General features: G+C 45.1%; 2 protein-coding genes across 4 annotated transcripts; both read left to right on the top strand.

Moving 5' to 3' along the window:
• The first annotated feature begins 455 nt into the window (after nt 1-455).
• TAF1 (TATA-box binding protein associated factor 1) lies at nt 456-29,902 on the top strand. 2 transcript variants are annotated; one of them, XM_075259346.1, is made up of 40 exons: nt 456-570; nt 2,726-2,843; nt 3,552-3,668; nt 4,031-4,150; nt 5,886-6,127; nt 6,379-6,594; nt 6,835-7,056; nt 7,148-7,343; nt 7,427-7,543; nt 7,768-7,935; nt 8,774-8,901; nt 11,463-11,570; nt 11,775-11,948; nt 12,142-12,315; nt 12,605-12,709; nt 12,902-13,102; nt 13,203-13,344; nt 13,516-13,646; nt 15,002-15,082; nt 15,163-15,312; nt 15,512-15,634; nt 16,154-16,329; nt 16,657-16,898; nt 17,722-17,929; nt 18,036-18,201; nt 18,305-18,516; nt 19,660-19,768; nt 21,502-21,600; nt 22,702-22,879; nt 23,270-23,337; nt 23,473-23,595; nt 24,658-24,750; nt 24,947-25,031; nt 25,309-25,376; nt 25,471-25,587; nt 26,593-26,715; nt 26,933-27,031; nt 27,769-27,919; nt 28,092-28,266; nt 29,326-29,902. In XM_075259346.1, exons 1-40 carry the CDS (start codon nt 463-465, stop codon nt 29,540-29,542), a joined length of 5,850 nt encoding a protein of 1,949 aa, XP_075115447.1. In that variant the 5' UTR covers nt 456-462; the 3' UTR covers nt 29,543-29,902. The 2 variants fall into 2 exon arrangements, with proteins under 2 accessions (XP_075115447.1, XP_075115446.1); XM_075259345.1 differs by having other exon boundaries at nt 17,716-17,929.
• Nucleotides 29,903-36,353: 6,451 nt separating this feature from the next.
• OGT (O-linked N-acetylglucosamine (GlcNAc) transferase) lies at nt 36,354-58,345 on the top strand. Of its 2 annotated transcripts, none has more exons than XM_075259086.1 (22): nt 36,354-36,481; nt 42,321-42,471; nt 44,015-44,258; nt 45,375-45,443; nt 48,014-48,130; nt 48,325-48,404; nt 48,593-48,788; nt 49,171-49,311; nt 49,398-49,498; nt 49,583-49,736; nt 50,526-50,627; nt 50,774-50,953; nt 51,067-51,225; nt 51,362-51,451; nt 51,550-51,675; nt 53,149-53,319; nt 53,775-53,891; nt 55,343-55,510; nt 55,652-55,804; nt 55,979-56,231; nt 56,436-56,559; nt 57,246-58,345. In XM_075259086.1, the coding sequence occupies exons 1-22, from the start codon at nt 36,445-36,447 to the stop codon at nt 57,418-57,420; spliced, it is 3,108 nt and encodes a 1,035-aa protein (XP_075115187.1). In that variant the 5' UTR covers nt 36,354-36,444; the 3' UTR covers nt 57,421-58,345. The 2 variants fall into 2 exon arrangements, with proteins under 2 accessions (XP_075115187.1, XP_075115186.1); XM_075259085.1 differs by having other exon boundaries at nt 36,365-36,481; nt 42,291-42,471.
• The last annotated feature ends 2,603 nt before the right edge of the window (nt 58,346-60,948 follow it).

Genomic DNA, 60,948 nt, shown 5'->3' with positions numbered 1-60,948 from the left:
GTATAGGGGATGCACATTACAGTATCAGCACATACACATGGTGCTATATTCTGGGACTATTCAGGGGCTCCCCATTATGCTATAGGGGCTGCACATTATAGTATCAGCACATACACATGGTGCTGTATTCTGGGACTATTCAGGAGCTCCCCATATGCTATAGTATAGGGGCTGCACATTATAGTATCAGCACATACACATGGTGCTGTATTCTGGGACTATTCAGGAGCTCCCCATATGCTATAGTATAGGGGATGCACATTACAGTATCAGAACATGCACAGCAGCTCTGCCTCTTCCCTCCACTGCATTCACAACAGTCACGCCCCGCCCATTTCTTTCCCATCACTCCTCTTGGCGCCTACACTGTACAGGAAGCGGAAGTGCGTGCGTTCCACCGTTGCGTTCCACTTCTCCTGTCCGGGAGTTTTCCGGCTTTAAGCCACTGACTTCCGGTGCATCATGTCGGACTCGGAGAGTGATGAGGAGCGGCCGTTCTCTATCACAGGCTTTCTGTTCGGGAATATAAATGAAGACGGACAGCTGGAGGATGACTCGGTGCTGGATAAGGTGAGCGCCGCCTTGTGGGCTGGTGACTGGCGCCTCCATGGCTTTGCTGATCGTTGTGGTTGTTTTGTTTGTAGTGGTCAGTGCAGCCATCTGTGTCTGACCCTAAACCTAATGGTGAGACCTGATAGAGTCAGGAGGAATGGTGAGGGGACATCTTGGTTCTTGTAGTTCAGTTGCCTTAGAGACTGCTCAGATCTCAGTGTTTATGGTGTTCTCTGTATGTGTATAGGGACAGCTTTTATGGCCGTTCACCTCATCCCTCGCCCACAATCACGTCACGTACTGATGGTCTGATCTTACTACATGTATGCATGTAGGGGTCCATGATAAAACTGCAGGGACATCACATGAATCTGTGCACCATCCGTGTCCTCCAAAGACATGTATAATATCATTCATGAGTGCGGGCCACAAAACGGACTGGAATAAGATCCATCCTGAGTTTTGCCCTTAGGCTCACGGTCCCACACACAGGCCTGTGATAATACCCGTCCTGTGTATGATACCGTAAGAAGATAACGGGTTACTGTGCGTGCTATTGCAGACACAGACGAGCACCCAGTCGTGTACATGCAGCCTAACAAGCAGCAACTCTGCAAAGATAAGATCAGTGAGTGTTCTACACCCGGTCACCACACTGATCAGCTCTTTACAGGGTCTGCACCCCTTAAGTGAATTTTGTTAACCCGTCTCAGTTTGCACTGCACACGGTCTGTTTTATAGTGACTGTGCAACATAACTACAGCTGATCAGCAGAGGTCCCAGGTATCAGACTGTCACTGAAATGTTATCGATGACTTACTTTGAGGATAGATAGATAGATAGATAGATAGATAGAGAATCTCAGCACTACATAGAACATTAATATCCTGGAGAGCGTTTAGCTGAGACAGAAGGAAGCTTGCCTCCTCACCCTTTCCTGGCATGCTCCACTTTCCTGCCACACTATAAAGACATACTGATGGAGAACTTACACATGGACACTGTTTTCTCTGACAACTTTTGGTGGTCTCTGTGATGGGTTCTTTAACAGAGACTCTGACACTGATGTGCACCCAACTTAGGCTGGGTTCATATTTATATAGGACAGCCGTTTGGGAATTCCCTTCCCCATTCCATTTGAAAAATGCAAAGAGACAAATCCTAAAAGCAGAACTCTGCTTTTTATTTTTTATTTTTTTTTTGGGGGGGACCCATTATTGTCTATGGAGTCTGCAAGATTCCTCAGGGTAACTGCTTTTTAAGCAGATTGGGTTTTTCGGTTCCCCAAGTGGACCCAATGAACAGAAATCCGAACTCAGGTGTGATCCTAGCATTAGGATTGTGACCCCAATGTGGTTCACTGTCTGACAATGTCTGTAAAGCGTTGCAGAATATGTTGGCTATATAATAATACAATTAATAACTAGTATCCTGGCGATGGGTCATCAATAAAAATGAGCTGGGCAACACCTTTAGAGTCACCTTAGGCTGGGGACATGCCAGTTATTCCTGCAGGCTTGACCCATGGCTTTCAGACTCTGCAATGAAAGATGGAAGAGACCTGCAGGTTTGGTACAACAAAGACCACCCAAATTCAGGTTGTTTTTGTTTTTTTGCTGCAGTGTGAAGTGTTCATCCCCGTTCTTGGGCTGCTTTCAAATACGAGTTTCATCCATGTAACTTGGTCTGTGTTAGCCGGATTTACATGCCAGGATGGGGACTCCTAGCATTATGGATTCCTGTCTCCCAGCAGAATGCTAACTATAGTGTCCCGGCATATTGTTCAGGGCAGTAAATCCAGCGCACACATAGACCACAGATGAAAGGAGCCTTGGACTAGTCTTCTCCATGGTTTGCTGCAGTTTTTGGAAGCAGTTCTCACACTATAGCCACAGACAATTGCACATTAGAAACACGATGCACTTTTATGATCATGCCCACTGTGCATAGTAGAAGATTGGCCATAGCAGTCAAACAGCTCTCAGCTTTAACTTTCCAAAATAAATCTGAGTGCCCAGCCCGGCATTCTGCTTCCCATCCCCTCCTATCTGTTCCTCATGATGTCACCAGACACGGTGCGATGCTTCGTCCTCTAAGAATAAACCTTCACAATAATGTAAATCCCGCAGACTGTTCCTTTTTGACTGTAAACTGCCTGTTTTTGTTCCTTTAGGAGTCTAAGAAGCATCTCGCAGGCTTGGGAGCTCTTGGACTTGGGAATCTTATTACAGAAATTACATCCAGTGTCGACGATCCCGCAGAAACTGAAGGCGTGAACTTGGATGAAGACGGTAATGCCATGGGCTTAAAGTATTCTATGGGTTTCAGCAATGTCATATTCAGATGTGGAGCTTTCTTGTAAATGAATATACGGCTAATATTTGTCCTGATGTATTTACTAGTGGTGTTTTTCCTAATCCAGTCACTTTGTAAGGTAGCGGCATACACGAATCCTTTCCTACTATGAGCGTATATCACTGACTCCTAGTGAAAACAATGAGCTTAGTGGGGATGTTTTAATAGAAAGGGAATTTAACAAAGAAAATGTGTCTTAACGGCTCGTTCACAGGGGGCAAGAGGGGGCAGATTTTGGTGCTGAATCCACATCAGAATCCGCCCCCTCACAATAGAGGTCTATGTAGACCGCTAGCTTACTTTTTTCCATGAGTGGCATGTTCCTGCTCACGGAAATAAGAAGCGAGCTGCCCGTTCTTCAGGCGGATTCTGTGGCTGATTCAGCCCCGGGGCAGCCCATTCATTTGGACCTACTCCGGAGCGGACAGTCGTGGCAGGCGCATTTTGTCCCTATTCTGACACGGCTTCCCACATCAAAATCAGGACCAAAATACACCTAACCGTGCCACGTGTGAACTAGCCCTAATTGTCATAAAAACTCCACATGAGCATATTCTAATAGTGAATTCCAAGGCAATACTCTACATGTATCCTTCTCTTAAGGTGTGCATTATTGTTTATGTATATTACGATTTCTTGTCTAGGTTGGGTTAAGAGTACTGATGATGCCATTGACTACTCTGATATCAATGAAGTGGCAGAAGATGAGTCGCGAAGATATAGACAAGCTATGGGAAGTCTCCATCTCTCTCGAAGAGCAGGTAAATGTTATTGGCATCCTAAGTGACGTTAAAGGGTTACTTCAACTCCTTTTTGTTTATGGTCATCAATAAAAGATCATTGTGAATCCCACACCGGGGACCCCCACTGATCATCTACTCGAAGGGGTTGCTGTGTTTATACGAGTACTATGACCCCTTCACTGTTACATTGCATGCTGTCGGATTCATAGCAGCCCTGCAATGTGTTCTGTAGAGGAGATGGTAATTACAGCTGATCGGCCAGGGTACCAGGTTTGATCTTTTATTGTTTAGTCATCAATAAAAGGAATAACTGTTTATCATAAAGACAATTGTACGGCAAAGTTTAGGGTTTGCTGTAATAGACTGTGTGTTCTGCTTAGATGATGATGACGACGACTATGATGCAGACTGTGAAGACATTGACTCCAAGCTTATGCCGCCTCCACCGCCTCCTCCAGTGTCTTGTAAGAAAGAGGAGGAAAAGGGACCAACACCATTACGTAAGTGATCTTCAGGGTATGGATCAGGTTTTGTTCTTAAAGAGGACCTTTCACCATATCTGGGCACAGGCAGTGTTATATACTGCCAGAAAGCTGACAGTGCGCTGAATTCAGCGCACTGTCGGCTTTCCCGATCCGTGCCCGGTGTAAAGCGCTATCGGTCCCGGTACCGTAGCGCTTTACAGTCAGAAGGGCGTTTCTGACCATTAGCCAGAGACGTCCTTCTGCCTCGCGGCGCCAATCGCGCTGTGCTGTGGAGCGGGGAGGAACGCCCCCTCCCGCTCCTGATAATGCTAGTCTATGGACGAGCTGTGTGAGCAGAGGGAGGGGGCGTTCCTCCCCGCTCCACAGCACAGCGCGATAGGCGCCGCGAGGCAGAAGGACGTTCCTGGCTAATGGTCAGAAACGCCCTTCTGACCATAGAAGAGCTACGGTACCGGGCTGTAAGCTCTTCACACCGGGCACAGATCGGGAAAGCCGACTGCGCTGAATTCAGCGCACTGTCAGCTTTCTGGCAGTATATAGAACTGCCTGTGCCCGGATATGGTGAAAGGTCCTCTTTAAATTGTCAGGACTTTTATGCCCCATTCTGAATGAAGTAGTGGCTGGGCAGCATGTGCAGCGCTCCATTCATTTTAATGCACGTGTTGAAGATGACAGAAGTAGTGGAGCAGATATGGCGGTGCACTCGCTGCCCAACTACTGGTCCATTCAGAAAAGGGCACAAAAGTTCCTCGTTTTCCTGATCAGGAGGGTCTGTGCAGTCTGACCCCACTGCTCTGAAAGTTATCCCCTGTTCTAAGGATAGGGAATAACTTGCTTCATGAGGAAGTTGGGGGTGTCATCCCTACATACGCTGACATTGTCTAATATGGTTCTTACAGCCTTTTTACAAGGAAAATTGTAACACCCAGTTATCAGTTCGACTTGATACAGAGAAATCAGAGAGGAGGGGGCCACACGGTGGCTCAGTGGTTAGCACTGCTGCCTTGCAGTGCTGCAGTCCTGGTGTTCAAATCCCGCCAAGGGCATAAAACCATTTGCAAGGAGTTTGTATGTTCTCCCCGTGTTTGCGTGGATTTCCATCCCATATTCCAAAAAGATATACTGATAAGGAAAAAATGTACATTGTGAGCTCTATGTGGGGCTCACGATCTACATAAAAAAAAAAAAAAAAAAAAATCAGAGAGAAACGGGGGGCAACATGGTGGCTCAGTGCTTAGCACTGCAGCATTGCAGCACTGGGGTCCTGGGTTTGAATCCCATCAGGAGCAACATCTGCAAGGAGTTTGTATGTTCTCCCCTTGTTTGCATGGATTTCCTCCCTTTCTACAAAGTCATGTACATTGTGATCCCTATATGGGGCTCACAATCTACATTTAAAACAAAAAACAGAGAGAAACTGATGCCCGAATGTATCCTGGCTAGTTGTCTGTGGAATCCATTCTTGCATCCAGCACATCACTACTTGTGCTAGACTGCATGTTTCCTGGCTAAAATCCAGGTAAATAAAAACATTAGTTGCATTGGTTTTCTGCCAGACTCTTTGTAAGTCAGGGCTCACGGTTGGAGAATTGGATGAATATCAGGTGTCACTTTTCTGCAGGGGAACTAAACAGACGTATAGTCACATATCCATGCATATTATCAGTTCTCAGCCATGTACAAGAGACCAGTTATGACAAAACTGAAATTGAACAGATGAGGTAACTGAATTTCTGCTTGTTTTGTGCAGCCTCTGAAGAAGCCGATGGAATCATACTCCCTTCCATTATCGCTCCATCTTCCGCTTCCTTGGAGAAGGTGGACTTCAGCAGTTCATCGGATTCCGAATCTGAGATTGGCCCTCAGGAGCGCGGACAAAGTGAGGGGAAGGAGCGAAAGTTGACTTTACCACTTGCTGGGATAATGCAAAGAGATGGCACCAAACCTCTTCCTAGCGTCACGGAGCTGTTTCCAGAGTTTAGACCTGGCAAGGTATTCTCCATTATTAGCATTTACTTTAAAATTGATGTTGAAATTTTTTTTCCAGAATTAAAAACAAAAAATAAGAAGAATATTCTAAGTACAAAGTAGAGCACAAAGTTGTAATCTTGTTGGTCTATCTCCATAAATATGACCCCTTATTACAAGATCGCTGGGACTAATAGAGTACAGGATGTAATTGGTTAACCGCGCTCATAGGAAGAATTAGTTCTTATAATCCACCATTGTTATTCTGCCTCCAGGTTTTACGCTTTCTTCGACTTTTTGGACCTGGGAAAAGTGTCCTGTCTGTATGGCGAAGTGCACGGCGGAAACGCAGGAAGAAGCATAGAGAATTATCCCAAGAAGTTCAGACTAAGGAGGGTGAAGAAGTAGAGGCGGTACCGGAGAAGAAATCTTGTTGGGAATATGAATACGCTCCACCACCTCCACCTGAGCAATGCCTCTCCGACGATGAGGTGAGGGCATTCAGGGTCCGACGTCATCTTTAGCCACGCCTCCTCTTCCACCGATGTCCTCGGGTCCCGTCTAACTAGCGAACTGACATTGATTAAAAAAATGGCGCGGGTGCATTCGCAGTAGTAGCAGCAGCAGCTAAATAATCATGTTTGTAAATATGCAGATGTGACTACTAGCCTTTGGCTGAAGCCGTTAGTTATGCAAATTAGTTATGCAAATTTTTGCTGCTTTTTTTCCAGATCACCATGATGGCTCCTGTGGAGTCCAAGTTCTCCCAGTCCACTGGGGATACAGATAAAGTTGCAGATACAAAACCAAGAGTAGCAGAATGGCGCTATGGACCCGCTCAGCTGTGGTATGACATGCTCGGTGTACCGGAAGATGGCAGCGGATTTGATTATGGATTTAAGCTGAAGGATAATGAAGATGACGCTGCCGCCGACACTGAGATAAAAGACAAGGTGTGTGATGTATGGTTTAAGACTGCCTTGAAATTTGGCACAATTTTACGATCAACATCTTACGGATTTTATTATTTTTGCGTGATTTTAGAAACCCGAGGAATCCACGGAGACGCAATTTCAAGATGAACATTTCCTGATGGTAACACAGCTTCAGTGGGAGGATGATGTGATCTGGAATGGTGAGGATGTGAAGCACAAAGTAACTAAGACCCAGAGAGCAAGTTTAGCAGGTTGGCTTCCCTCCAGCATGACCAGAAATGCAACTGCCTACAATGCTCAGCAAGGTATCATGAGTTGCATGATATCCTATTTGTCAGTAGCATTCTGGCATTTCCTTATATACTAATATAATGAGTCTTATGTGCAGGATTGAATCGGAGTGGATCACTATTAAATCTACCAACGCCTCTAGTACAGAAGCCAACCATACCTGGTTCACTCATCTCATCCAAAGGGAAGGAGAAACATCCTCCAGAACAGCAGGGTAAGGCTGAGCATTATGACTATAGGACTGTGTGAAGTAGAATTTCAGATGAAAGTTATCTGTTCCTTGTGAGTAAATATTCCATGTTTTTCTGCAATATGGCGCAATGTCTTATTTCCATGATACAAGTGTTTTCAGAAGTAGTCTAGCAGACGCACACAGGCAGGTCACAGCTGGGCCTTGGAATTTCTTTACTAAGCCGTGTTCTTCCTTTTGCTTTTTAGCATCTGTTGAAGAAGATCGACCCTGGTTTTCAATATTTCCAATCGACAATGAAGAACTGGTCTATGGAAGATGGGAAGACAATATAATCTGGGACGATCAAGCCATGGACAGAATTTTGGATCCTCCTGTATTAACCTTAGACCCTAATGATGAGAATATTATACTGGGTTGGTAACATGTTGCAGATATAAGTGTGTGTTGTTAGACATGTGACTAGTTAAGTGAATGTGGATAAATTGTTGTCTTTTTAAAGGGATTCTATCATTAAAATCACTTTTTTTTTTCTTGATCACACATAGCAATAGCTTTAAGAAAGGTTATTCTTCTCCTACCTTGAGATGTCTTCGGTTGAAATCCCGGTTTTCGTCTGTAGGCAAATGAGTTCTCTTGCAGCACTGGGGGAAGTCCCCAGCATGCAAACAGCATTGGGGGCGTCCCCAATGCTGCGAGAGAACTCTCCAGCGCCACCTCCATCTTCTTCAGGAACGGCCTCTCTGTGCGTCTTCTTCCGAAGCTGGGTTTCAAACTTCTAGGCCTCTGGCAGAGCAGACTGTGCATGCCCGCGGCCACAAGAAAATGGCTGCTTACACAGTGGCCATTTTTCTTGTGGCTGTGGGCATGTGTAATCTGCTCTGCCCGAGGCCTAGAAGATTGAAACCCAGCTTTGGAAGAAGACGCACAGAGAGGCCGTTCCTGAAGAAGATGGAAGCGGCCCTGAAGAGTTCTCTCACAGCATTGGGGACGCCCCCAATGCTGTTTGCATGCTGGGGACCGCCCCCAGTGCTGCAAGAGAACTCATTTGCATACAGACGAAAACCGGGATTTCAACCGAACGGCGGCGCGGAGAAGACATCTAAAGGTAGGAGACGATTAGTCTTTCTTAAGGCTATTCCTACGTGTGATCAAGAAAAGAATGTGATTTTAATGATAGGATCCCTTTAAGCCTTGGAGGACACAGAAGAGAATGGAAAGACTTTTATATGTGCCGTGTATTTTTATCAACAGAAATCCCAGATGAGAAAGAAGAAACAACATCAAATTCTCCTTCTAAGGAAAGTAAAAAGGAGTCTTCTCTGAAGAAAAGTAGAATATTATTAGGAAAAACCGGGGTAATCAAAGAGGAGCCTCAACAGGTAAGTGATTCTTCCTTTATAGGGGTTGTGCTGTTATGGACACTCTTCCCTTATCCACAGGACAGGGAATCTGTGTCTGATCTCTGCAGACCCCCGGTGTTCAGGCCCTCAGCAGATATGGGATCCTTAGTCCCCCACCTAAAGCTTCGTTATGGAGCAACAGTTCGCTTGCAGGACCAGCAATCCATGTGTTTCTTTAGGGCTTCGGGACTTTAATTCCCATCAGTGCCCACAGACCCGTAGACGTGAACAGAGCACCAGTCACTCCATTTGCAAAATGGCTTTAGGTTAACTTTTGGTCCCCGTCCTGATCATTGGGTTGATCCAGTGTTTGGTCCCCCAGTATTATGTCCATTATGAGTAGAAATAAGTTTTGTAATGGTTTATTTTTTGTTTTGTTTGTGTTCCATACCGTTCAGTCTATACCGGAAGAGGAGCTGTCTGATATTTCATCTACAGCATTACAATACATGTCATGTGTCTCAATACGCTTTATGGTCAGTTCCATCAGAACAAGCTCTATGATAGTACATCTCCTTCCTCTTTCCTGAATATAGTCAGTTAAAGGGGCGTTCACACTTGGCCCGTGTCTTCCCTGTGCCACTCCGCCAGGTTTCCATCCTCAGTCCCAAGAAACTGGACCGGGTATGGCTTCCCGGCGGTCAGCTTTAAAGGGATCCTATCATTGGATACCCTTTTTGTCACGGGATGTTTAGAGTCTATACTATAGGCCATGTGTAATATATATCTTGTGTGGAATGCATTCTCTAACCTGTTATATACATCAATGTGTAGTTGGCTGATTGGGGTCTAGTGTGTTAGCACATTGTATGCAAATACCTCTAACTAGCGAGGACCAGTGAGGACAATGGGTGGAGATAATCTGATCGGTGTCTCCAAGAAGATGTTGGATGGTGCATTGTCCATAGTAGACAGGGAGTCTGCTCTCCTTGGCATAGGTGAGGGGGGAAGGATCTGTGACTCAGCCCTTCCCACCCCCAGATATAGGATGTAACAGTGTTAGTATATAGTATGTAGCTTGCAGTTAGTATGGGTTAGCCAGCCTGTGCACAGCTCTGCAGAGAGCCAGGATTTAGTTACAGGACCAAGGAACCAAAGCTATCATTGGATTGTGACTTTCGTGGACTTATTGTTATTACGGTTGATGTGACCGCCGCCGGCTACTAACTTTGTGGATTACAATAAATTGCTGCTGTTTCCCGTCCTCTTGCGTCCCTGTTGATTCAAGATATCTCCCGGAGGAAGGACGTATACCTTTGCTCCGTGACACTTTTTTTCTAACTAACACATAGGAATAGCCTTAAGACTATTCTTCTCCTACCTTTAGATGTCTTCTCAACATGGCCGTTTGGTAGAAAATTGTGTTTTCTTTAGTATGCAAATGAGTTCTCTTGCAGCACTGGGGGCGGTCCCCAGCATACAAACAGCGTCCCCAATGCTGCGAGAGAACTCTCCAGAGCCACCTCAATCTTCTTCTGGAACGCCCTCTCCTTGTGTCTTTCTCCTGGCTTTCAATCTTCTAGGCCTTGGGCAGAGCCGACTGCGCATGCCTGGGCCACAAGAAAATGGCCGCTCACTCAGTAAGCTGGTGTAAGCGTCCATTTTCTTGTTGTCCAGGCATGTGCAGTCAGCTCTGCCCAAGGTCTGAGGCCTAGAAGATTGAAAGCCAGGACAGAAGAAGACACAGGGAGAAGATGTTCCAGAAGAAGATGGAGGTGGCGCTGGAGAGTTCTCTGGCAGCATCGGGGACGCCTCCTGTGCTGCAAGAGAATTCATTTTCATACCGAAGAAACCCCGAATTTCTACGGAACGGCGGTGCGGAGAAGACATCTGAAGGTAGGAGAAGAATAGCCTTTCTTAAGGCTATTCCTATGTGTTAGTCATAAAAAAGAGGATCCAATGATAGGATTCGTTTTGAAACCTATTCTTTTTAAGAGTGACCGCCGGTGTCCATTTGCTGCCTCTCTGTGAGGAAACCAGGTTTCTCCACGGGGAGGCAAGCAGGCTGACTGGCGAGAAGCCGCCCCCCATCCAGTTTCTTGGGGCTGAGGACGGAAACCCGGTAGAGTGGCACAGGGCGGACTCCAGGCGCGAGTGTCAACCCCTTACACTAAATTCTGATCACAATGGCGAAGAACTGTAGATCATACATAACATAATAGTAAAAATAATAGGGGATAAGTGGCCAAGAGCTGCAGACACAAAGCCGTGCAGAATTATTAATAACCAGTTCCATATTTGCAATGCAGTAATAAATCAACTACGAGCAGATAGTTCAGTAATATTTCTTTATCAAAAGCTCCACCAATGTCTCCTCCTTTTTTTTTTTTTTTTTTTTTTTTTTTTTTGGGTTTTTCCAAACCGTCAGAGGAAGCAGTTTCTCGGTTCTCCCTAATTTGATGTAACCTTCATCCCTGTCTGAGACGTCCATGCTATATAAGGCAAACCACCGCTGATCTAAGACAAGTTTGTTTTTCACATCGGAGCCTGAAATCCTGTGGAGGTTAATGCGAGATTGTGTTGAATGTTTCCTCTTACAGAACATGTCGCAGCCAGAGGTAAAGGATCCCTGGAATTTATCCAATGACGAATTTTACTATCCAAAACAGCAAGGCTTACGAGGAACGTTCGGAGGAAACATCATCCAGGTAAACTCCACATCTATAGCAGGCGATATTCCATGATGGAGAATGCCCTTTTATTTTTGGGATGATATTACAGTCACCTTCACTATGGGGGTAGTGTTGGTTGGGTAGAACGATGACAGGGCCTAAAATACTTTGAAAGAAAGTCTGTGAAAGTAAATTCAGATGTTTGCCTCGTTGATCTTATCCCTTCTTGTCTTTGTGCAGCACTCTATCCCAGCAGTGGAGCTCCGGCAGCCTTTCTTCCCTACACACATGGGTCCAATGAAACTCCGACAATTCCATCGTCCGCCATTGAAGAAGTATTCGTATGGCGCCCTGTCGCAGCCTGGAGCGCACTCCGTGCAGCCTCTTCTTAAACACATCAAGAAGAAAGCAAAGGTAATTTACTCTTATTGTTACACAGTATTTGATTTGGTTATTTTGGCGTTCAGATCCCCCTAACCTACCCGAGTAACATCACCATCCATTGTCCTATGCGTCCGAATTTTATACACTCACATATTTTATTAGGTTATATCTCTAGAGGTTTTTTAACAAATGACATCTCTTTATTTTATTTTCTGTGCATCAGATGAGAGAGCAAGAGCGGCAGGCGTCTGGCGGAGGAGAGATGTTTTTTATGCGCACGTCACAAGATCTTACCGGCAAAGATGGAGACCTCATTTTGGCAGAGTATAGTGAAGAGAATCCGCCGTTAATGATGCAAGTTGGCATGGCAACGAAAATCAAAAACTATTACAAGAGGGTAAGAATTCTGGTCTTATTTGTCAGGCTTTATATATGACTATGGTTCATTTGAATAGTATTCAAAATATAGTTTCGAATACCTCGCTCCCATAGGAATGAATGGAAGCGGCCAAACAGCAAGGGGTTAAGCGCTGGCGTCGGCTGCTTCCATTCATTCCTATGGAGCAAGGTATTTGAAACTATAGTTTGGAATACTATTTGCTCATCTCTATATATGACCCATAAGTGTATTGTTTTCTGTTTTTTTTTTTTTTTTTTTTTTTCTTTTCTTTCCGTTTTTTTAATAGAAACCAGGAAAAGACCCCGGCGCACCCGACTGCAAGTATGGAGAGACCGTATACTGTCACACCTCACCATTCCTTGGCTCTCTACACCCAGGGCAGCTTTTACAGGTATGTGCCAACACGGATGGTCACTTCTGATTTCTATTTTCACTTTGTCACTGAAATTTTTATATATTTTTATTATATTATTATTTTATATTATTATTATTTATTATAATATTTTATATTATATTATTATTATTATTTTATATTATTATTATTATTATTATTATATTTTACTTTTTTTTTTTTTTTTTTAAGGCTTTTGAAAACAATTTGTTCAGATCGCCAATCTACTTACACAAGATGCCCGAAACAGACTTCCTGATCATCCGCACCCGTCAGGGCTATTATATACGCGATTTGGTGGACATTTTTGTAGTTGGCCAGCAGTGTCCTCTCTTTGAAGTGCCAGGACCAAACTCTAAAAGGGCCAACACGCATATTCGTGATTTCTTGCAGGTGCGTAGTCTGTCCTATAGACGATTATTCGGATAGTTTGTTTTAGTTGCGTGTTGTACAAATTTATAAATGCAAAATCTTGTTCATGATCTGTTACCAGGTGTTCATATATCGTCTCTTTTGGAAAAGTAAAGACCGACCTCGTAGGATTCGTATGGAGGATATTAAGAAAGCTTTTCCTTCCCATTCGGAGAGCAGCATCAGAAAGAGACTAAAGCTGTGCGCTGATTTTAAAAGAACAGGTAACACCTGCTCCTCCCCCCCCCCCCCCCCCCTTCAATGACAGTAAGCCTTACCACCTACAGGTACAAGGTGCTGGTGACGGACTATACCATAGTGCTGCTCCCCCTGTGACAGGCCCATAAAGAATTTTAGTGTGACTGATTAAAATCTAATTTTTTTCTTTTTTCTAGGAATGGACTCTAATTGGTGGGTGTTGAAACCAGATTTCCGCTTGCCAACAGAAGAAGAAATTCGTGCAATGGTCTCTCCGGAGCAGTGCTGTGCATATTATAGCATGATTGCCGCAGAACAGCGTTTAAAGGTGAGTAGAGGTTAAAGGGATCCTATCATTTAAAACACAATTTTTCGTGACTAACATGTAGGAATAGCCTTAAAGAGGACCTTTCACCACTTTTGGGCACATGCAGTGTTATATACTGCTGGAAAGCTGACAGTGCGCTGAATTCAGCGCACTGTCGGCTTTCCCGATCTGTGCCCGGTGTAAAGAGCTTACGGTCCGGTACCGTAGTGCTCTATGGTCAGAAGGGCGTTTCTGACCATTAGCCAGAGACGTCCTTCTGCCTCGCGGCGCCTATCGCGCTGTGCTGTGGAGCCGGGAGGAACGCCCCCTCCCTCTGCTCACACAGCTTGTCCATAGACGAGTATTATCAGGAGCGGGAGGGGGGAGTTCCTCCCCGCTCCACAGCACAGCGTGATAGGCGCCGCGAGGCAGAAGGACGTCTCTGGCTAACTGTCAGAAACGCCCTTCTGACCATAGAGCACTACGGTACCGGCACCGTAAGCTCTTTACACCGGGCACAGATCGGGAAAGCCGACCGTTCGCTGAATTCAGCGCACTGTCAGCTTTCCAGCAGTATATAACACTGCATGTGCCCAAAAGTGGTGAAAGGTCCTCTTTAAGAAGGGCTGTTCTTCTCCTACCTTTAGATGTCTTCTCCAGGCCACCTTTCGGTATATAATCCAGTTTTCGTTGGTATGCAAATGAGTTCTCTCGTGTTCCCAATGCTGCAAGAGAATTCTCCAGCACCGCCTCCATCTTCTTCAGGAACAGGTCTTCTTCTGGCGGTGGCTTCAAACGTCTAGGCCTTGGGCAGCTGACTGCACATGCCTGCCGGCCACAAGAAAATGGCTGCTTACAATACTGTGTAAACGGCCATTTTCTTGTGGCCGGCGGGCATGTGTGGTCGGCTTTGTCCTAGGCCCGAGGCCTAGAAGCTTGAAGCCACCGCCAGAAGAAGATGCGGAGAAAACCCTGTTCCTGATGAAGATGGAGGCGGCGCTGGAGAGTTCTCTTGCAGCATTAGGGACGCCCCCAGTGCTGCGGAGGACTCCTTTGCTTACAGACGAAAAACAGGATTTCTACCGAACGGCGGCGCGGAGAAGACATCTAATGGTAGGAGAAGAATAGCCTTTCTTAAGGCTATTCCTATGTGGTAGGCAGAAAAAATTTAGTTTTAATGATGGGATCCCTTTTAAAGGAGTTTTCCAGGAGTTACATATGGATTACCTATCCTTATCTGGGGGTGATCCGACACCTTTTCATGGCTGAAAGCAATTGACCCTTTCTCCACCTCCTTAAGGTGCTTGTGAGTAATGGAGTCGTCAAACTTGCTACACTGTTTCTGTAACTTCTATTGTGCTATAATCTCCTTGCAGGATGCTGGCTATGGAGAGAAATCCTTTTTTGCCCCTGAGGAGGAGAACGAAGAAGACTTCCAGATGAAGATAGATGATGAGGTAAGTCATGGAGAGTGAGATTATTACACTTGGTAGCCTTTGGATCTCCGAAGCATACATGACGATTTCTGTGCAAACAGGTCAGGACTGCGCCTTGGAACACGACAAGAGCTTTCATTGCTGCCATGAAAGGGAAATGTCTTCTGGAGGTGACTGGAGTTGCAGACCCGACGGGCTGTGGGGAAGGATTTTCTTATGTAAAGATTCCTAACAAACCGACACAACAAAAGGTTAGAAGTCTATGGATAATACTCATGTGACCTCTGTCTATCTCTGTAGATTTGCTTCCTTTTGGATACACATCAACTTTCCCTTATATAAATAAGCAACCCCACTGCAAAATTCACCCTGGTTGTTATTGGTCATTGGGACTGACTCATGGATGTCTAAAATATTAATGATTTATCTTCTTATTACTACTTATTGCAGCAAGATGATAAAGAGCCTCAGCCAGTGAAAAAAACCGTGACCGGAACCGATGCAGATTTGCGGCGACTTTCCTTGAAAAACGCCAAACAGTTGCTCCGCAAGTTTGGAGTGCCAGAGGAAGAGGTTAGTATGTGAAGGTGCAAAGAGCCATTTCATAGTAGTCTGAGGAGTGTCTGTGTCCACTTTGTATACTGTGTATATGTAATAGGTTTTATATACTTTGACCATGAAGGTATAGGGGTATAGCAAGTCAGTGACTACAATAATCCATTCTTTCCTCCAATTTATAGATCTCTGTGTTTATATAGGGGATGCTAGGCCCGGTTTACATTTGGGGAGTCCATTTTGGGACCCCCTGAACGGAAACTTATCCACATAAATAAGCAGTTACCTAAGGAAACCCACAGAACCCATAGACTATAATGGGGTCCGTGTCGTTTCTGCACGAAAAATGCACAGAAAAGCGCTGCTTGCAAGACTTCTCTCCGCATATTTCATGGCCCGAACACAGATATGAACCAGGCCTTAGAGCTGTAGCAAATCTTAAGGATTTAACACCCTTTCTTATTCCTCTTTCTGTCTTGAGATCAGGGCTCATACTGGTTCTTGTTATGGATTTTCTCCATCTGTTTGATTTTGCAGATTAAGAAGTTGTCTCGTTGGGAAGTAATCGATGTTGTAAGAACAATGTCTACTGAGCAAGCACGCTCTGGTGAGGGACCAATGAGCAAATTTGCTAGAGGATCACGCTTCTCTGTCGCAGAACATCAAGAGAGATACAAAGAGGAGTGCCAGCGGATATTTGATCTTCAGAACAAGTATGTTACACGAGTTGTGCTCCTCTATTCTGCCGTAAATCAGCCATAAGCTTTTCTTCATGGCTCAGGCATGTCAGCTTTATAATATCTTAAAGCACATGTTTTGTTCTGTGATATTATAGGATGTCAATATACTTCTGTGACCAGTGTGAATGAAAAAAGAAGCCGGAATATACCCGGAATATTTCATAGCAACAGCCATAACTCTTAGCCTTGTGTGTTCTCCCTTAGACTCTGCACTGTACATGCTGTATGGCCAATTCTAAACAGCCGTCTATGGTGGCTTGTGTATTTTATTATAATCTTTCTTACCCTTCCCTTTTCCAGGGTCTTAGAATCTGCAGAGGTTTTGTCCACTGACACGGATAGCAGCTCCGCTGAAGACAGTGACTTTGAGGAGATGGGGAAGAACATCGAGAACATGTTACAGAATAAGAAGACGAGTTCTCAGCTGTCTCGAGAGCGAGAAGAGCAGGAGAGAAAAGAGCTGCAAAGGATGTTAATGGGGGAGGACAGTGGTAATGACAAGGAGCGGAACCGAAAGGACAAAAAAGACAGAAAAGGGTTTTGTGAGTATTTTACACTATTTCCTGTAGCAGTTATTAGAGGTTAGATTTTAGGAAGAAACAAATGTTTTATTTTTATATAGTTTCGGTTGTAGTCTATACCTGGCCATGTTTTTTTTTCTATTAGTTCACTATATTGGCTATCTATATACACAGTCCAGTCACATTAATGCGACCACCTGTCAGAATCCAGAATAGCCACCTTTGGCAGAGCGGACCGCTGCGAGACGTGCAGGAAGAGAGGGGATGTTGTGATGATGGTCACTGGGATGTTGAGCCATGCCGACTCCAGTGCCGTGGCCAGCTGCGCTAGGTTACGTGGTTGAGCATCCATGGCGTGAACAACCCGATCGAGGTGGTCCCACAGATTCTCAATTGGGTTCAAATCCGGGGAATTTGCTGGCCATGGGAGTATGGTAAACTCATCCTGGTGCTCCTCCAACCACGCACGTACACTGCGAGCTTTATGACACGTCGCATTGTCCTGCTGGTAGATGCCATCATCCTGAGGAAAAAGAATTCGCATGTAGGGGTGAACATGGTCCACAAGGATAGATGCATACTTGTGCTGATCCATCGTTCCTTCCACAATGATGAGTGCACCCAGATGGCTGATGATACGCGCCTTCTGCCATTGGTTATGTAACATTGCGGTGGTCACATTAATAGGACAGGACTGTGTAGTTCCTAAGAGTATCTGTGTACTTTTATGTCTGATCTAACCTTGCCTATGGGATTCCCATCTGTCCTTTTACAGAACTCTCAAGTCTTCCAGGGTAGTCCTGGCTCTGCAGTCTTGTAAGTAACTTACTGTGTTTAGCCACAGGGTCTGCTACTCCAGGAGGGTCTCATAAGGACGATGACACGGCCTCAGTGACCAGTCTAAATTCAGCAGCTAGTGGACGTCGACTGAAGATCTACCGCACGTTTAGGGATGAGGATGGGAAAGAATATGTACGATGTGAAACCGTGCGCAAACCAGCGGTGATTGATGCTTACAGTCGTATTCGTACCACTAAAGACGATGAGTTTATGTGAGTACCTCTTACAGTTCTGAGGGAATACCTTAGGTTATAACATCACTTTTACCAAAAATTCCATGTTTTACTGTTATATGATCCTGACTCCTCTTTGTTAAAGCCGGAAATTCGCCCTCTTTGATGAACAACATCGTGAGGAGATGAGGAAAGAGAGACGAAGAATCCAGGAACAGCTGCGAAGACTGAAACGTAACCAAGAGAAGGAAAAGCTAAGAGGCCCGCCTGAAAAGAAACCCAAAAAGATGAAGGAGCGCCCAGATCTCAAGGTCGGTCAGCAGGGGAAGGTTCAGCACGTCTGCTTGTTGGGTCGCGTTTACTGCACATAATGTGAGCTTTTATTTCCTCCTAATCTGGATTTGTCTCTTGCAGCTCAAATGTGGAGCTTGTGGAGAAATCGGACATATGAGAACCAACAAGTTTTGCCCGCTGTACTACCAAACTAATGCTCCTCCATCTAATCCGGTGGCAATGACTGAGGAACAAGAAGAGGAATTGGAGAAGACGGTGATACACAATGACAATGAGGAATTGATCAAAGTAGAAGGAACTAAAATCGTTTTGGGCAAACAGCTTATCGAAAGGTATGGCTATATAGTGATGGTGAACCTTTTAGAGACTGAGTGCCCAAACTGCAACCCAAAACCCACTAGTTTATCACAAAGCGACAACAATTTAACCTTAATAATGTGCGGATCCAGAATTGCACACAATTACAGACCTGCAAAATATGGTCATACGAATGGGGCTATATAGAGCTTTCTGCTCCACTGTGACCCTCACACAGTCAAATCTGTTCCACAGTGGCCCCCACACAGTATAATCTGCTGCACAGTGGCCCCCACACAGTATAATCTGCTGCACAGTGGCCCCCACACAGTACAATCTGCTGCACAGTGGCCCCCACACAGTACATTCTGCTGCACAGTGGCCCCCACACAGTACATTCTGCTGCACAGTGGCCCCCACACAGTACATTCTGCTGCACAGTGGCCCCCACACAGTACATTCTGCTGCACAGTGGCCCCCACACAGTACATTCTGCTCCACAGTGGCCCCCACACAGTATAATCAGCTCCACAGTGGCCCCCACACAGTATAATCAGCTCCACAGTGGCCCCCACACAGTATAATCTGCTGCACAGTGGCCCCCACACAGTACATTCTGCTCCACAGTGGCCCCCACACAGTATAATCTGCTGCACAGTGGCCCCCACACAGTACATTCTGCTCCACAGTGGCCCCCACACAGTATAATCAGCTCCACAGTGGCCCCCACACAGTATAATCTGCTGCACAGTGGCCCCCACACAGTACATTCTGCTCCACAGTGGCCCCCACACAGTATAATCAGCTCCACAGTGGCCCCCACACAGTATAATCAGCTCCACAGTGGCCCCCACACAGTATAATATGTTTGACGGATGGGTGCCCAAAGAGAGGGCTCTGAGTGCCACCTCTGACACCCGTGCCATAGGTTTGCCATCACGGGCCTAAAGCAATATAAGGCACTGCACCATCCCTCTGGGTTAGATATTGCTAAATACCGTAGGCAGATATCAGAATGTTATGTAAGATGGGTATCAATAAATATACTTTATTACGTAGAAATGTATCCACACCTGCTTATTATGGTAACCTTATTTCCAGGTTTACAGCCCACAATAGTGTGAGCTCTTACATCAGTGCACAGTACTCTATGGTAATCCATCTTTCTTATCTCTTAGTGCGGATGAGGTCCGTAGGAAATCCCTGGTCTTGAAGTTCCCTAAACAACAATTGCCTCCTAAGAAGAAGAGACGAGTGGGGAGCACTGTCCATTGTGATTACCTAAACGTAAGGCCTTTCATGTGGTGTCTGCATTTAAAAGACATGAATTGTGTGATAAAGAACTGGAAGGATCTAAGATTGGTTGAATAGGGTCCAATGCAGGGGGCTCCTTACCTGGCTTACTGCAAGAAGTATACTGGTTTTAGGTGAGCACCACCTAGTGGAGATCAAGGAATGTGTCCTACAAACATTGGGGCAAGTTACTTTGCCTGTGATCACTGACCATATAACTTAGAGGGTAAAAGCTGATCTTAACTAGAGATGAGCGAGTAGTGTTCGATCGAGTAGGTGTTCTATCGAATACTACTGTATTCGAGATACTCGTACTCAATCGAACACTACTAGCTGTTCAAAGTTTAAGGTTCGATGCAGAACCAGCGTTGATTGGCAGAATGCTATACATTCTGCCAATCAACGCTGGTTCTTCTCTTACCTTTAGAAGTCTTCTCCGTGCTGCGTCCCCGCGGCGTCTTCTGGCTGGAATTCACTCTGCCTAGGCATCCGGCCTAGGCAGAGCTGACTGCACATGCGCGAGCATGCCCTCGCATGCGCAGTCGGCTCTGCTCAGGCGTCGGGCCGGGCAGAGCCGACCACGCATGCGCAGTCAGCTCTGCCTAGGCCCCGATGCCTAGGCAGAGCGAATTCCAGCCAGAAGACACCGCGGGGGCGCTGCGTTGGGAGAAGACTTCAAGGGGAATCCAGCCCGACCGTCACTTGTGGACTTGGTAAGTATAATTTTATCGAATGTTGCCTACCCCTGAAACGAGCATTTCCCCCCATAGACTACAATGGGGTTCGAACAGCCGAACAGTGTGCGGCTGTTCGAATCAGATTTCGAACCTCGGACATTTTAGTGTTCGCTCATCTCTAATCTTAACGCTCAGTTAATGGGGTTATCCAAGGAGGCTGGGGAAGGTGGGAAAAAACAAAACAGAACACTCCTATTTGCCTGTCCCTGGTGCGCCATTGCGCGGTCCGGTCCTGCTGCTTCCAAAGTCTTATTTTGACGGAAGTCCTTGCCGCACATAACCGCTGAGGTCAATCAATGCCCTACAGTAACGGATCCATGATGTGCCGCATATACGTCACCTGTGAAGTCCCGTGTCCTTTCCTTAGGCCGCCGGTTGGCCTCAGCAGTCACGTATGATGACGTCCTCCACCACAAGACCCCGGAGCAGCAAGACTGTTTGTTTTTTTTTGTTTTTTTTTTGTTTTAGTCCAAAACTTTTCTTCTTGAATGTAATATAACCATAAATAGTCTTAAAGTGATGTGTATGAAGTTTTCTGTTTAACACCTATCCAAAAAGTGATAAGCGTCTGATGACCGGAGGTCTGACTGCTGGTATTCCTGTCGATCACAAGAATGGGGTTCTCGCGTTTCCCCTTATTACTGGAAAGACAGTGTTCAAAACATGTTTGATCATGGGACAAGCTGTGTACGGCACTCCACTATCTCCTGCACCATCTCAGCAGTCAGACCCCCAACCTATAACGTTCCTGTCCTCCAACATAGGGCATGTTATGTACCGTTGCAGAGCTGATGGTGCACTTTCAGTGCTGTAGTCTTGTAGTGTGAGGGGGAGGGGGTTCCTTACGGCGCAGCTATGACGCTGAGCTTTGAGGCACCCCTTCTGATATGCCCTATCTTAGAGGTCATGAAAGGTCTCCAACATAGACATGTGATGTTGTCACTGAGTGTAATGTTTCTAAGCTTTATGTGCCTATTCCTGTCCTTTCAGCGACCGCATAAATCAATACATCGCAGAAGAACCGATCCCATGGTCACCTTGTCTTCAGTCCTAGAGTCCATCATCAATGACATGAGAGACATGCCTAATGTAAGCCGTGTAATCACATATATAACTGTATTTTAGGCTAGGACAGGGGTGGGCAATTAATTTTCCCATGGGGCCGCATAAGAAATTGAAACTAATCTAGAGGGCCATGCGCGCCGCTGCAAATTTAGCTCCACCCACTTCTATGTTGACTCCGCCCATAATCAATCATCTTACCATGTGCCCCCACACAGTATAATCCTCCTACAGTCACCCATACACTATATGCCCCCACATTATAATGTTCTCTTCCAACTGCCCCACAATATTAGGTTCCTCTCCTGGTGCCCCAGTTTAAACTGGTGGAGACTAGAGGGGACGTGAAATTGGAGCAGCTGGAAGCAACAATTAAACCGTAGGGGAAGCTGGAGGGTGACATTAAACTGGGGGCAGCTAGAGGCAGATGGGTCCGCCTCCAGCTACCTGCACGGTTTAATGCCCCATCCAGTTGTCCCCAGTTTAAGTGCCCCCTTCATCTACCTCCAGTTTCATGTCCCCGCCCCCTCCATTTCTCTACCAGTTTCATATCCCCCTTCATCTGCCCCGTTTCATGTCCCCCCCCCCAATCTCTGCCCCCAGTATAACATTCTCCCTACATCTCTGCCCCCAGTATAACATTCCCCTTACATCTCTGCTTCTAGGTTACTGAGACACACCATACAGACACACACACACACTCTCCACCCTGCATCTCACATCCCCCCCCTCCCCTCTCAGTACCTTAGGACACACACCACACGTCTCCATCTTCTTGCACTGTCCTGCTGGCACTAAGACACGCCTCCCTTGAAACACCTCCCTAGTCAAGCTATGCGGGCCAGACTGAATCAGTCAGGGGGCCGGATATGGCTCGAGGGTCGTACATTGCCCAGATCTGGGCTACGGCATGGAGTGGTATACGCATTGCACTACACTTAACAGCATGAAAGACCTTGCACTGTATTTGCAGAAATGCCACGATTAGTTTCATGGCTTTTGGGCAACCACATGCCATTATAGAGCCGCAGCCTAAGATGATCATGTAATGACGAACCAATTTTTTATGGTTGGTTGTTTTTGCTAAAATTTGTGCATTTTTATAATTTTTTTTCTTCTCTTTTGAAGACCTATCCTTTCCACAGCCCTGTTAATGCTAAAGTGGTGAAGGATTACTACAAAATCGTGACCAATCCCATGGATTTACAAACCTTAAGAGAAAATGTTCGCAAGAGGATGTATCCGTCCCGGGAAGAGTTTCGTGAGCAGGTGGAGCTGATTGTTAAGAACAGCATCCTTTATAATGGTGAGGACTTTAGAAGAAGCATTCCACTTTAGTTTTTGGCCCCATTTTTCCACATGTGGGTGTTGTAAGGGTTAAACCTTCATTTTGTCTTATGTGGGAGATACATTGCTTAGCACTGCCCCAAGTCATCTGCTTCTGGATTACTGAGGCTCACTATTTAGTGAACCAGAATTCATTGCGTTCCTACGAGACCCTCCTAGGAACACATTGAGAATCTGAGTTCTGGTTCAATAAAAGATGGTGAGATCCAGCAACTCACAACCATCATGGAGATATATGAAGATCAACGCTGGTCATCATGTCTCCTGTGCGGGCAGAAGGTTCGTCTAACTTATGTGGAGGTGATAATATCTTATATTCTTACATATGTGTCATTTCTTAAACTTTTAGGACCCAAGCATACCTTGACTCAGATATCCCAAGAAATGTTGGACTTATGTGATGAAAAACTGAGAGAGGTAAGTGTTAGCGTTCTATACGAAGACATCCTGTAAAGATATAACCGTGTGATGTGATATAAGAGTACATGATGTAAGCATGTACATGATGTGTGACATGTTTGTAAGACATCTACTTTACGTTTTTACATTCAGAAAGAGGACAAGCTAGCAAGACTGGAAAAAGCAATTAACCCATTGCTGGATGACGATGACCAAGTCGCCTTCTCCTTCATCTTGGATAACATTGTGACTCAGAAGATGATGGCAGTACCAGATGTATGTGGTTTTCTTTGTTTTTTGTTTTTATACTATGGTACATAGGTACGCCACCGTGTTCATTATTACCGTATATACTCGAGTATAAGCCGACTTTTTCAGCACATTTTTCATGCTCTCCTCGGCTTATACACGAGTCAGGGTCCACGGAGCACAGAAAACAGGAAGGACCTGGAAGGGGGAGGTCCTTTAGTGCTAATGCTCTGTGATTGGCTTGTCATGAGGTTACGTGACTGATGTCATCAAAGGTCCTGTAGCCACTGGTATGTAACATCTGCAGATAAGGTCGAGTCTAAATCCTAGTAGCTCCGCCCACACCAGAGTCCGATCACATGGTCATGACCTTAGAGGTCCTTTAGCACACTAGGATTTAGCATCTCCCCTGCAGATGAGTGGCCGGGATTCATTGTGTCTTATGGAAGATGTCTGTTGTATGGAGGAGAGGAAGCTGCAGTACCGTGACACACAGGGACCTTCCTTTAGTTACTCTGCCTATTACTGTCAGGCATTTGGGGTTATTCATTTAGTTTCAGTAACTCCATGTGCCTCACATTAATAACAGTTAACCCCATCATGTCCCTCATATTAACCCCTGTGTGCCCCATATAAGGGTTACTAATATGTGAGACACATGAGGGGACTAATGAAGGACCTTAATGATGAAGATACCTAATTATTACCTCCATATGTCCCTCATATCAGTAACTCTTATGTGAGGCACACAGGGGGTTAATGTGAGGGACATGATTGGGTTAACTGCTATTACTATGATCCCCATGGAGTTACTAAGCTGCAATGCACATGACCAGACTTATCTGCAATGGTGGATCTCCCTCCCTAGGCTTATACTCGAGTCAATACGTTTTCCCAGTTTTTTTGTGGTAAAATTAGGGGTCTCGGCTTATATTCGGGTCGGCTTATACTCGAGTATATACGGTAGTAAAAGACATTAAAAAAATGCAGTGACGCCTCCAGATAATGTTTAATTACTGTATAAATAGTCAGTTTTATTTCAGTATTCAGCAGTGAACTCTTCCCCTAACTTTCTGCTACTTTCTACAGTCATGGCCTTTCCATCTTCCTGTCAACAAAAAGTTTGTCCCTGACTACTATAAAGTCATTGTCAACCCAATGGATCTGGAGACAATTCGTCAGGTTGGTGGATTTACTTTTTCTTTTTTTAATAACTCTCCTCCTAACGTCTTGTCTTTTCCTACGAAATAAGTAAATTGGCCTCTTTAGAGGTGTGAGACGAAAAAAAATCCAGCCCTCTCCAAAATGAAACAGACATGTTATAAAAATTGAGAAGTATGAAAACTAACTAGTGAATTCTGTTCGTTCTTGTTTCCAGAATATTTCCAAACACAAATATCAGAATCGGGAAACCTTCCTATCCGATGTGAACTTAATCTCTACAAACAGTATAAAATACAATGGTAAGTCCATAGTAAAGCTTTGACTCCATAGCAGGGTAGGGGGCATTTCTGATACCATAGTTCAGCATACTGTGCTATTGTGTACGTAGAATGCCAGGACACCTATACACAAAATGATACCTGATTCTTGGCCCTATACACAGGCCCTATACAACTTTTGCAATCTGTGTACTTGATTTGTGGCTATTTGGTTTCGCTGTCCTTCTCATTTTCAGAATTTTTTTAGGATTGTGAATATGGATACATAAGATGATAACTAGTTTTCTTTTATTGGCAGGGCCCGACAGTCAGTATAGTAAAACGGCGCAGGAGATTGTCAGTGTTTGTAGCCAGACTCTGGCTGAGGTGAGTAGAGTTTAGATGATTTTTTTAAGTCCATCGCACATTATACTTGTATTCCTACTATTGTACTGACTTATGGTCTTATTCTTCGGACAAGTATGATGAGCACCTGACTCAACTAGAGAAGGACATCTGCACAGCTAAAGAGGCTGCCCTGGACGATGCGGATCTAGAAAGCCTGGATCCAATGACTCCTGGACCTTACACTCCCCAGGTTAGTACATGTGTTGCTAGATATCTACCTGTATGTACAATATATGACGAGATAGCTTGCAGAATAACTTCAGTATGATCCTCTTGAATCTTGTCTGCCATATGACATACAGCAGAGACATTCTGTGTGTCATATGGCAGATCTTATAAGCACAAGACACATTTTCCTTGCTGCTCAGATGTAACCATGAACAGCGTTTTCCATGGTTAATGTCTGGACAGGTTTAGGGTCTTTTTTTTTGGCTGTCTGCATTTTAAAGGGATCCTAACACGTAGGAATAGCCTTAAGAAAGGCTGTTCTTCTCCAAACTGTAGATGTCTTTTCCGCGCCGCCTTTCAGTAGATATTCCGTTTTCCATCTTTATGCAAATGAGTTCTCTTGCAGCACTGGGAGTGGGCCCCAGCGCTTAAACAGCACTAGGGGCGTCCCCAATGCTGCGAGAGAACTCTCCAACACCGCCTCCATCTTCTTCAGGAACCGACCTCTACGTGACGTCTTCCGGCCTGCTTTTCAATCTCGTGGCCATTTTTTATTTTTTGTGGCCACTTACTACAAGAGCTCACGTAAGTGGCCACTAAAAAATGGTCTTACGCAGGTGCAGTCAGCTCTGCCCGAAGCCCGCTGGCAGAGCCTGACTGCGCACGCGTAGAAGATTGAAAGACAGGCCAGAAGACGTTGCATTGAGGCCGGTTCCTGAAGAAGATGGAGGCGGCGCTGGAGAGTTCTCTCGCAGCACTGGGGACGCCCCAGTGCTGTTTGAGTATTGGGGCCCGCCCCCAGTGCTTCAAGAGAAGTCATTTGCATAAAGACGGAAAACGGAATATCTACCGAACGGCGGCGCGGAGAAGACATCTAAAGGTAGGAGAAGAATAGCCTTTCTTAAGGCTATTCCTACGTGTAAGTTCGAAAAAAAGGGTTTCTAATGACAGGATCCCTTTAACTGTACTTGTACCTGTTGATACAAACCTGTAATATCGCCTGATACATTTATCTGTTAAATCGCAGCCTCCTGACTACTATGACACAAACCTGTCTCTGAGCATGTCCCAGGAGGCTCCTTTCTACCAAGATGAAAGCAATATGTCAGCCACAGAAGCGGCCACGGCTTCACTGGAGAAGAGAAGCTTGGTAATATACTCTCTGTATTTCTGTATAAACACCAGTGATCATTTTTATCATTTTTCTAAGTTTAGATCCTAAAGTAACATTAGTTTGCTAGTCAGTACTAAAAAATTTTAAAAAAGAATATGCAGTTAAAAAAACAAACAAACAAAAAAAAAACACTGTGCACCCAGCTATATACTACTCTCCATGGCTGATGGTTTTGTCATTGCAATCTTAATAGATGAGACTGGGAAGAAATCGTCTAGGGGAAGATGATTCAGATGTTGACATTGAAGGATTTGAAGATGATGATGACGGCAAACCTAAGACTCCAGCCCCTGTAAGTATTACCCTATATGTATTTTTTACCTTAAAATACATATAGGGTATTAATAATATTACCCTTTAACTTAAAGGGATCCTATCATTGGATACCCTTTTTTTTTTTTTTCTCCCTAACATGTAGGAATAGCCTTAAGAAAGGCCTAACTTTAGATGTCTTCTCCGCGCCGCCGCTCGGTAGAAATCTGTATTTTCTTTGGTATGCAAATCTGTACTCTCGCAGCACTGGGGGTGGTCCCCAGTGCTCAAACAGCACTAGGGGCGTCCCCAATGCTGCAAGAGAGCTCTCCAGCGACACCTCCATCTTCTTCTGGAATGCCCTCTCCCTGTGTCGTCTTCTGTCTTGGGTTTCAATCTTCTAGGCCTCAGGCAGAGCCCGACTGTGCATGGCCGCTTATACTAGCTTACTGTTTAAGCGGCCATATTCTTGTGGCCCGGGCATGCGCAGATGGCTCTGCCTGAGGCCTAGGTGTTCCTGAAAGACATAGAGGATTCGCTGAAGATTTCTCTTGCAGCATTGGGGACGCCCCCAGTGCTGCGAGAAAACTCATTTGCATACCGGAGAAAACCCAGATTTTTACCGAATGGTGGCGTGGAGAAGACATCTAAAGGTAGAAGAATAGTCTTTCTTAAGGCTATTCCTACGTGTTAGGGCGAAAAAAAGGGTATCCAATGATAGGATCCCTTTAAGACTGCATTCCGTTTACATAACCTTTCAACTCTTATAACATTTAGGAAGTTGAAGATGTTGATGGAGATTTGGCTGAGGAAGATGAGAACACAGTACAGCAGCCTCAGGCCAGTGTATTGTATGAGGATTTACTGATGTCCGATGGTGAAGATGACGATGATGGAAGTGATGAAGAAGGAGACAATCCCTTCTCATGTAAGTATACAAATACTATCTAACATAAACTCACTCAGTCTGTAGGTTTGTGCAGAGATTTCATCTTTAGAATTCAGAATTCCTTTTAATCATGTGTCCTGTTATATTTTGTGGTGTTTGTGTATCTATGTGAATACAATGTCTTAGCGGTTTGCCTATATATTTCATGCAGCCATTCAACTCAGTGAAAGTGGCAGTGACTCCGACATCGAGTCAGGGGGAATTAGACCTAAGCAGCCTCACATGATGCAGGAGAATACCAGGCTGGGGATGGAGAATGATGAAAGTGTCATGTCCTATGGGGAAGGAATGGAGACCTCCCAAGGGATGGAAGACAGCAATATCAGGTTTGTAATGGCTGTCATATCATTCTATAGCATAATAGCAGATGGTGTATCATGGTATTATACCTAGCTCATGTTGAAGCATTATTGGAGCCGGGACCGTATACTCGGAGCTATTTTGTGGCCGTGATTTTGCGGCGGTCGCAAAATAGCGCCGCATATACGGTCCGGCTCCCATTGAAATCAATGGGAGCGTATACAGAGGGGGCGTCCTCACAGCCCAGCTAGACTGTCAGGAATGCCCTTCTGAAACTAACGGCACAGATATCTCCAGCCCGGGGGCACAAAATTGGAGAGCCAACAGTGCGGCTTTCTACTGGTATATAAAACCGCGTGTGCCTTAGAATGTGAAAGGTCCTCTTTAAAACATGTTACAGAATTTGACCCTATGATATCTTTTAGTGCTGCTGAAGAAATCATTTCTATCTTTAGGACATGAAGTACAGTAATGTGTTAACTGCACACATACAATGATTTGCTGAAGATCTGTGTGTAGAGTCTCCGGTGTATCACATTTACACTGCTCTCCTCTTTCTTGTAAGAACTGGCAGGATTTAAAGTGTACCTAAACATTTGATTTTCTGCCAGCATTTGAGTCAGTACACCTTAACTCCTCCCAAACAGGAGTTGGGCCAAAAAGGGCATCGCATGTGAATACACCGAGACACTGCAGTGTGATTTACTGGCCAAAAGTTGTGCCATTGATGCCCGGTAGCCACGCCTGTCTCTCAGTCATCAGTTCTAATAGTTATTTTTTGTTATCATACAGTTTGGTACAAAATTACCAATTGTTTGATTTGTTGCAGAAACTGAATCGCCACTTCCATGGTTTGTATGCGGACTGTATCACAGTCCCATTAACTAAAGGTGTGGCTTCAGTGGTCGGCCATGTTTTTTGGCCTCATACAAACGCCTACATATTTGCTGTTTAATGTCTTAAGTCTTATTAAGCAAGCTGGACTGTATTCTGAAGGCTTATCGCTTTTACCATAGAGATGTTACTGATGTAAGAGCAAATAACATCCACATTACTCAGGACTCACTCCGATCTATATTTTATAGTTACGGTAGTTATGAAGAGCCAGACCCAAAATCTAATACCAGAGACACCAGTTTCAGTAGCATTGGAGGCTATGAGCTATCGGAAGAAGAGGACGACGAAGAGGAGGAGCGCCATGGGCCCAATGTACTCAGTCAGATCCAGTTATCAGAAGATGAAGAAGACAGCGAGGAGTTTGCATCAATTCATGGAGATAGTGACATGGACTCTGATAACTGAAGAGCTAAGAAATGTAAAACTTCCTTGTAGGACATGTCTTGTAAGGCGTTTGATGCTCTCGAATATGTTTCTATCTGTGAATTCCTCCTATTAATATACTTGTCATGAAGTGTGTTGTATCAAAAACATGAGTATATGTGACAAGATCATTATACTATATAGGAAATGTAAACTTTTCAGCGTTCTAAAGGGAGTCTGTCACCATCCCCCAATTCACATGGGGAAAATATTTTCATTCAAGCGACCCTGACCTATTTGCAGGGCTGGTTCTGGTGACAGACCCCCTCCCCTTTAACATTGGGAGCAGCTCTGTATCAGAGCCCTGTTTTTCCTGAATTACAGCTCAATCGTCTTTGTAAATACGTGTGCGTATGTGTGTGAATTTTCCATGTAATGTACAGAGTTTTTCATTTGCTTTATCTTAATAAAATCAACCACTTGGTTTTGTTCATATTTTATTTTTTTCCCCCCTTTTTATATCTTTTAAAGGTAACTCCCGAAAGGAGACTTGTTAAATATGCAAAAGCAAGCAGGATATATTATAGATTTCTGCAAATGTATCAGTGCCCCAGCCTTACAGTCTGTCCCCAAGTCCTCTCTGCATCTTATCCTCTGTAGACAAGTTCCCAATACTCAACCATTTTGGCAAATATTCCAAATTTGATGAGAGACATGAAATGAAACACTCAAACAGCATTTACATAAAGAATAGGATCCTGGTTACTCTATACATCCAGTGGGAAGGGAATCATTAGGTAAAAGAGGGGAGATAGAGTGGAGCGTGGGTAGGGGAGGTGTAAAATTGAGGGTTATGCATGGGGATAAGTGAGTAGAGTGGGGGCAGATTTGGGCGCGGAATACACGTCATAATCCACCCCCTCACAATAGCAGTCTATGTAGACCGCTAACGCTCTTTTTTCCTTGAGCGGCATGTTGCAGCACGCTCCTGACTAGGCCCATTCATTTGGGCCTACGCCGGACGGTATGCTGCGACTGTCGGAAATTACGTTAGGCGGATTTTGGCCCTATTCTGATGTGGCTTCCCACGTCAGAATCGGGACCAAAATCTGCCATCCGTGTGAACGGGGCCCAAGTGCAATACGAAATGACCATGGTCTGCTGTGATCCATTGGGTTCAGTCTGAATAGTGGAGGCCTTAGGGGCCCGTCTGGATGAAAGAGGGAGCCTGGGAGATAGGGGGTGATCCATAGGCAGCAGAGGAGTAGTCTGATGGATCCTTGGGGAGCAGTTGGTAAAATGAGGGTGGTCTGTAGAAGAGTAGACTGAATGGGGGTGAGAATGAAAGAGGGGAGCAGAATGGGGGAGAGGTAGAGGTACAAGGTGTGGACGGGTACAGGCACAAAGAGCAGAGGTGAGAGTAAAGGAGGCAACTGAGGTGGAGCGGCATAAAGTACAGTGTAGAGTGGTAGAGACATGAGGTGTGGATGAGTAGGAGACAGTGGCATGGAGCAGAATAGGAGTGGCAAGATGATAATGTCTTTTAACTAAAATATTTCCCTCAATGTCCCCTTATATTGTTATAGCCCATTAAATGAATAATGCCTCTGTGCCCTTGTATAGACATAATGCTCCTAAATTATGTAAAATAATCTGTTGCTGAACAGAGCTGCCACTGCTTCTAGCTTTCATGTAGGCCACAAGCCACGTCTAGGATCATATGGAAGGCACAATACAGTAAAGTCATCACAAGCCCTGGCTCACCTGTCTGGCTGCACGATAGGGTTGTGGAGAGGCTGCTGGACAGGACTAACAATGATTAACCAGGAGATCCGCAATCCCATCGGTATTACAAGGTGCAAAGTGTAACAGGCTCGTATTGTCTTGTCCCATATACCGAAGATCATAAAATCCATTGTAATGCAGTAACTTAAAATGGCAACACGATGACTTTCAGGTTACTTACCTGGCGTATGAAAGTAGGTTAACATGTCATGTGAGTCAGTATTAGTTTGCATAAAAATTTAGGTGCACAAATAACCGACTATAAATGGATTAGGAATTTCATATAGAAAGATTGCTAGATGTGGACAGCTTATACAATGGCACTATGCCTACCTGCTTGGGGAGAACATACAAACTCTTTGCAGATGTTGTTCCTGGGGGGATTCGAACCCAGGACTCCAGCGCTGCAAGGTTAACCACCGAGCCACCGTGTTGCCCCTGTAGGCGATTTATGATCTTGACAAAGCTCCCAAATTATATCACTATACCGTACTTATTAACTAATAAAAATTATATTAAAGTGATACCTAATTCAATGGAGACACATGCACCACTCACATAGTATATATGCTACACACTCACATGCTGAACATGCTATTTACACACCAGATACATGCCACACGTGTGTCCATCAAATGCAATGCACAGATCACTGATACGCTGGACATGCTTACAGACTTAGATCAGAGCTGAGGCCCTGCAGGTAGAAGAGTGGTCTGTCCTGCTTACAGGAGCCCTAGCTATAGGGGGTGCAGAAGTAGCCCCAAAGGTCACACAATATATAGTTGTATTCTACTTGGTACAATGTAGGTAGGGGTCCCATTACAGATTTTGAATTGTGATCCATGATCATCAAGTAACACCTTTGCCTGCTTACATGCAGCCCCACCATCCATATGCTAAGAAGTTACCCCCTATCCTACACTGCCAAATTTCTAAGCATTGTACGGTCCAAGGATTTAGGATCTGTCAGAGCAGGAGCCAACCAAAAGTAATAATTATGGCAGAAATTGACCCCTGGAGGATGTGCTTAATTTATAGTGACGTGTGCACTTCATTATACATTAGGGACAAACTCTGGAAGGTGGAAAACATTGTCCTTAATAAATCAGCCCTTATATTTTCTATATTAGTCTGTACTGACAGCAGAATCCGAGGGGTTAAATGGCTGAGATTGTAGTCATTAGAGCAGACATTATCGGTGCAGGGTAACGGGACAGTGGTTGGCAAGAACCGAACTACAACTCCCAGAAGGTGCTGAGGATCTTGGGGTTGTAGTTCTTAGATAGAATAATGTTATTAGAATTTTTGCTAAAATTCAGCTTGTGTATATCCAACTTGATTTCTCCATTTTATAGGCAGAAGAAAGAAATCCAAAATGTGGTGCTGTGATGGGTAAGTAGTGGTGCCCGTTCTTCTGACCTCAACCTGGACCTTCCATATTTTTATGACGTATCCTATGGCTATGCATTAAATGTATATGATGGGAATAAGCCCTTAATACTTTGCTGTGTGCGTGAGAAGAATACTCTGAAGTTTTGTTTGTCTTTCATTATTCAGTGGATAGCAGAACATGTAATGGAAACAGGTTACACGGCAAAGACGGTAAACACATGATATAACTCTATGTGCAAGTGTGGAACAAGTGCAGGTTTGGTCTGTATTGTCTGAAGTCCGGTTTCACACAAATAGTCATAAGAAAAGGCTTCTTCTTCTACCATGTATTTGTACTCAACTTGGTGTACTCTACATAAGTGGTTCTCAATCTGTGGTACACGTACCCCTGGTGTATGTCCTGCTACCCCCAGGGATACATGTTGCAGTGAGATTGTCCCCACCTGAGGGTAGTTTGCGGACTCTGAAGTGATGCTAGGGACTACGGAGGCCTGTAATTAGGCCTCAGTGGTCCCAGATATCACACGAGGCCAGAACAGGATGCCAGCCCTGCAAAGAGCCCAAGGAAGGTGAGTAACAGTGATTGTTATATCTGCTCAACAAATGTTGGTCTCCACTAAGACACCCAAGAGTCTACTAGTAGTTAGTGAGTGACGAACCCTCAAAATTTCAGGTTCGATGAAATCCCAGAAATGTCAGATTTGGCAAAACTCAAAATTGTTAGACTATTCATAGCGAGAACTAGCTGTCATCCCTATGTAATTTTTTAATTCTCTTAGTGTAGCGTCACTCTTGGACATGATACTGTGTGCAGGGGCCACTATGGGACATTATATTGAATGGGAGCCACTATGGGACATTATACTGTGTGCAGGGGCCACTATGGGACATAATACTGTGTGCAGGGGCCACTATGGGACATTATATTGAATGGGAGCCACTATGGGACATTATACTGTGTGCAGGGGCCACTATGGGACATTATACTGTGTGCAGGGGCCACTATGGGACATAATACTGTGTGCAGGGGCCACTATGGGACATTATATTGAATGGGAGCCACTATGGGACATTATACTGTGTGCAGGGGCCACTATGGGACATAATACTGTGTGCAGGGGCCACTATGGGGCATTATATTGAATGGGAGCCACTATGGGACATTATACTGTGTGCAGGGGCCACTATGGGACATTATACTGTGTGCAGGGGCCACTATGGGACATTATACTGTGTGCAGGGGCCACTATGGGACATTATATTGAATGGGAGCCACTATGGGACATAATACTGTGTGTAGGGGCCACTATGGGACATCATAGTGTGGGGAGGGTTCACTGTGGGACATAATACTGTGTAGAGGGGCCACTATGAGACATTAGATTGAATGGGGGCCACTATGGGACATTATTACTGTGTGGAGTGGCCATGTGGAGGGTCACTATGGGACATTATACTATGTGGAGGGCCACTATGGGTCACTGTTCTGTTTGACCTGAATTGTGCAGGGGCCTGAGCTTTCTGAACAGTCCAAGGCCCATGGTACCCCTAATTTACCCTAATTTATTTAAGATTACCACTCACTCTTTAATGGAGGCCATTTTATTATACGTGGGGGAACTATAAGGGCCATTTTGTTATATTTGGGTGGCACCATGGGGATCTTTATTTTACATGTGGAGGCCATTATATTACATGTGAGGAAACTGTGGGGCCATTATGCTACATGTAGGGCATTGTGTAGGCCATTACATAACTGTTAACCAAGGCACCAAATGAAGCCTTATTTTATTATCGTTTATACTTTGGGGGTACTTGGTGGGACATTTTCTCGCTAGGGGGTATTTCGCTTGTAAGGGTTGAGAAACACTGGGCTATAGAGGCCATTACAGTTGAAAGTGCAGCCTTTAGATTCAGTGACAGTATGATGGCTTTCAACTGGTGGAACGGAATCAACCAATGGATGATAAGCCAATATACTGCCAACCCTAATAATTCATTAGTCTTACTAGTTAGACGTGGGGTGATCACGTCAAAGCGTGATGTGGCTTAATATTGGTAGATGTCCCAGCATGCTAGATTCCAAAGTAACGGGGGTCAATAGGCCATGGAGGTCATAAATCACAAAAAAAGGGTAGTGGGGTTTTGAGTGGTACCTTTAATTGTCCCTAGTTCACCCTAAACAATAACTACCATATACCTAAGATCTAACTTGGACCTGGGGCCCTAAAGAGCTGCCACCATGACTGGAACCTCATCCTGAAAAGAGGACCCTGTTGTGCCCTCCCCATATCAAAGTCCAGAAAAGAAATGATGAAGTGCCCATAATAGTACCCCTCCCAGTGAGCAGGTCCAATTTGGTAAAGTTAGTGACCCAGTGTGGTAACTATGGGTTAATTGTATGGGGGCAATGGTGGGGCCATCATACTCTACGGGGGACAATGACACATGGTAGTAATGGGGGATGTATTGTGTTAGGGCCATTATTCTGTATGGGGGCAATGCTGGGGCCATCATATTGTATGGCGACAATGACACGGGGTAGTAATGGGGGATGTATTGTATTAGGGCCATTATACTGTATGGGGGCAATGCTGGGGCCATCATATTGTATGGGGACAATGACACGGGGTAGTAATGGGGGATGTATTATGTTAGGGCCATTATTCTGTATGGGGCCATCATTCTCTATGGGGGACAATGACACGGGGTAGTAATGGGGGGAGGGTCTATGGTATTAGGGCCATTATTCTGTATGGGGACAATGACACGGGGTAGTAATGGGGGATGTATTGTGTTAGGGCCATTATTCTGTATGGGGGCAATGCTGGGGCCATCATATTGTATGGGGACAATGACATGGGCTAGTAATGGGGGGTCTATGGTATTAGGACCATTATTCTGTATGGGGGCAGTGTTGGAGATCAATATCTGGGGGGGATTAAACTGTGTGGGACATTAGAGGGAACATTAAAGAGTCCAACCACCTTTACCATGTCAATGGCCTACAGATAAGCCATATCAGACTGTATATAATATATAATGGCGCGCGCTGGTGTCACAGCTTTATGTCTAGAAGCAAAGCCATGACGTCTCCACGTGTCAGACTACTGACTGTAATGGCTTCTTATCAGGAGTTCAATGACCTGTTCTTTAGATGGAAATAAATGTTCTGTATACTTTGTTCTCCTGCAGGTGTGAACAAAGCCTTACATGTTTCTAACCATAGCATTATTGGATACAGAAATAACAATGGAGCTCATGTGTGACTCAGGTCCGCTTAGATGAGTCATGATCTCTCTCACAGCTATCTAATTTTATCCCTTTCACACATCACATCATGCGCCATTTTCTGCACACTGTATATTTTACAAGTCTACGTCATGCCCTATCAGCTTCCCACAACAAAAATGGCCGCCCGAGCTCTCGGCTCCCACACTGAAGGCCTCGGGGCGCATGCTCCGCCTTTTCTGTTTGTCGCATTGCACTGGGCGGAAGGATACTATGCGTTTTTGACTCGCAAACATAACACTTAAGATTGGAGAATCTCCCTTCATTACACTGTTGGGTCACTCACGTCTTGGAGACGTTTGTTTCTCGCCATTATTCTCAGAAACCTTTTCTTTTTTGGAATAAGTAACGCGCACGCGGAAGGAGACCACGCCCTATTTTTCCTGGCTGTAGATCCGGTTTTACTGCTAGGCGCCATTTCAGCTTACGGAGTGAGGCCGGAGCAGGATTGTGCGCGGACTCTCGCCATCGACATGGCTGCATCAGTGGGTAGCGTGGCCGATAGCACAGGTAAGATCATGGGACATGGCTGCTTGTATGTGCTGCGGTGTGACCGGGGGTGGGCTGAGGCGGGGGATTGGGGGCTACGAGGGGCTCAGGGCGGGGTGTCCGTGTAACAAAGCGGCTGGGGCTTCATTGGATGGGCAGGAGACATTGTGCGGGGTGCAGGCTGCTGCATGGACTGGGGATGGCGCCCTAGAGGCAGCAGAGACACTGTGCGGAGAGGAAAGCGTTAATATATTCTGCTATGTCTGATCTGTATACTGTGCAGTGCAGTCTATATACCTGCAGGGGTGACACCATATATGAATGGAGGCTAAAGGAGCTGGGTATTGGGGGGTAATCTGGTTTATTGTGTACATGCCCTATACACAGACACATATACTGTGTGTGTGTATATATATATATATATATATATATATATATATATATATATATATATATATATATGTATGTATATATATAGTTCATGCCATTGCAATGTAATGTGACCTGACACCCCACGGGCCCCATTATTGCAGAGATGGTGGATTGCACCCACTACTTCCTACCCCCCAGTCCCTTCTGGGGGCAGAAGGATTGAGGGCACAGAATGTAAGTTGGCGTCTGAGCCTTCGCCACCACTCGGCTGTGCCAAGGTAGTCATGTGTCTGTTTCTCCTGACTGGTGCTGGACCCGTTCTAGAGGAGCCCATAGGGTCCAGTTTTTTTAGGGGGTTTATTCTGGATACACAACAAGAAATGCTCCTGTTCCTGCCATGTTCTAATGGCTTCTTCTAGTGCCGGTGTACAGGCATATATACATCTAGATCTATGCACACACATGTATGTCTAATATATGGACTCCTAGTATATCTTCTCTTCTCAGCTTATGTGTGTCTACGTCTGTAACATATTACTCTGTATTATCCTGTATCTGTATTACTATGCTGCTGTAACACGCTGAAATTTCCCCAAGGTGGGACTATTAAAGGATTATCTTATCTTATCTTATATATATACATATATACACACGGAGTGGCCATATGTTCACTGCCGCTAGCCAAGGTGATGGGCTTTGTTGTAGCGCATAAATTACTGTGAGTTGCAAAATGAAATTCATCACAGTTGGATTATTTTGCAAGCATCCTGTCATGGTTTTGGCAATATGGCCGTTGCAGCGTGCCCACGCTCCCTTGTATTAGCTGTGCTGACTATAACAGGTGTTGTGGCCTATGTCACTATATACTGTATATGTCACTATATAGCGCAGCCTGACATCAGTCTAGTCTCCATCCCTGACGTGTGTGTGTGTGTGTGTATATATATATATATATATATATTATAAGTGGTTAGTAAACCTGACACCATTCTGGGCTCTGCATTGTTCTGTTCCTCTGTTATTCCTCCTAGAAATATACGCAGGTTGTGGCGTTACCCGCTTTCCCTGATATATGATGACACACCCTACAAGTGAAATTATATCTCTCCTTTGACAATTTATTCCTGAATTTCTTGGAAGGAGGTCCCCGCACTGAACCTTGTGTGCGCGGGGTCACGTGCAATGTATCTTCCAGGACAGATACCCGGCATCAGTGTCTGTCATCTGCCACCCTCGTCTCATGCCGCTTATCCCTTGGGCATATTTATAATGGAAACTAATTTTACGTGAACATGACCTAAGCCCAGCGATATCTACAGATGCTTTGGGACTCTTTGAGATGCAGACTTGTAGGTGCCCCCGAGAGACGTCTTTATTGCATTCACTTGTGCTGTTGTGTCTGTGTCGCTGGGGGTCTCAGGACAATGTAGGAGAAAACTGGAAAATTCGGTTTTTCCCCAGCCCCCTGGAGATGGTTGTGATAAGACTCCATGTGGGAATTGTAGGTTTAGTGTCAAAGTTCCTTTACCCATGGGGAGCTAAATCTGTTCTTGGCCCTGTATACAGCTCCTAGTGTATATAGATCACTCGTACTAGACTTAGTGTCTTCAGATCGCTGTCATCGCTGCTGGGTGGTGGTAGGAACATGTGACGTGTTCTCTCCTGACATTTGTACATATTAGCACTGTTTTCTGGAGACTGTGACCTTATAGCAGTGTCTGTACCCGGGGTTGTGTCCTCTGCACTATCACCGGCTACAACAGATTATCTCTCCTTTATTTTTATTGATATGAGCAAATATCCAGTGATAATACTGCGCAGGACGTCAGGGGACGTGTCTATAGTATGTCGTGCCAGACAATCGTGAGATGTGGAGAAGCCGTGTAGAATAGGCTTTGCCATCCTGCTGTGTAATAGCCTATGGGCAGGGCTGGGTGATTTTGCCTAAAATTTCTAGTTTATGGGTATTTAGCAATTTTAATCTCAATTTTCTTGTTTTTTGCTTAAAGGGATCCTATCATTAAAACTCATTTTTTTTCTGCCTACCACATAGAAATAACTTTAAGAAAGCCTCTTCTTCTCCTACCTTTAGATGTCTTCTCCGCGCCGCCGTTCGGTATATAATCCGGTTTTCTTCGGTAAGCAAATGAGTTCTCTCACAGCACTGGGGGCGTCCTCAATGTTGCGAGAGAACTCTCCAGCACCACCTCCATCTTCTTCAGGAACGGGTCTTCTTCCGGCAGTGTCTTCTAACTTCTAGGCCTAGGGCAAAACAGACTGCGCATGCCTGCCACAAGAAAATGGCTGCTTACAATACTGTGTAAGCAGCCATTTTCTCGTGGCCTGTGGGCATGCGCAGTCTGCTCTGCCTGAGGCCTAGAAGTTTGAAGCCAGCGCCGGAAGAAGATGCGAAGAGAGGCTGTTCCAGAAGAAGATGGAGACATCGCTGGAGAGTTCTCTTGCAGCATTGGGGACGCCCCTAGTGCTGTTTGAGGGCTGGGGCCCGCCCCCAGTGCTGCGAGACAACTCAATTTGTATACCGAAGAAAACCTGGATTTCTACCGAACGGCGGCGCAGAGAAGACATCTAAAGGTAGGAGAAGAATAGCCTTTCTTAAGGCTATTCAAACATGGTACCCAGAAAAATAGCTTTTTAATGATGGAATCCCTTTAAATCCTGTTTTAGAATGGGAGCTTACACTCTGAACAAAACCTTATTCACTTTGCAGGTCGTTTGCGTTTCCAATGTAGCCAAAAAATTGCACTTCTGTAGCCTCAGTCTAGAGCCCCACGTGGCATAAACGTCGCGGGGAGAAGAAGTGGCGTTTAGTGGTCACAGCAAAGTGGATGGGAATCTCATCCCGACTTTGTGGAAAAATCCGTGTAGCCGACACGCTGCAAATTCCAAAATTGTTTCAAGTTTTGGAAATCGCATTATGTGAATTATACCTACAGAGACCGTGGCGGTTTCCTTATAGGGATCACCGAAGCAGAAAGTCTGCAGAGGAAACCTTTGTGAACTTTCTGATAAAAGTGCTCTAGGAAAAACCTCAATGCGTTGCGGCTGCGTCTTATTCCACAGCATGTTGTCGCTGCAGGACGCCACGTGGGGGATTAGTGGGGCCCATACATATACAGCAACGTACATGGATCTGCTTGGTGTTCAATCTCTATTGACTCGGATGGGACTGAGCTGCAAAAATACCTCGTGACTAATGAGCCTGACATGGTTTCTAATAATAAAGGCCTTGAAATGTGCCTATGACAACACTGCCGTGCTGCCACATCCTCCGAGTATAAAGCTGCTATCATCTGAGTATTTCTTGCTGTATTCTGTGCACTAACCGGCCTTGTTTCTTCCTCGCTCACATGAATAGATTTAGCTGGAACATATTGTGACATTTTTTTCCCCTACGTCTTCTCTAGAAGTCCAGGAAATGTTCTCTCTCCCTTTCCCTTGTCATTATCACTCTGCACATCCACTTTCTTCTTGTTTTATTATATTTCATTCATTAGTGCCTTCAGTCCCCTAAAACTACTTCTATCCTTTGCACAGTGACCGCATATCGGCCGAGGCCCCACGTTGCCGAAACGCAGCTTCTTTTGTTGCAGATTTTGCTGCGTTTTATTGAGCCAAATTTCCCTTTCCTTTTGTAGCCATTCTTGGGTTTGGCTCAAAAAAACCGCAACAAAATCTGCATTAAAAAAAGTTGCGTTTCCGCAACGTGGGGCCTCGGCCTTATAGAGACTTTAATACTGAAGGTCTTTCTTTATTGTTCCCTATCTGATAGTTGTGTAAAGGGCTCACAGCACTGGGGCGAGCTTTGTGGCCCGGTGTTGTCCAGTCTGTAGTGGCTCTACAGAGCTGCAGTACCAGGTGCAACCACTGGGAAATACAGAGCTGTCTGCTAAACAATAAAAAGGCTGCGGTGCGACCGTATCGCCAAGTCCTTGGATGGGGGAGCCAAGAGTTGGTCCCCACCTGTCTGATATTCGTTGTCTATACTATACTGATTATAGGCCATCAGTATTCAAGTTCTGGAAAATCCCTTTAAGTTTAAAGGGATCCTCTCATTCAGACAACATTTTTTCTAAGTACCACGTCGGAATAGCCTTAAGAAAGGCTATTCTTCTCCTATCTTTCATCATCTTCTCTGCACCGCCGTTTGCCTAAAATTCTGGTTTCTCTCGGTATGCAAATGAGCTCTCTCGCAGCACTGGGGGTAGGCCCCAATGCTGCGAGAGAACTCTCTCCAGCTTCGTCAGGAACGGCCTCTTCATTCTCTTCTTCCGGCGGTGTCTTCTTACTTCTAGGCCTCGGGCAGAGCAGACTGCACATGCCCACAGGCCCCGAGAAAATGGCCGCTTACAATACTATGCAAGCGGCCATTTTCTCGTGGCCTGTGGGCATGCACAGTCTGCTCTGCCCAAGGCCTCCGGCCTTAGAAGTTACAAGCCACTGTCGGAAGAAGAGGTTGAAGATGACGCTTCTGAAGAAGAGGCGGCGACGCTGGAGAGAGTTCTCTCGCAGCATTGTGGGACACCTCCAGTGCTGTCTGAGTGCTGGGGCCCGCCCCCAGTGCTGCGAGAGAGCTAATTTACATACTGACAAGGACCGGGATTGTAGGTGAATGGTGGCACAGAGAAGACAATGAAAGGTAAGAGAAGAATAGCCTTTCTTAAGGCTATTCCGACGTGGTACTTAGAAAAAATGTCGTCTCAGTGATAGGATCCCTTTAATACATGTGACCTGTTAGTGTTGCATAGTCGGGCAGGTGGTAGATTTAGGTGGACATATTACAGTAAATGTTAGGGTGTCACCATGGGTGGTCATACTTAGACCTCAGTATAGAGTGACCCAGTAAGTTAGACCCCAGTCACACACTTCTAGTTCCATAAGAGATTCGCTTCCTTGGGGTAGACAGATGGGAGTAACACGTGACTGCAGGACCAGATACCACAGGGGGCGCCGTTGCTGTCTGCGACTATGGAGACACTATATTTTTAATAATAACTACTTGCCAAGCTGTTTCTTATCTGTTCAGTGTAGATGCCTTGAGGGAATAAGTAAGGATGTGCACATTGTCTGCAAACCATTGAAAAGCACCGCTAAGGGGACGCCCGGGCCGTATTCACACGACTATGGCAGACGTATTGGTCCATTTTTGAGGGTTCTTTTACGCCTCATAGATTTCAGTCTGAGCGATCCATACAAATCGGACGTCTTATTTTTCGATGGCCCGTCGCTCATTTTCTGTAACCGTCGCGGTCGTGTTCGGACTCCATGTCCGCTGCGTTACAAAGGCACTAATGACTTTCAGTTGCAATCATTCATTTTATTATGCATCACGTTTTAGTTTACTCCATTGTTTTTTTTCTATTTTTTTTTTCTATTTTTTTTTATTTTATTTCCATTCTCTAATTTTTCCTTTCCCCCTGGATGTTTGGTGATTCTCTAGAACCAACGAAACGTATGCTTTCCTTCCAAGGGCTAGCGGAGTTGGCTCATCGTGAATATCAGGCCGGGGACTTTGAGGCGGCTGAAAGACATTGCATGCAACTTTGGAGACAAGAGCCTGATAACACTGGCGTCTTACTGCTTCTCTCTTCTATACACTTTCAGTGTCGCAGACTCGACAGGTCAGTATTTCTGTTTTCTATATCTATGGGGGAGGGGTGCTATTGAAAGTGCAAGCAGCACCTTTCTCTCTGCATTTGGAGACCACATGGACCCCATTTTAGTCTGTTGGGTCCGCCGGTTTCCTAAGCTAACCACTTTTTTATGCAGATTAGGTTTCCCTTCAGGGGATCCCCAAACAGAAACCCATGCACAGATGTGAACCGGGTCTTATATGTGTTGTCAAGATCTAGCAAACGATCCAGCAATCCATAGCAAAATATACATGAATCCCTGCTGCTACTTGCATGGGACTGTAGTTTGCTGCAGATTTTTAGTTGCTGAGTCTGCTGCAGAAATCGACGCCGTGTCCATTCTCCACGTGTCAGACTGTACCTATAGGCCGTATGTACTTGTATGACTGCATTGAAGCCTGTGCCAGAAAACGAGTAAATGCTGATGATTCAGGTCGGGCCAGTGACCCTCTCCACACTGTATCTGGGCTCACTCCCTCCCAGAAATGTGGCCAAGGTGTGGCAAAATTAACCAAAATGTCAAATGCAAATGATTAAAATTATGATCCAGGTTTTCAGTAAGGCTGTGTTCACATCGGCGTCATTCGTCGTCTCCCCTAGAGACTCCATCAGGGTAACTGCCGAAAATCAGTGGACAAAAAAAAGTGCTGCGAGTCCGGTTTATCCAAAAGACTAAGGCTAAGGCCTCACGATATGGAAACGCAGCTTTTTTGTTGCAGATTTTGTTGCGCTTTTTTGAGCCAAAACCAGGACTAGACTAAGCAGAAGGGAGATAAGGACTCGTTCACACGGGGGGCGGATTTTGGCATAAGGAGAGCCGCGTCACACTCGGGTCAAAACCCGCCTGCCACGACTGTCACGGTTTCCCCCTCCAGAGTCTGCTCAAATGAATGGGCTGACTCCAGAGGTTGCTGCCGCCAGGCAGTAGCCGCAGTTCGGTGATCCTGAAAGGGCAGCTCACAAAACGCTAGTGGTCTCCATAGACCACCATTGTATGGGGGCGGATTTTGAGGCGAACTCCGCTGTCAAAATCCGCCTCCTTGCCCCCGTGTGAACTAGCCCTAAGAGCTTTCTATATATTTCCAATTCTATTCGTAGCCATTCTCGGCTTTGGCTCAAAAAATCACATCAGAATCTTGAGGGTTTTTTTTTTTGCTCCAGCACAATGTATGGACCTCTTTGAATAACACTAGTGGTTTTTGTAAAAAAAAAAAAAAATCACGTTGCGTTTTTTCGGCCTTCCATTGACTTCAATTGGCATTGGTAGAGCAAACCACCGACTGTCAGGCCACCATTTATCCACGGCTTCATAAATGACTCTCATCAAATCTTGTTAGATTGTTTTTCCATTATTCTGGTCTTATGAAGGACCTGATGATTGGAGAGAAGCACACGTATGTGAACACATCCTAACTTTTCCCAAAACTGATGTGGATTCCAAAACTCCACAGCCCTGCTGGAAACTATAACAGGGCCCACCGTACAGAAGTGTTATTTTGTATTTAGTTGTCCGTGGCCTTGTCTTTTGCAGGTCAGCGCATTTTAGTACACTGGCGATAAAGCAGAACCCACTACTTGCAGAAGCTTATTCCAACCTGGGAAATGTCTATAAAGAACGAGGACAACTGCAGGAGGCCATTGAGCACTATCGGCATGCACTACGGCTGAAACCGGACTTCATCGATGGATACATCAATCTCGCTGCTGCTCTGGTGGCAGCTGGAGACATGGAGGGCGCCGTGCAAGCCTATGTGTCAGCTCTTCAGTACAATCCTGTAAGTCACCTCTTGTAGCCGAGTGTTCATGTATCTTGTGTTAGGGGAAGAATTCGGAGGAATGAGAAGCTTCACTGGACAGAAGACAGAATCTCAATTCACTTGAATGGGTTTGTAAAGTGACCGTCCCTGAGCGTCTTCTGACTCTCCGAGGCGAAACCGTTTTCTTAACCGGACACAAAGTTGGACATGCAGGACTTTGTGTCCGATTAAAAAAAAAAACAATACAGTTTAGCTGCAGAGAGTCACATGACGCTCACGGGCGGTCACTGACTCCCAGGTTTCCGTCTCCTGTTCAGTTTCTCCCACAAAGTGGAGTCCGGGCGCAGGTGTGAACCCGTCCTTGGATGTTATCCACATGCCCATGTCCTATTGTTTTGTCCATGGTAAATGGCTCCAATGTGCATAATATTGCAGACTGGAATGGGTAAGGGCTCGTTCACATCTGCACCCGGGACTCCGTTCTGCAGGTTCCCGTTTCCTGCACAAAACAGAGCAGGAGACGGAAACATGCCGGCAGCTTTCCAAACCTATTCATTTGAATGGGATTGAAAAGTGTCCGGCTGTGAGCATTTTATGCTCTCTGCGGCGAAACTGGTTTTTTTTTTAAAACCAGACACAGAGTCGGACATGCAGTACTCTATGTCCGGTTTAAAAAACGGTTTCGCCGCGGAGAGCTCAAAACACTCACGGGCGCTCACGGCCGGATTCGTCATGACAGGTTTCCATCTTCTGCATGCAAAAGACGGAAACCTGATAACGGAGACCGGACGCTGGTGTGAACCCGGCGTCAGTGACTGGTGATACAGCAATCAGAATAGGACGTGTACTGAGTTTCACAGAACAGACACCTGGAGCCATAAATGGATGTATGCATAGACCCATTGACTTGTCTGAAGAGAACAATGGCTGCTTGGGACACAGAAGATTTCTTTCTATATTTTGCAGTTTTCATTGTATTACGAGATAATATAGGGGCAGAGAATTATTTGAGGACGGGCCTAAATATTTTAATTGATCATCTTCTATACCTTCCAGTTGTTTGCACGCGATCCGCTTTATCTCTTTTGCATTTTCTTCCCGTTTGTAAATATATCCATTTTTCTTTCTTGCCAGGATTTGTACTGTGTGCGCAGTGACCTGGGTAACCTCCTTAAAGCCCTAGGTCGCTTAGAAGAAGCCAAGGTACGTTCTGGTTTTGTGCCGTTAAACTCTTCTATTGCAGCATCAGTGCACTGAACCATCAGTCGTGCCTCAGTTTAGCTTTATACAGTGTTTACTGCGGTGTGTTAATGGAACGAGGCTGTAAATTAAGAAGCGCGAGCCAAGGCGTATAGCGGAATGTGCCGCCCCTCCAAATACTGGGGCGCTGTCCGGCCGTTTTTGGTAAACCCATGTGGCGGTTTTCCAATTTGCAAAGGTACTTCTTAATTCTTGAATTGTCAGCCATTTTCCAATTGGTCTTAGTCCACTAGGTCATCTCGGCTGATGAACTTAGAGGCACTACAAACCCCCTCCCCTAAACCAAAGAGCCCACTTCTTATTTATTTATTTTTTTAACTCCTCTGTTCCCGCAGTACATGTTTCTTCTTTATGGAAGAAAGGCTGTTAGAGAAAAAATACAAAAAATTAAAATAAAATCAATCTGCGTTTGACTGCTTTGCCATCGTAAAAAATAAGATGGCCCATTCACGAAGGATTGAGGCTGGTTTGTATTAAGAAAATGGACTGATGGAAAGAAAACAAATGGTATATGAAGGTGGCTTCTAGCAGTTATGGTTCAGTGAAAACCCATCATCACCCAAACGTTATTTCAATACGTTTTACAGCTTTGCACTGGGTTGCGAGCTGTAACTGTGGATTCCTGCAGTCTTGTTACAAGCCACCTTGTGCGACTTGCGCCGCCGCTAGGGAAAGGAGTTGGGAGAAACGTGAGGCCAAGCGTGACTGAGCCTCTGTTACTCCAAACCCCACGCGCATGCAATCGCATGGAGTGTTAATGAAGCGTAGCTGTCCGCTTGCAAGGAGACCTTTACGGTAGGGTGATCTTGTAAACGGTGGGAGTTCTCTAGTCTTAAGTGTTAGTGCCTAGACCTGAAATATTTTCGACGACGCGGTTCTCCGCCCAGCAAACGGACAGCTAACCCATTGCACTTCACCGCTGCTTTAGCGTCACTTGGCCTAGGAGCAAACCGCGCCCGCATAGGATGCTGATTTTTTTTATTTCAGACTTCTGGAGGCACCTAGTGTGAGAGACTTTTCTTTGGCAAGGAAATGAGGAAAGAAATCTTGAAAAAATCAATATTCTGACTTTCTTTGTAATCAGTGCATTTCCAATATCAAGCCAGCCGTTTCCTGCAAATCCAACCGAAATTTCTTGTTTTCGTCATTATCCACCATTTGAGAGCCTTTCTTCCAGCCATGCACTCTGCCACCACCCCCCTGCATGATACAACATGAAAAACCAGCTTTGTCCTTGTCTAAATCATAGAGCATATCCAAAAAGCATTTCCCTTGCTTTGTTGAGATCTTTTACTAATGATATTGTTTTATTTTCTCTCTTGTTTTTGGTTTTTTACCACTGATATTGTATTTAGAAGGTTTCAGGTGGGTGAAAACTGCTATGCCATGCGTAAGGTGCCTCGCTGAAGGGAGCTCGAGGCCTGGATCTAGGCAGACATGCACCTCCTCCTCTTCCAGCAAGGAACGCACCGAAAAGTCACATGAGAAATATGGTAACGGGTTTGTAACTGCCACAACAAAAAAAACCATTTGCTCCATGCCTGAATCCTTCTGTCTTGTGGCTTCGAAAAATAAAATTAAAAAAAACGGCTTAAAATGTTTTATTTACAAGCAATTAAAAGTACAAAAAAATAAAAAATGCTAGACCAATGGCCACAATTCTTTAAAGGCAAAGTTATACTATAGAAGAGAGATTGGAGCTAGTTGTAGATGTAAGCTTCTAACTCTTCCAGATGTTCATTATTTTTTTCCTTTTTTATTTCTTCTTTGTTTGGACTGAATCGTTTCTGCTCCTCATCATGCGCTGTGAGCCTGCAGTAACGCAAAGGCGGCGCTGCGGATTGCGCCTCGCGTGGGGAGGAATCCGAGTGGACAGTCAACTTGATGTTTAACCCGTAGCGAGTTCAAACGTGGGATCAAGGGTTCGGCTACGTGCGGATGGATTGGGATTTATTCGCCTCCCCCCTCCTTGTTGTTACTCGTCCCGTACACTGGGTCGATGCGTCAGGTTGGCCGTTCACTTTTGCCAGCGCGTGTGCGATTTTGCGGCAATAGCGTAGTATTGCTGTTTAGCATGGGAGCGCTTGCGACTTTTGCGCTTGCATTACAGGGACCTAGACCTGCTTGCAGTCTTAATCATTTCTGGTTTCTGTGCCGCCGTATGTTTTGAGGGTAAGGCTATGGGTCGGTGCCGCCGTTAATGCGGATGAAGGAAAGAACATTTGCCTTCCAGTCTCGTTCACGCCATATGGCCACGAGTTACAATGCAATAAGTCCAATTAGTAAAGTTTTTTAAATTTCCAATGGCCTAACTCAGAAATGGTTGGTTGCATTTGGGTGTGGGTTTGCGCAGGCGTAGGATTCATCGACTTGCGCAGTGTTTGAGGCGCTGGCGAGCCTATGCTGCAGGTTCACTTTTTGCGGTTTGGAGAACGTATTCTAACATATATATTTTTTTTCTTTTCTCAAAAATCCCGTCCTTCTCTTCCCTTCCTTTGCTTAAACCCTTCAAGGCTTGTTACCTAAAAGCAATTGAGACCCAGCCAAATTTTGCCGTTGCATGGAGTAATCTGGGATGTGTATTTAATGCACAAGGAGAGATCTGGCTTGCAATTCATCATTTTGAGAAGGTTTGTAGCACCTTGTATCTGCTTATACTATACGCTGCTATACTACAGCACATTTGACGTGAAAGGTATACACTGAACTGGGCAAGTCCACTACATAGGAGCGTGTCTATTCTATTAGCCGTATAGAGCTTGCTACTACCTGTGAGATCCTTGCTTGGCAGTAATATTTGATGCTTTTTTTCATTGCTTTGTAGGCTGTAACTCTTGATCCTAATTTTCTGGACGCCTACATTAATTTGGGGAATGTCCTTAAAGAGGCTCGCATATTTGACAGGTAACTTTCAGAAAGCTGGCATTTTCCACTGCACTATTCTGTATATCACTGCATCATACCACTGTCGTTACTCCCATTCCTGCAGACACAAACCTCCTCCCCCTTACACCAATTACACAAGGTTGTACACCATTTCCTTATAGGTTTTCCTTTGTAAGTTGATGTTTTGTCTTCTGTTTGCCTTGCAGAGCCGTTGCAGCCTATCTACGAGCTCTTAGCCTCAGCCCCAATCACGCTGTGGTTCATGGAAACTTGGCTTGTGTTTACTACGAACAAGGGCTTATCGATCTGGCCATTGACACGTACCGAAGGGCTATCGAACTTCAACCACATTTCCCTGATGCCTATTGTAATCTTGCCAATGCTCTCAAGGAAAAGGGCAGTGTAAGTAGAGCGAAAATGTAGCGGCTTTTCATGGATTCTTAAAATACAATTCGCAATTGATTTAAAAGAACTTGGCGGCCAATACTTTTATTATGCCTTTTGTTCCCACAAAACAAGTTATCCCTATCCATAGGCAGGGGATAACTTGCAGATCTGTGGGGGTTCAACCCCTTAGACCCCAACAGAGAGTTGGGCTGGTAGGTTGACCCTGATTCTATATGGAACTGCTGTCGATAGCTGAATGCTTTCTGGTAGCACCATAGAACTGAATGTAGCGGCCACACCTGCTTGACCAGCGGATCCATTCCTGCTTTCGTGATTCCAGTGATGTATTATTTATTCTTCCAAAATATCCTTTTGAAAGTCTTGCGTTTTTCTTAAGGTGGTTGATGCTGAAGAATGCTACAATACTGCCCTTCGCCTCTGTCCAACCCACGCCGATTCTCTGAATAACCTTGCCAACATCAAGCGAGAACAAGGAAACATTGAGGAAGCTGTGCGTCTCTATCGGAAAGCTCTGGAGGTAGGCACTGAGCATTATCTTGGGTATACGTTATAATCTTCCTTTTTACGATTGATCTATAAAACACTGAATGTTTTTCATGTCAGGTCTTCCCAGAGTTCGCAGCCGCCCACTCTAATCTGGCCAGTGTTCTGCAACAACAAGGGAAACTTCAAGAAGCTCTAATGCATTACAAAGAAGCCATCCGGTAAAAGCAAATATGAGGGAAAAAGTTAGTAAAAGCATATTAGTGTGTGGGGCCGGATTTCCTAATAATCCCTTTTCTTTTCAGAATCAGTCCAACATTTGCTGATGCTTATTCCAACATGGGTAACACATTGAAAGAGATGCAGGATGTCCAAGGAGCGTTGCAGTGCTATACCAGAGCAATTCAGATCAATCCGGCATTTGCTGATGCTCATAGTAACCTGGCATCCATTCATAAGGTAAAGGGGGGGGGGAAAAAAAGCTTAAAGGGATCCTATCATTCAGAACAAATTTTTTGTCCCCAACACGTAGGAATAGCCTTAAGAAAGGCTATTCCTCTCCTACCTTTAGATGTCTTCTCTGCGCCACCGTTACGTTGAAATCTCGGTTTTTGCTATTATGGAAATGAGTTCTCTCGCAGCACTGAGAGCGTCCCCAATGCTGTGAGAGAACTCTCCGGCACCGCCTCCATCTTCAGGAACGTCCTCTTCACGCCTCTTCTTCCGGCGCAGGTAGTGACACTTGTAGGCCTCAGGCAGAGCCAAATGCGCATGCCCAGACGCCACAAGAAAATGGCCGCTTACTTACTGTGTATGCGGGCATTTTTCTTGTGGCCGTGGGCATGTACAGTCTGCTCTGCCAGAGGCCTACAAGTGTCATTGTCTGCGCCAGAAGAAGAGGTGTGAAGAGGACGTTCCTGAAGATGGAGGCGGTGCCGGAGAGTTTTCTCGCTGCATTGGGGACACCCCCAGTGCTGTTTGAGTGCAGAGGCCCGACCCCAGTGCTGCGAGAGAACTCATTTGCATACTGACGAAAACCGGGATTTCTACTGAACGTTGGCGCGGAGAAGACATCTAAAGGTAGAGAAGAATAGTCTTTCTTAAGGCTATTCCTATGTGTTAGGGACAAAAAAATTGTTCTGAATGATAGGATCCCTTTAACAATTGCTTAAAATGAGATTTACATGGAAACATTTGGCCTGTGAATGCGTGGCTGACTTACTCCATGTAAATGTCTCCTCTCCTTAGGACTCGGGCAACATCCCTGAAGCCATTGCTTCATACAGGACTGCTCTGAAGCTTAAACCAGATTTCCCAGATGCATATTGCAACTTGGCACACTGTCTTCAGGTAACAGAATTATTATTATTGTTATATTTTTTTTCCAGACTTGTGAGCATGCAAAATCATATCTAATGCTCTGTAGAGATTGAGCCTGCCACAATTTTCTACTCAATGACACTTTACCATATTGTTTTCCCCAATGTATCTTTCAGATTGTCTGCGATTGGACGGACTATGATGAGCGGATGAAGAAGCTAGTCAGTATTGTCGCAGATCAGCTGGATAAGAACCGACTCCCATCTGTACATCCCCACCATAGTATGCTGTATCCATTGTCTCATGCTTTTAGGAAAGCCATTGCTGAAAGGCATGGAAACCTGTGCTTAGACAAGGTAAAAACTGTGATTTGTGAGCTGATTTCTTCCATATTCTTCACAACTAAAGTGTCACTGAAATGTTGGGCGGCTGCACGTGGTCAATACTGATCTGTATCATGTGGTTGCAGATTAATGTTCTTCACAAGCCACTTTATGAGCATCCAAAGGATTTGAAGGCCAGCGATGGAAGACTAAGGGTGGGTTATGTGAGCTCAGATTTTGGAAATCACCCTACGTCTCACCTGATGCAGTCCATACCCGGCATGCATAATTCAGATAAGTTTGAGGTAAGAAGTAACAATGTTTATCTCTCCATTATGGCTTTCTTACATTGTCTCGCTGTTGTGTTATACATGATCCTCTAATCGGACTTGGAGGTTTAGTTTTGTACTTCTTCATATACATTACATTGTATTTTCACAGATCTTCTGTTATGCGCTTAGTCCTGATGATGGTACAAACTTCCGTGTCAAAGTCATGGCAGAAGCAAACCACTTTGTTGACTTGTCGCAGGTGAGGAGTCTTGTTACGAACGATAGATAGATATGATTTTTTTTTCTATGTTCCATCTGATTTGGATTATCTTTTAAATCTAAAATTGCATTTTCTAGATCCCATGTAATGGTAAAGCAGCCGATCGCATTCATCAGGATGGAGTCCATATTCTAGTTAATATGAATGGATACACCAAAGGAGCACGCAATGAGCTTTTTGCACTGAGAGCAGCACCCATTCAGGTGTGTAAGCAGTTTATTACAGGGTATTCTGTCTTTTTTTTTATCTAACAGAATAGATTGTGGAATTACAAAAGTGATTAGCAATGCCATGTTTATCAATGCTGCCACTTTTAGGCCATGTTGCACGTTGTCCTCTTAGTCCTCAGTATTACCGAACCCTGTAAAAGGATATAGGGTGCACATTCATAGACCCTGACGGGGTTGTGGGGTGTACTTTCTGACCTGAAGTGTGGCACAGCCCAACAGCACCCTAACTATTCTCATGTACAGCTCTTATTAATCCAATTAAGGCCATTGTGCCATTCACACTACTACCCCTGGGTTTCCGTCCTAATCCCTGGGGAAACTGGACAGGGGATGGCTTGCCTGCAATCAGCTTTAAAACCCATTCATTTCAATGTATGACTTTGTCGGAGAGGCTGTATACGGGCACTGGTGGTTACCTTTAAAATGTCATTCAAATGAATGGATTTTAGGCTGGTCTTACACGGTCGTAATGTAAGTCTGCAATTGAGGGTTTTCAGTTGCGGACACATTATACTCGATGTGGCCTCTTACACCACCGGATATTTTATCCATGGTGTGATGGGGCTGCAACCGTGGTCCGCAGTTTATAGAACATGTCCGTAATGGCCGTGAATTGCGGCACTGCACGGACTCACCCATAGAACTCTATGGCAGGACACGGACGTCTGCGGAGTCTATGTTGTTGATTAGCAACTTGCGGACCGTACATTCATTACGGTCGTGTAAGACCAGCCTTAAAGCTGACGGCCGGCAAGCCGTACCCTGTCCAGTTTGCCCAGGGTTTAAGACTGAAACCCTGGGGCGGACAGCAGCAGTAGCGTGAACGCCCCCTAATGGTACGGTGTCACTCTGATGTCTTTGCGACTATACTGCAGAGTACGCAACTGTGTCCCCACACTGGATGTCACGTTGGCTGGGAGAGCATGCCTGCACAGCCCCTTCTAAACGGATCTTCCAGTCCTCAATCAATCTTTTATACTGATGGGACACTCACAGAACAGACATTGATAACCTAACACTCGGCCCCCACACAGATCAGCTGTTGCAGAAGCTTCTGGGTGAGCTCCACCTCTTATATTAAGTGCAGCATTGCAGCAGCGCCATCCACTGGCTAGCAATAGTACTGGGGGAATGCAGTGGTACTCCTATTACCATACTGCACATGCCACCCATTCACTGCAGTAGCTTCCAGCACGCAGAGGCTGCTGTATCAGTATGGAAGATTGAGTTGGGAAAAAAACGAAACCTTTTTAATAGTTTTAACTGTTCATACGCTTGGGCTCCTCATGAGGGAATGAAATGGCTTTTATTCAGTGTAATTCTAGGTTGTATATATATTGTATTCTTACTATGGCTCCTAAGTGTAATAAAGGTGGAAATGGGAATGGATTTTTCTTGTTATTTAACCCTACAATAAGTAATTGTTTGCATTCTGTTGACATTAAGGCTATGTGGTTGGGATATCCCGGAACGAGCGGGGCGCCATTCATGGATTATATCATCACTGATAAAGAGACCTCTCCAATTGATGTTGCTGAACAGTACTCGGAGAAAATGGCGTATATGCCCAACACTTTCTTCATTGGAGATCACGCCAATATGTTCCCTCATTTAAAGGTACAGTAGATAAGTGTTATCAACTTAGCACAGAAACCTTGTCTTTCATTGGTCCTGTCTAAAAGGATTGGCCCAGGCTTTAATGTTAACCCCTTATCCATATAGAGGTAACATGGTGATCAGTGGAGGTCTGACCACCAGGACAACCACCAATCTCAAGAATGGAGGTGGAATGCAGTAGACTAATAGTGTCAAGTGGGCGGTCCTGACAGTGATTGACAGCTATCTCTGTATGTACAATCACTGATGGAACTGCCCATTGGACTCCATTACTCCTTCCAGTCATAGAGCAGAGACATACAGGACAGGTTACACTGACTCCTTCCTAACAGCCCTATATACCCCTGCACTATGACATGATGCCTGCAGATATCTTGTAAAGCTCCTCCCCTTTAAATTTGATATTTGTAGCTTTTTGTTCTGCTCAATTTTTTTTCTTTATTTGTTCCTTACAGAAAAAGGCAGTGATAGACTTCAAATCCAACGGCCACATCTACGACAACAGAATTGTGCTGAACGGGATAGAGTTAAAGGCATTTCTGGAGACTCTTCCTGATGTAAAAATTGTAAAGGTGAGACCGTACGTTTTGGGATTAGAAAAGTAGATTTGTTCATTTTCTGTTATCCTCTGACCAGTGTCGTCCCAGTTGCTGCAGTTTTTGTTGAAACTAGAAAGAGATTTTTGGCGCTCGCGTTTTTGGAGGTGGAGCAAAAAACATGGATGAAGGAGCGTACAGGACTGTTCATGGATCCAGTATCAGGATCCGTCTTAAATCTTATAGTTTTGGCATTATGAAGCCATTATAAAATATAGACCAGCGCTTCTGGTGTCGTATGTAGGATAAGTTTCTCAGACCATAGACCTCACCAGTGGAGAATGCGGTTGGGATTGACCTGTTTATGTGCAGCTGTTGTTTTAGGCCCCACGTTGCGGAAATGCAGCTTTTTTTTTTTGTTGCAGACTTTGCGCCGTTTTTTTTTGAGCCAGGAGTGGCAAGAAAAGCAGTGGAAAATAGTATGATTGATACTGCTTCCTTCTCTTTAATCCACACCCGGCTTTGGGTCACAAAATCGCTGCAAAATCTGCAACAAAAAAAAGCAGCTTGTCCGCAATGTGGGACCCCAGCCTTAAATTGGTAATGCTGGGAATTGGTACAGGTCGAGCTGTAGTCTTTAAGGGTAAGTTCACACCTATCCCGCTCTGAGTCCTGACCAAAAAGAAATCAATGGGAGCCGCTCAGGAGTTTTTTCCGGAAGCCGTCTCTTCCAGCTCCCAGAAAAAAAGAAACGACATGCTCATTCTTCAGGCGGAGTCACCTCACGATTCAGCCTGAAGACACTCCCAACTAGGTCCATTCATTAGGCCTAATCCGGAGCGGAGTGCATGGCTGGATGCCGGTGCATTGCACCAGCTTTGTCGTGGTTACCCGCTGAGGCAGCGTTCCGGATCAAAAATCGCCGTGTGAACTTTACCCCAAGATTCTGACCTTTCCTATTAGTGTTGGATGATCGAAAAATAACCAAAATCAGATATCAGCCAGGATAACTGGTGTGATTTTGTTCACGTTGGTTATTACATTGTTTGTGAGGTTCCACCTGCAGTTTCAGTCAAATTAAACGCGACTAAACCGAAACGGCTATTCGTATACTCTGAGACCCCAAAGTATAATGATTGGAGGTCCAGGGGAAGTGATCCAACATATTGTGTTACTCGCTTCTCCTGGAATCCGTCACAACACCCTGCTGTCCTTTGACGTCAAGTAGCCTTGTGACACAAAGATGCAATTTTTGGAAATTCTTGGTGCATGAAATGCATATTAAAGTCCAGCTGGGTGGAGAAAAGCGCTGGGGACCTGCAGTGTTTCAGAATAAAACCTATTTGCTAGTATCTCTTTATGTCGGTGGTTCCGGCAGCCTGAATCTCCTGACAGCTTCTCTTTCACTCTTGTGATTTACCATTGACCACGGTTTTTTGCTTCTGTTCACGTTTTTAACATTTTGTTTGCTTGTTTCCTTTTTGTAGATGAAAGGCCCAGAGAGCGGAGACAACTCTGATAGTAACTCTGCACTAAACATGCCGGTTATCCCCATGAACACCATTGCAGAAGCCGTCATTGAAATGATCAACAGAGGACAAATCCAGATAACCATTAATGGATTTAATATTAGCAATGGCCTGGCAACAACCCAGGTATGTGTAGACGTCTTCTCCTAGGTGCTGAGCGGCCTGGACTTTCTTACAGAGGCGTTTCCTCTTCCTTTTTGTACAAATAACGTCAGTGCAACATTTTATTCTTTTTGTGTTGAAACCCGTGTGTTTGCTTTTTCATAGATTAATAATAAAGCGGCTACAGGCGAAGAGGTTCCTCGTACCATCATTGTGACCACGCGCTCACAGTATGGCCTGCCAGAAGACGCCGTGGTGTACTGCAACTTCAACCAACTTTACAAGATTGATCCTCCCACTTTGCAGATGTGGGCAAATGTAAGTAGCTTAGGGGAGATGAGGGGTTGTCTATATCTAAAATAACCTATGGCAGTCTCCTTCCTATTAGCGGTTCCTTTGGCGTGGCTTCTATAGACCTTTCCACTCTTCTCTGTATAGCAGCTCCGGAGAACTTTGTCCTCATTTTAAAGTTTTCTTGTTCTTCCATTTCAGATTCTGAAGCGAGTCCCAAACAGTGTCCTGTGGCTGTTGAGGTTCCCTGCCGTAGGAGAGCCAAACATCCAGCAGTACGCCCAAAACATGGGGCTGCCCCAGTCCAGAATCATTTTCTCCCCAGTTGCACCGAAAGAAGAACATGTCCGAAGAGGGCAGCTGGCTGATGTTTGTTTGGATACACCTTTGTGTAACGGGCACACCACTGGAATGGATGTCCTTTGGGCAGGGACTCCGATGGTCACTATGCCAGGTAAGCGCAATCTTCGATTTGCTTTGTGATTTTGATGGTATGTTTACATCGCGTGATAGATCTATATGCTGTCACAAAGATTATAGTGATTGATCTGTCACCAGGGTTCCCTGTTTTCTGCCCAGAATTCTCAGTGGAGCGTTCTGTTGCCGCCTTAATTCCCATCATGTAAACTTGTATCATTTTGATTGTATTTGACCGTAGGTGACACACTTGCATCTCGAGTTGCTGCGTCTCAGCTGACCTGCCTTGGCTGTCCAGAATTAATTGCTAAAAGCCGGCAAGAATATGAAGATACAGCTGTGAAACTGGGCACCGACCTAGAATAGTAAGTAATAGAAGGACCAGAGCAAATTTGTCAGCAGTATCCAATTGTCGCAGCCTGTTCTCCACTTACCAAGCACAGTGTTGCACGTTGTATAGTGATTGGGCTTTGCACAGCTGCTCAGCCTTATTCACTTGAATGGGACTGAGCAGCAAACAGGCCATGTGATTGATGAACATGACATCACTGGCTGTAGAAGAGAGAAGTGGTGCAGCTTCTAACAGCTGATCGTCAGGGGTGCTGGGCTGTTAGGCAGTCCATGGACTAGTACTGGGGGCGAGGTGGGGTGCACCTCACAGTATAGTGTCATGGCTGGGCAAGGAACGCCCACCTTTGAAAGTACAGTGCTATGGACGAGTGCAGTTGAAGAAGAGGGTGGGGCGGGCGGTCCTCATAGTCCAGCTGGACTGTCAGGAACGCCCTTCTGACAATGGGCACAGATCAGCGCCGAAAGTAACAGCACCGATATCTCCAGCGCTGGGGCACATCATGGGATAGCCGAGATTGTGCTGAACTCCGCGCACTGTCTGCTTTCTAGCGGTGTATAAAACCGCATGTGCAGGACATGAAAGGTGCATTGTAGCCTGTTATAGGCCATTGGTCCCTGGTTAAGGGGCTGGAACATCTACTAACTGCACCTAATGTCATTCCACTCATTAATGCAATGTTTTTTTTTTTCTTTTGCGCAGCCTGAAAAAGATCCGTGCGAAGGTGTGGAAACAAAGGATATCCAGTCCCCTCTTCAATACCAAACAGTACACGATGGATTTGGAGAGATTATACTTGCAAATGTGGGAGCATTTTTCAGCCGGTAACAAACCCGATCATCTCATCAAAGCCGTGGAAACCACCGAATCCGCGTAACCCGAAAAGACCTTTTCACACGGATCTTCTTTGCTATTACGTTCCCACAGTGACGTCATCTGACTGGGGAGACATTAAAAATCGTTTGTTGTTTTTTCCTTTTTGTTTCTCTCGCTAAACTTACAGGGAATTTCACAAATCGCCATTCAGAGTTACGACTCCGCGGACACTTTGGGAATTTTTTATTTTTTTTTTTTTAGTTTTTGTCTTGCAAATATGCCTATTTCAAGTTTTGGGGCTTTTAAACATGAGTTTGTTGTGCGTCCGCTCGCTCGAAACATTAATCTCGGCTTGAATCTCGTAGCTAACTGTGCAGGTTTGAAAGAGTTAATATCACGAAGCATCATTAATGGTGTTCTAGTCCTTTTTATAGGTTTTATAAACCACTCGTAGCCTTTTAATGTCTGGCATTTGTTTACAAGCAGGCCCATCTGTGTGCGCTTTGGTATAAATGGAACGTCCTCAGAAATGTCTCCCTTCAGGTATCTGCTTGATTTTTGACACTTACTCAGCCTGTCTTCATCTTAACACCCCCCCCCCCCCCCCCCCCCCCCGAATTATCCCAATCCATTGTCACCCGTACAAATGGAAGCCGCGCAGCCAACGCGAACCGTGCTGCGGTCCCGTGGAGGAGTGTGAAACACGCAAACTGCACATTGATACCGTGTCCCGTGTATTTAATGGACTCAATGACCTATATTCGGTGTATGTACTTGTACTTTTGCACGCAGTGGACTCCTTGAAATGTTGCTCATACAGAAACTTGATTGGGAAATGTTTCATCCATTATTTTTTTTCTCATTGACCTTTGTATGGATGTAACACCTTGTTTGTGTGGGAAATAAGCATGTGCTACAGATTAGATAAGTTAATATGCCTCTGCACATCGCCTATTTGATTTAATAAACCTCAGTTGGCTATTTCAGCTGTACGGTCGTCACTTTTTATTTGTATGGATTGGAAGGTTTCTTATATGTTCAGTAAACGGTGAAGATTTACATTTGTTTTATTGCATTGTGTTCTTTGCTGTATATGATTTACTACATGGGCCAGGATTCTGTCTTGGGCCCGGTTCACATCTGTGTTTGGGGACCCCCCCCCCCCCCCAAATGGAACACAGAATGCAATAAAAAGCGGTGAGCAATGAAAGCACATGGACCCTATAGACTGTAATGGAGTCCGTGTGTTTTCTGCACGAATAATGCAGAGAGAAAAGTGTTGCTTGAAGTATTATTGTCTCCACATGATTCATGCGGAAAAAACACAGACCCCATTGTAGTCTATGGGGTCCATGTGATTTCACTGCTCACCACTTTTGGGAGGGGGGGGGGGGGGGAAGGAATACCGAACGCAGATGTGAACCAGGCCTGAATTTGCAGTATGTAACTGACCTACACTCCTTGACAATGAAGTTGCAATACCAAGAAGGATAAGGTTGTGTAAATTGAGGAAGTAGCTGGTGTCAAAGCTCTGCAAATTAACAAGGACCTGGCTCAAATTTTAGGCATGTAGGAGGGGCATGAAGCCAGACTGAAAGGAAAATTTAGCCAGATGAAATGTCAGTAATCAAGATCAATGAGTTGTCCAGCAGTAAGCTTGTACAAGGCCAGTTTTTGCAAACAGACAGCGGCATAATCCTTGAACTTCAAGACTTTGGAAGTGACGATCCGTTCTGTAGTGTAAGCTTCTAACCGCAAACAAGGTGGACGTGAATAAGAAGGCGTTTCTGCGACTTTGGGTTATGAGCAACATGTCCAGCAAAGACTAATGATCCATGAGGCCCAGCGAGGCTGGAATGGAGGAATATCCTGTTCAATATCCGTCCCACAATAGCTGCAGATTGCTCCGAATACCGTGAGGACAAGCTATGAACAGACCTTTACAAGGTAACGTCACCCCAATCCTACCCCCTGAGATTATGGGGTGGTGTGTATGGTAGCCGGGATCCCTCTGCTTTACATTGTAGGTAAACAGCTTGACATTACGATTTGGTTGTGGAATCAGTGATACAGCCATGACTCCAAATTGTCCCTGGAGGTTCAAAAGGTTTATACCAGGCCACAGGTTACTTGTGCTCCAGTGAGCAGTCTGTGTGGCCTGTGGTGTCTCTGGGATGTCATTGGTTGGCAATTGCAAAGGGAGCTGCCAGCAGCCAAGCTTGATATAGCTAAAGATTATATATAATTTTGTAACTTTCCATGTTACGATGAATTCATAGTAGTGTACACTGCAATTTTTGCTTCGGCCACTAAGCATAATAATAGACTGACACTTGCTAAATTTGTAGCGTTTGTTCTTTGAGGAAGCAGTCTCCTCATTTGTATAATAATATAGATCACTGTTCTATAGATAACACTACTCAACACCCATTAATGTATCTAGAACTGATAATAGATACATTTTATCTACACCCTCTCCCTGCACAGAGCATGCCATAAATCTCAAGGCACCAGCTCCAGACTATTGCTGCCTATGGCTATGCTGTAAAACATATTAAATCCTGTAAACAGCAGAGGAGAAACTTTGCAAGAAAAAAAAGAGAACAAACAAGGCATTTTCCTTCAAAAGTTGCATGAAAAACTGCTCTAACGCATCGCGGTTCTTCTCGCAGTGCTTTGAACAGAAAGTTTGCGGAGTTTTCTTCCACGGACTTTGTTACAATTATATCTACGGGAAAGCCGCTGGCTGGTTTTGGAAATCGCAGCGTGTCCGTGCTGCAGTTAAATGCAAAATGGGCATGGGATTTGCATGAATCCCATCCACTTTGCAGATACTGCAAAACGCCTCGGGCAAATTGCAGCGTTTCTGGCCCGTGGGGCCCCGGCCTGAAACAGATTTTGATGCCATTTTTAGACCAGGGCCCCACGTGGTGTAAATGCTGCGATGTGTTACAGTCACTGCCAATTGGATGGGAATTCTAGCACATCAAACCAAACATTGCAGAGAAATACAGGCAGTAGAAAAGCTGCCATTTCCAAAACTTGTGGTTTTGGAAATCGCAGCATGTCAATTATACCTATGGGAACGCCAGCGGTTTCCTTATAGGTATAATGGAAGCAGAAAGTCTGCAGAGGAAAATTCTGCTGAATTTCCGTGAGAACCGCTGTGCGTTGCTGCCAAGGTTTTTTACGGAGGCCTGCTACATGTGGCTGTAGCCTTAAAGACGACCTTTCGTGGCCTCAGAGACATTCAGTTTTATATACCACTAGAAAGCCGACGGTCTACTTTTCCATTATGTGCCCTGGGGTTGGAGATATCATTGCTGTTATAACGGCACTGATGTCTGCCCACTGTCAGAAGGGCGTTCCTGACAGTCTAGCTGACAATACTCTTCCATAGCCCCGTACTGTCAGAAGGGGTGTTCCTTACTGCCCAGCCATGATGCTAAGCTGTGAGGAACTTGTCCATAGACCAGTCCTGGGAGGTCTTCTTCAAAGCTTAGCGTCACTGCTGGGGGCTAAGGAACGCCCCCTCTGGCAGTACAACGCTATAGATGAGTACTGTCGGGGGTGGGCGCTCCTCACAGCT

This window comes from Leptodactylus fuscus, chromosome 11, assembly GCF_031893055.1.
Source record: "Leptodactylus fuscus isolate aLepFus1 chromosome 11, aLepFus1.hap2, whole genome shotgun sequence".
Taxonomy (NCBI): domain Eukaryota; kingdom Metazoa; phylum Chordata; class Amphibia; order Anura; family Leptodactylidae; genus Leptodactylus; species Leptodactylus fuscus.
Note: the sequence above shows the minus strand (reverse complement) of the source record. Positions and strands in the feature narration are given on the sequence as shown.

Coding starts and splice junctions, on each gene's coding strand:
- TAF1 (XM_075259345.1), top strand. CDS start 463: ATGTCGGACTCGGAGAGTGATGAGGAGCGGCCGTTCTCTATCACAGGC. Junction 12,710..12,901: donor ACCCAGGGCAGCTTTTACAG/GTATGTGCCAAC, acceptor TTTTTTTTTAAG/GCTTTTGAAAACAATTTGTT. Junction 27,920..28,091: donor AGGAGACAATCCCTTCTCAT/GTAAGTATACAA, acceptor TATTTCATGCAG/CCATTCAACTCAGTGAAAGT.
- OGT (XM_075259085.1), top strand. CDS start 36,445: ATGGCTGCATCAGTGGGTAGCGTGGCCGATAGCACAG. Junction 51,452..51,549: donor ACTTTGTTGACTTGTCGCAG/GTGAGGAGTCTT, acceptor TGCATTTTCTAG/ATCCCATGTAATGGTAAAGC. Junction 55,805..55,978: donor CTTTGCAGATGTGGGCAAAT/GTAAGTAGCTTA, acceptor CTTCCATTTCAG/ATTCTGAAGCGAGTCCCAAA.